This window comes from Orcinus orca, chromosome 1 (assembly GCF_937001465.1).
Source record: "Orcinus orca chromosome 1, mOrcOrc1.1, whole genome shotgun sequence".
Taxonomy (NCBI): domain Eukaryota; kingdom Metazoa; phylum Chordata; class Mammalia; order Artiodactyla; family Delphinidae; genus Orcinus; species Orcinus orca.
In genome coordinates this window covers 115,347,008-115,419,096 of record NC_064559.1, presented here as the reverse complement: position 1 = coordinate 115,419,096, position 72,089 = coordinate 115,347,008, and the positions used below count along the sequence as shown (strand labels likewise).

The 72,089-nt window shown below is 40.1% G+C and overlaps 3 protein-coding genes across 3 annotated transcripts; 1 reads left to right on the top strand and 2 right to left on the bottom strand.

The window, feature by feature from the left end:
- Positions 1-15,350: 15,350 nt before the first annotated feature.
- LOC101277386 (60S ribosomal protein L13a-like) lies at positions 15,351-15,923 on the bottom strand. The gene has a single exon (XM_033437221.2). It carries the CDS (start codon positions 15,900-15,902, stop codon positions 15,351-15,353), a length of 552 nt encoding a protein of 183 aa, XP_033293112.1. The 5' UTR covers positions 15,903-15,923.
- Positions 15,924-36,096: 20,173 nt separating this feature from the next.
- On the top strand, positions 36,097-65,987 carry CD53 (CD53 molecule). The gene is made up of 8 exons (XM_004263172.3): positions 36,097-36,298; positions 51,484-51,563; positions 52,456-52,644; positions 54,721-54,795; positions 55,367-55,462; positions 63,081-63,161; positions 64,192-64,275; positions 65,132-65,987. The coding sequence occupies exons 2-8, from the start codon at positions 51,501-51,503 to the stop codon at positions 65,201-65,203; spliced, it is 660 nt and encodes a 219-aa protein (XP_004263220.1). The 5' UTR covers positions 36,097-36,298; positions 51,484-51,500; the 3' UTR covers positions 65,204-65,987.
- Positions 65,988-69,544: 3,557 nt separating this feature from the next.
- On the bottom strand, positions 69,545-70,525 carry LOC101277632 (polyadenylate-binding protein 2-like). Its single transcript, XM_033437230.2, is given in 1 exon segment — positions 69,545-70,525. A coding segment is annotated over 1 exon segment (918 nt). The 3' UTR covers positions 69,545-69,607.
- Positions 70,526-72,089: the final 1,564 nt, after the last annotated feature.

Below are 72,089 nucleotides of genomic sequence, written 5' to 3'. Positions count from 1 at the left end.
TGTGTCCTCACATAGTAGAAGGGGAAAGTTTGTTCTCTGGGGTCTCTATTATAAGGACATTAATCCCATTCATGAGGGCTCCTCTTTCATGACCTAATCACCTCCCAAAGACATACAATGAAATAAAATCAGACAATAAGAATATAGTTGAAATATATTTATTAATATGTAAGGTTATAAGTGTTATATTAAATTATTATAAAGAAGAGTGAACAGTACTACCTGATTCCTGTAAGAATGTGTGGTGTGAGACGAGGGGAAGATGGCAGAAGAGGAAGATGCAGAGATCTCCTTCCTCCCCACAGATACACCAGAAATACATCTACACGTGGAACAACTCTTACAGAACACCTACTGAACGCTGGCAGAAGACCTCAGACCTCCCAAAAGGCAAGAAACTCCCCACGTACCTGGGTAGGGCAAAAGAAAAAAAGAAAAAACAGAGGCAAAAGAATAGGGACGGGACCTGCACCAGTGGGAGGGAGCTGTGAAGGAGGAAAGGTTTCCACACACTAGGAAGCCCCTTCGTGGGCGGAGACTGCAGGTGGCGGAGGGAGAAAGCTTCGGAGCCGCGGAGGAGAGCGCAACCACAGGGGTGCGGAGGAAAAAGCGGGGAGATTCCCGCACAAAGGATCGGTGCTGACCGGCACTCACCAGCCCGAGACACTTGTCTGCTCACCCACCAGGGCGGGCAGGGCTGTGAGCTGAGGCTCGGGCTTTGGTCGGAGCGCAGGGAGAGGACTGGGGTTGGTGGTGTGAACACAGCCTGCAGGGGTTAGTGCACCACGGCTAGCCGGGAGGGAGTCCAGGAAAAGGTCTGGAGCTGCCGAAGAGGCAAGAGACTTTTTCTTCCCTCTTTGTTTCCTGGTGTGCGAGGAGAGGGGATTAAGAGCGCTGCTTAAAGGAGCTCCAGAGATGGGCGCGAGCCGCGGCTACAAGTGTGGACCCCAGAGACGGGCAGGAGACGCTAAGGCTGCTGCTGCCGCCGCCAAGAAGCCTGTGTTCGAGCACAGGTCACTATCCACACCCCTCTTCCCGGGAGCCTGTGCAGCCCGCCACTGCCAGGGTCCCGGGATCCAGGGACAACTTCCCCGGGAGACCACACGGTGCGCCTCAGGCTGGTGCAACGTCACACAGGCCTCTGCCGCCGCAGGATCGCCCTGCACTCCGTACCCCTCCTTCCCCAGGCCTGAGTGAGCCAGAGTCCCCGAAGCAGCTGCTCCTTTAACCCCGTCCTGTCTGAGCGAAGAACAGGCGCCCTCCGGTGACCTAAATGCAGAGGTGGGGGCAAATCCAAAGCTGAGCCCCTGCGAGCTGTGAGAACAAAGAAGAGAAAGGGAAATCTCTCCCAGCAGCATCAGAAGCAGTGGATTAAAGCTCCACAATCAACTTGATGTACTCTGCATCTGTGGAATACATGAATAGAAAACGAATCATCCCAAATTGAGGAGGTGGACTTTGAGAGCAAGATTTATGATTTTTTCCCCTTTTCCTCTGTGTCAGTGTGTATGATTATGCTTCTGTATGAGATTTTGTCTGTATAGCTTTGCTTCCACCATTTGTCCTAAGGTTCTATGCGTCCTTTTTTTTAAAATTTTTTTTCTTAATAATTATTTTTTAATTTAATAACTGTTATATTTTACTCTATTTTATGTTACTTTATCTTCTTTCTTTCTTCCTTTTTTCCTTTCACCCCTCCTTCCTTCCTTCCTTCCTCCCGCCCACTGTCCCTCCCTCCCTCCCTCCCTCCCTCTTTCCTTCTTTTCTTCTTTCTTTCTTTTTTCCTCCCTTCCTTCCTTCCTTCCTTCCTTCCTTCCTTCCTTTGTTTGTTTCTTCCTTTCTTCCTGCTTCTACTAATTCTTTCTCTCCACTTTTTCTCCCTTTTATTCTGAGCCGTGTGGATGAAAGGCTCTTCGTGCTGCAGCCAGGAGTCAGTGCTGTGCCTCTGAGGTGGGAGAGCCAACTTCAGGACACTGGTCAACAAGAGACCTCCCAGCTCCACATAATATCAAATGGTGAAAATCTCCCAGAGATCTCCATCTCAACGCCAGCACCCAACTTCACTCAACGACCAGCAAGCTACAGTGCTGGACACCCTATGCCAAACAACTAGCAAAATAGGAACACACCCCCACCCATTAGCATAGAGGCTGTCTAAAATCATAATAAGTCCACAGACACCCCAAAACACACCACCAGACGTGGACCTGCCCACCAGAGAGACAAGATCCAGCCTCAACCACCATAACACAGGCAATAGTCCCCTCCACCAGGAAGCATACACAACCCACGGAATCAACCTTACCCACTGGGGAGAGACACCAAATCAACAGGAACTATGAACCTGCAACCTGCAAAAAGGAGACCCCAAACACAGTAAGATAAGCAAAATGAGAAGACAGGAAAACACACTGCAGTTGAAAGAGCAAGATAAAAGCCCACCAGACCTAAAAAATGAAGAGGAAAAAGGCAGTCTACCTGAAAAAGAATTCAGAAAAATGATAGAAAAGATGATCTAAAATCTTGGAAACAGAATAGACAAAATGCAAGAAACATTTAACAAGGACCTAATAAAACTAAAGAGGAAACAAACAACAATGAACAACACAATAAATGAAATAAAAAATACTCTAGATGGGATCAATAGCAGAATAACTGAGACAGAAGAACGGATAAGTGACCTGGAAGATAAAATAGTGGAAATAACTACTGCAGAGCAGAATAAAGAAAAAAGAATGAAAAGAATTGAGGACAGGCTCAGAGACCACTGGGACAACATTAAATGCACCGACATTCGAATTATAGGGGTTCCAGAAGAAGAAGAGAAAAAGAAAGGGACTGAGAAAATATTTGAAGACATTATAGTTGAAAACTTCCCTAATATGGGAAAGGAAATAGTTAATCAAGTCCAGGAAGCACAGAGAGTCCCATACAGGAGAAATACAAGGAGAAATACGCTAAGACACATATTAATCAAACTGTCAAAAATTAAATACAAAGAAATATTAAAAGCAGCAAGGGAAAAATAACACACATGGGAATCCCCATAAGGTTAACAGCTGATCTTTCAGCAGAAACTCTGCAAGCCAGAAGGGATTGGCAGGACATATTTAAAATGATGAAGGAGAAAAACCTGCAACCAAGATTACTGTACTCAACAAGGATCTCATTCAGATTTGATGGAGAAATTAAAAGCTTTACAGACAAGCAATAGTTGAGAGAGTTCAGCACCATCAAACCAGCTTTACAACTAATGCTAAAGAAATTTCTCTAGGCAAGAAACACAAGAGAAGGAAAAGAACTACAATAATGAACCCAAAACAATTTAGAAAATGGGAATAAGAGCATACATATTGATAATTACCTTAAATGTAAATGGACTAAATGCTCACACCAAAAGACACAGATTGGCTGAATGGATACAAAAACAAGACCCATATGTATGCTGTCTACAGGAGACCCACTTCAGACCTAGAGACACATACAGACTGAAAGTGAGGGGGTGGAAAAAGATATTCCATGCAAATGGAAACCAAAAGAAACCTGGAGTAGCAATTCTCATATCAGACAAAATAGACTTTAAAATAAAGACTATTACAAGAGACAGAGAAGGACACTACACAATGATCAAGGGATCAATCCAAGAAGAAGATATAATGATTGTAAATATTTATGCACCCAACATAGGAGCACCTCAATACATAAGGCAAATACTAACAGCCATAAAAGGGGAAATCGACAGTAACTCATTCATAGTAGGGGACTTTAACACCCCACTTTCACCAATGGACAGATCAAACAAAATGAAAATAAATAAGCACACACAAGCTTTAAATGATACATTAAACAAAATGGACTTAATTAATATTTATAGGACACTCCATCCAAAAACAACAGAATACAGATTTTTCTCAAGTGCTCATGGAACATTCTCCAGGATAGCTCATACCTTGGGTCACAAATCTAGCCTTGGTAAATTTAAGAAAATTGAAATGGTATCAAGTATCTTTTCCAACCACAATGCTATGAGACTAGATATCAATTACAGGAAAAGATCTGTAAAAAATACAAACACATGCAGGCTAAACAATACAGTACTTAATAACAAAGTGATCACTGAAGAAATCAAAGAGGAAATTAAAAAATACCTAGAAACAAATGACAATGGATACACAACAACCCAAAACCTATGGGATGCAGCAAAAGCAGTTCTAAGAGGGAAGTTTGTAGCAATACAAGCCCACCTTAAGAAACAGGAAACATCTCGAATAAACAACCTAACCTTGCACCTAAAGCAATTAGAGAAAGAAGCACAAAGAACCCCCAATGTTAGCAGAAGGAAAGAAATCATAAAAATCAGATCAGAAATAAATGAAAAAGAAATGAAGGACACGATAGCAAAGATCAATAAAACTAAAAGCTGGTTCTTTGAGAAGATAAACAAAATAGATAAACCATTAGCCAGACTCATCAAGAAAAAAAGGGACAAGCCTCAAATCAATAAATTAGAAACGAAAAAGGAGAAGTGATAACTGACACTGCAGAACTACAAAGAATCATGAGAGATTACTACAAGCAACTCTATGCCAATAAAGTGGACAACCTGGAAGAAATGGACAAATTCTTAGAAATGCACAACCTGCCAAGACTCAATCAGGAAGAAATAGAAAATATGAACAGACCAATCACAAGCACTGATATTGAAACTGTGATTAAAAATCTTCCAACAAACAAAAGCCCAGGACCTGGTGGCTTCACAGGTGAATCCTATCAAACATTTAGAAAAGAGCTAACACCTATCCTTCTCAAACTCTTCCAAAATATAGCAGAGGGAGGAACACTCCCAAATTTATTCTATGAGGCCACCATCACCTTGATACCAAAAGCAAACAAGATGTCATTAAGAAAGAAAACTACAGGCCAATATCACTGATGAACATAGACACAAAAATCCTCAACAAAATACTAGCAAACAGAATCCAACCGCATATTAAAAGGATCATACACCATGATCAAGTGGGGTTTACACCAGGAATGCAAGGATTCTTCAATATACGCAAATCAATCGAAGTGATAAACCATATTAAGAAATTGAAGGAGAAAAACAATATGATCATCTCAATAGATGCAGAGAAAGCTTTTGACAAAATTCAACACCCATTTATGATAAAAATCCTGCAGAAAGCAGGCATAGAGGGAACTTTCCTCAACGTAATAAAGGTCACATATGACAAACCCACAGCCAACATCATCCTCAATGGTGAAAAACTGAAACCATTTCCATTAAGATCAGGAATAAGACAAGGTTGCCCACTCTCACCACTCTTATTCAACATAGTTTTGGAAGTTTCAGCCACAGCAATCAGAGAAGAAAAGGAAATAAAAGGAATCCAAATTGGAAAAGAAGAAGTAAAGTTGTCACTGTTTGCAGATGACATGATACTATACATAGAGAATCCTAAAGATACTACCAGAAAACTACTAGAGCTAATCAATGAATTTGGTAAAGTTGAAGGATACAAAATTAATGCACAGAAATCTCTGGCATTCCTATACACTAATGATGAAAAATATCAAAATGAAATCAAGAAAACACTCCCATTTACCATTGCAACAAAAAGAATAAAATATCTAGGAATAAACCAACATAAGGAGACAAAAGACCTCTATGCAGAAAATTATAAGACACTGATGAAAGAAATTAAACATGATACAAAGAGATGGAGAGATATACCATGTTCTTGGATTGGAAGAATCAACATTGTGAAAATGGCTCTACTACCCAAAGCAATCTGCAGATTCAATGCAATCCCTATCAAACTACCACTGGCATTTTTCACAGAACTAGAACAAAAAATTTCACAATTTATATGGAAACACAAAAGACCCTGAATAGTCAAAGCAATCTTGAGAACGAAAAACGGAGCTGGAGGAATCAGGCTCCTGACTTCAGACTATACTACAAAGCTACAGTAATCAAGACAATATGGTACTGGCACAAAAACAGAAAGATAGATCAATGGAACAGGATTGAAAGCCCAGAGATAAACCCATGCACATATGGTCACCTTATCTTTGATAAAGGAAGCAGGAATGTACAGTGGAGAAAGGACAGCCTCTTCAATATGTGGTGCTGGGAAAACTGGACAGGTACATATAAAAGTATGAGATTAGATCACTCCCTAACACGGTACACAATAATAAGCTCAAAATGGATTAAAGACCTAAATGTAAGGCCAGAAACTACCAAACTCTTAGAGGAAAACATAGGCAGAACACTCTCTGACATAAATCACAGCAAGATCCTTTTTGACCCACCTCCTAGAGAAATGGAAATAAAAACAAAAATAAACAAATGGGACCTAATGAAAATTAAAAGCTTTTGCATAGCAAAGGAAACCATAAACAAGACCAAAAGGCAACCCTCAGAATGGGAGAAAATATTTGCAAATGAAGCAACAGACAAAGGATTAATTTCCAAAATTTACAAGGAGCTCATGCAGCTCAATAACAAAGAAACAAACAACCCAATCCCAAAATGGGCAGAAGACCTAAATAGCCATTTCTCCAAAGAAGATATACATACTGCCAAAAAACACATGAAAGAATGCTCAACATCATTAATCATTAGAGAATTGCAAATCAAAACTACAATGAGATATCATCTCACACCGGTCAGAATGGCCATCATCAAAAAATCTAGAAACAATACATGTTGGAGAGGGTGTGGAGAAAGGGGAACACTCTTCCACTGCTGGTGGGAATGTGAATTGGTATAGCTGCTATGGAGAACAGTATGGAGGTTCCTTAGAAAACCAGAAATAGAACTGCCATATGACCCAGCAATCCCACTACTGGGCATATACCCTGAGAAAACCATAATTCAAAAAGAGTCATGTACCAAAATGTTCATTGCAGCTCTATTTACAATAGCCCGGAGATGGAAACAACCTAAGTGCCCATCATCGGATGAATGGATAAAGAAGATGTGGGACATATATACAATGGAATATTACTCAGCCATTAAAAGAAATGAAATTTAGCTATTTGTAATGAGGTGGATAGACCTAGAGTCTGTCATACAGAATGAAGTAAGTCAGAAAGAGAAAGACAAATACCATATGCTAACACATATATATGGAATTTAAGAAAAGAAAGGTCATGAAGAACCTAGGGGTAAGACAGGAATAAAGACACAGACCTACTAGAGAACAGACTTGAGGATATGGGGAGGGGGAAGGGTAAGGTGTGACAAAGTGAGAGAGAGTCATGGACATATACACACTACCAAACATAAGGTAAATAGCTAGTGGGAAACAGCTGCATAGCACAGGGAGATCAGCTCGGTGCTTTGTGACTGCCTGGAGGGGTGGGATAGGGAGTGTGGGAGGGAGGGAGATGCAAGAGGGAAGAGATATGGGAACATATGTATATGTATAACTGATTCACTTTTTTATAAATCAAAAACTAACACACCATTGTAAAGCAATTATACCCCAATAAAGATGTTAAAAAAAATGTGAGGTGTGTATGTGAGTGTGTGTGAGCTAAGAGAGGGAGAAGAGAGAGAAAAGGGAAAAAATATGATAAGATATACATCAAAATATTAATAGCAGTTATTTTTAGGTGATGCGATGTAGTAAATTTATTTTCTTCTTAAAAATAAACTTTTTAAAAACAGTCTGTTTTCAGTCGATCTTTGACTTCACAATTTATTTTTTATTTTGCATAATGATGGGGTGAAACTTTGTGTTACACAGGTCAAGCCAATGCTAAGTTCTGAATTCCCCTAGCTTCAGTTCTGACTTTCGGACTTTCTACTGTCACCTGATTTCTGCATATCCACACCATCATTATCATCATAATTTGCATTGCTTTATAGTTTACAAAGCTCTTCTTCTGTATTGTTTCATTTTTCCATTGGGAAAACAAAGGAAAAACTTTAATGACTTAACAAAATTTACGCTGTAAAATACTTCCAACAATATTTAGAGCTTAACTCTTCACACAACATTGGTGTTCAGAGTTTTATTTTCTATAGGCAGTTAAATATATCTTAATGCTTTCCTTTAGTCAATAGTTTTCTATTGGGGGCATAAAATTTTAATTTTTATTTATAAATTTTTAAAAATTTCTTTTGAACCAGGTACATAGTAAACACTCAATAATGCTTGGTTTTGGATGTTGTAGTTTGATGCTCTTGATTACTGGTAGTGATTTTGAATATAATGATGTTGACTGCTGTTTGAGATGATGACAGCCTTGATTTCAATTGTTATCTTGTTGCTCAACTTATTATGCTTCACTTTAACATCTTATCCACAATGTCTTTTGTGTAGTGTTTTCACCTCTGTTCTTGAAAAATGTTCTTTCTCACCAGTCTTTTAATGATTAGCTTTTCAAAATTATCTCCCAATGTTAAAAAAAATTCTATTGGAAAGGATGGAAACAAGAATAATTCACAATAAAGAAGATAAAATAGCAGTTGTATCTACTTTGTTGGATGCTCAGAATTAAAAGATGAAATTAAACAGCTCAACTAGTAGTGTTGCTGTGTCAAATATAGGTCTCCTAGTAGACATTCCCCCTTTTTTCCTAATAATTACAGAACTTTCTCTCCTGCCAAAAAAATTTCAGCAGAGCAAACGACTATCAAGTTAGAGTTGACATTTCCAAAGATGTAAGTGCAATAATGTGTTCAATTTCCTTGTCAAATTATTAAAAGGAAATTGCTTGCTTTCACTTTCTCCTTTTCCTGATATTACCTTCTCCTTCTCCCTCTTCTTTCCTATTTCCTTTTTTCAAGACTATGAATGTGAGGATTTGGGCTACATATCCACCTTGGAATAATGAGGGAAAAGTCAAGATAATTACAGAAACCTCAGTCCTAAGATTCTGGGCCATCAAACCTATGCCAGTATCTGCTTAACTAACACTTCTTGTTACATGAGAAAATTACCATCCAAAATGTGTTTAACCATTATATAGATAACTTTTCTGTTACTCATAGCTAAACACTATTCCTAACTGATTCATGAAAGAGCAAAGAGAAGGTAACTCTCACTGAGGAAAAAGAGACAAGATAAGCTTCCTTCAGCAGAAACAGATTTTGCTACCTATTATTTATCTATTGCTATTATAAACATGCTGTATAACAAATGACAATAAAGCCTCAGTGGCATTAAATAGGAAACATTTATTGCTTATGAATCTGGAGCCTACTGGAATTTGGCTAGGTGGCTCTGCTAATCTTGGTTGGGCTTGCTCACATATCCAAGGATGGGTTGTTTCTTGGCTGATCTAGTATGCCTCACATGGCTTGGCTTCGGTGCGTCTCTACCTGTTTACCATCCTCCAACACAATAGCTTTGGAATGTTCTCATGTTAGTTGCAGAGATACAAGAGCAAGGGTAAACTCAAGTGCTCAAGCACTTTTGAAGTCTCTATTTGCTAACAACTCATGAGCCTAAGCAAATCAAGTGGCCAGATCCAGATTCAAGGACTAAAATAGAATAGCCATGGACTTCCCTGGTGGTCTGGTGGTTAAGACTCCATGCTTTCACTGCGGGCAATGCAGGTTCAATCCTCTGGTCGGGAAACTAAGATCCCTCAGGCCATGTGGTGCAGCCAAAAAAAAAAAAGAAAAAAGAATAGCCAGGACACAAATTACAGCACTATGTTAGGATAAAGAATTTGTTCACTTAGGAAATAAGGTAGTAACTCAGGTTATCTCTACACTGGTTATTTTGGGGAAGTTAGGGATAGGTACCACTATCCCCCCTGAAGTTACTAACTGCCAGAAATTTTTAAACAGCTGAGATCAAACATCTACAAAGATAGATATGATCACCTTAGGACATGGCGATTAAGTTAAGACACTTTTGATTGTAATTATCAGAAATTCCACTTCCAATATCTTAACTAATAACACATTAAAGAAGTGGAAATATAGTAGAGTAGGTAATCTGAAAGACCTTCTACCTAAAAACTTCTAGAAATGCCTAAATTCTAGATTAAAACAACAACATCTTTCAGATGCGTGACTGAGCTCAAAGAGAGGAAGAGGAAAAAAGCAGAGAAGGCAAAAACTAGGGGAGTGAGTGAGTACTGAAGTCACAGTCACCTTTGGGTCATTTACCAATCTCAGAAGACAAGACACTTGTGTTTTTGTTTGTTTGTTTGTTTGTTTTTGCGGTACGCAGGCCTCTCACTGCTGTGGCCTCTCCCGCTGCAGAGCACAGGCTCCGGACATGCAGGCCCAGCAGCCATGGCCCAAGGGCCCAGCCGCTCTGCGGCACATGGGATCCTCCCGGACCGGGGCACTAACCCGTGTCCCCTACATCGGCAGGCAGACTCCCAACCACTGCGCCACCGGGGAAGCCCGACACTTGTTTCTAAATGGCTACATGAGGCCAGGGAATAAAGCTTTGGGCTCAAATGCCGTATAGTTGAATTTAAGCCTCAGTTTAAAGCCGAGACCCTACATGTCCTATATGTTCAGTGAAAGAGTGGATTAGAAAATACGCAATTCTGTCAAAAAGAGATAGCAAAGACTATCTCAGTGGAAAGTAGAGTAATCTAAAATTCCTAACCACAGCCTTTCATCAATCATGTGGTAGGTAGAATAATGTCTCCCCCAAACCCCCAAGATAGCCGTGTCCTAATCCCTGAAACCTGTGAATATGTTACCATAAATGGCAAAAGGGACTCTGCAGATGTGGTTAAGTTAAGGATCTTGAGGTGGAAAAATCCTCAATTATCCAGGTGGATCCAATGTAATCACAATTTCCTTATAAGGAGGAGACAGGAAGGAGCGTCAGAGAGATATTTGACATCTGGTTTGTTTCACTTAACATAATGCCCTCCAAGTCCATCCATGTTGCTGCAAATGGCAAAATTTCATTCTTTTTTTATGGCTGAGTAATATTCCATTGTATGTGGAATCCACATCTTCTTCACCCATTCATCTGTTGATGGACACTTAGGTTGCTTCCATAGCTTGGCAATTGTAAGTAATGCTACTGTGAACATCGGGATGTATGTATCTTTTTGAATTAGTGTTTTTGGTTTCCTTTTGGATTCATACCCAGCATTGGAATTGCTGGATCATATGGTAGTTCTACTTTTAGTTTTTTGAGAAACCTCCATACTGCTTTCCATAATGACTCTACAAATTTATATTTCCCACCAACAGTGTGCAGTTTCCTTTTCCTCCACATCCTCACCAATATTTGTTATTTGTGATCTTTTTGATGATAGCCATTCTGACAGATGTGAGGTGATATATTTTTGTGGTTTTAATTTGCATTTCTCTGATGATTAATGATGTTGAGCATCTTTTCATGTGTCTGTTGGCCATCTGTGTGTCTTCTTTGGAAAAATGTCTATTCAGATCTTCTGCCCATTTTTTAATCAGGATGTTTTTGTTTTTGTTTTCATTTGAGTTGTATGAGCTGCTTATATATTTTGGATATTAACCCCTTATCAGATATAATGTTTGCGAATATCTTGTCCCATTCAGTAGATTGCTTTTTGTTTTGATGATTCCTTCCTTTGTTGTACAGAAGCTTTTTAGTTTGATTAGGTTCCATTTGTTTATTTTTGCTTTTATTTCCTTCACTTTAGGAGACAGATCCAAAGAAATATTGCTACAATTTATGTCAGAGAGTGTTCTGCCTATGTTTTCTTCCAGGAGTTTCACAGTTTCTGGTTTTACATTTAAGTTTTTAATCCATTTTGTGTTTATTTTTGTACATGGTGTTAGAGAATGTACTGATTTCATTATTTTACATGTAGCTATCCAGTTTTCCCAGCACCACTTATTGAGGGGACTCTTTTCTCCACTGTATATTCTTGCTTCCTTTGTTGTAGATTAATTGACCATAAGTGTGTGGGTTTATTTCTTGGGTCCCCGTTCTTTTCCATTGATCTATGTGTCTGTTTTTGTGCCAATACCATACTGCTTTGATTACTGTAGCTTTGTAGTATATCAGAAAAGCATGGAATATCTTTCCATTTATTTGTATTTATTTCTTCCATTTCTTTTATCAATTTGTATCTTCTTCCATATCTTCAGTGTAGAGGTCTTTCACTTATTTGGTTAAATTTGTTCCTAGGTATTTTATTCCTTTGATGCAAGTATAAATGGGATTGTTTTCTTATTTTCTCTTTGCAATAGCTCTTTTTAGTGTATAGACAAGCAATGTTTTTTTGTAAATTTATTTCATATCCTTCAATTTTACTGAATTTATTTATTAGTTCTAACAGGTTTTTTGTTTTGTTTTGTTTTGTGTAGTGTCTTTAACGTTTTCTACCTATAATATCATGTCATCTGCAAACAGGGACAGTTTAACTTCTTCCTTTCAAATTTGGATGTCTTTTTTTTTTTTTTCCCCTTTTTGCCTAATTGCTCAGTCTAGGACTTCCAGTACTATGTTTAATAAAAGAGGCAAGAATGGGTATCCTTGCCAGGTTCCTTATCTTAGAGGAAAAACTTTTAGGTTTTCACTATTGAGCATGGTATTAGCTGTGGGCTTCTCATATATGGCCTTAATATGCTGAGTTACATTCCCTCTATACCCAGTTTTTTGGGAGTTTTTTTTTTTAAAATCAGGAGTGGATGTTGAATTTTGACAAATGCTTTTTCTGCATCTATTGAGATAACCATATAATTTTTATCTTTCATTTTGTTAATGTGGTGTATCACATTAATTGATTTGTGGATGTTGAACCATCCTTGCATCTCTGGAATAAATCCCACTTGATCATGGTACATGCTTCTTTTAAGTATTGTTTACTTTAGTTTGCTAATATTTTAATAAATTTTTGCATCTAGGTTGATCAGAGATATTGGCCTGTAATTAAATTTTCTTGTACTGTCCTTGTTTGGCTTTGGTATCAATTAATACTGGCTTTGTAAAATGAGATTGGAAGTGTTTCCTGGTCTTCACTTTTTTTAGAAGAGTTTGAAAATGATTAATATTAATTGTTCTTTAAATGTTTGGTAGAATTCACCAGTGAAGTCATCTGGTCATGGACTTCTATTTTCTGAGAGGTTTTGATTACTGACTCAATCTCCTTATTAGTAATTGGACTTTTAGATTTTCTATTAATTTATGGTTTAATCTTGATATGTTGTACATCGCTAGGAATTTGTTAATTTCTTCTAGGCTGTTCAATTTGTTTGTATATGATTGTTCAGAGTAATCTCTATAATCTTCAAACTTGTGGGGATCAATTATATTAATTTTCATTTATAATTTTATTTATTTGAGTTTTTCTTCTTTTTCTTGGTAAATTCATCAAAAGTTTGTCTACATTTTTTAATCTTTTTTAAAAATTAACACTTAGTTTCCTTGATCTTTTCTATTATCTGTTTAGTCTCTAGTTCCACTCTGATCTTTGTTATTTCCCTCCTGCTACTACTAACTTTGGGTTTAGTTTGTTCTTTTTCTAGTTCCTTGAGGTAGAATGGTAGTTTGTTTATTTAGGGTTTTTTTCTTAATGTAGGCATTTATTGCTATAAACTTCCCTCTTAGAACTTCTTTCATTGCATCCCAAAGTTTTGGTATGCTGTATTTTCATTTTCATATGCCTCAAGATAGTTTTAGCTTCTCTTTTATTTCTTCTTTGACTCATTGGTTATTCAGGAGCATGTTGTTTAATCTCTGCATATTTGTGAATTTTACAGTTTTCTTCTTGTAATTGATTTCTAGTTGCATACTGTTTTGGTCAGAAAAGATGCTGGATATGACATCAATCTTAAATTTATTAAGATTTATTTTGTGGCCTAAAATATAATCTATCCTGGAAAGTATTCCATGTGTGCTTGAGAAGAATGTATATTCTGTTGCTGTTAGATGTGATGGTCTGTAAATGTCTTTTGGTCCATCTGATCTAAAGTGTAGTTTATTTATTTTAAATAAATTTATTTATTTTTATTCATTTATTTTTGGCTGTGTTGAGTCTTCTTTGCTTCACACGGCCTTTCTCTAGTTGCGGTGAGCAGGGGCTACTCTTTGTTGCGGTGTGCATGCTTCTCACTGCAGTGGCTTATCTTGTTGTGGGTCATGGGCTCTAGATGCATGGGCTTCAGTAGTTGTGGCTCAGGGGATCTAGAGCACAGGCTCAGTAGTTGTGGTGCATGGGCTTAGTTGCTCCATGGCATGTGGGATCTTCCCAGACCAGGGCTTGAACCCATGTCCCCTGCATTGGCAGGTGGATTCTTAACCACTGTGCCATGAGGGAAGTCCCTAAAGTGTAGTTTAAACCCAATGTTTTCTTATTGATTTTTCTGTCTGGAAAAATTGATTTTTCTGTCTCTATTGTTGATAGCTACCTTCACTTTTTAAAATTCTTTTTTCTTTTTTCTCCTCTGATTGGATAATTCAACTGTCCTGTCTTCGAGTTTACTGATCCTTTCTTCTGCTTGATCTAGTCTTCTAGATCTAGTCTTCTATTGAACCCCTCTATTTAATTTTTCAATTCAGTTATCATATATTTCAGTTCTGTGATTTCTGCTTTGGTACTTTTAAATATTTTCTATCTCTTCATCAAAATTCTCACTTTATTCATGTATTACTCTCCTGACCTAAGTGAGCAACTTTACAACTATTATTTTGAACTCTCTATCATGTAAATTGCTTATCTCTGTTTCATTAAGATATATTTTTGTAGATTTACCTCGTTCTTTTATTTGGGATATATTTCTTTTTTTTTCTTCATTTTCCTCAACTCTCTGTGTTGGTTTCTATACATCAGATAAAAACGCCACCTCTCCCCATCTCGACAGAGTGGTCCTGTGTAGGAGATGAACTTTGTCTATCAGTCCAGCCAAATCTCCTGATTACCTCTCAAATCTTTGATTGTCCAAGCTTATTCTTAGTACCTCCCCATACCTGAGGGTGTACCAAGGTCCATTAGCATCCCAAAAGAAAGATTACATTCAGCACCTAGATGCAGGCTGATTGGAAATCACATCCTCTGACAGCAACTGAGAAAGTAGATAGTTAAGCTCCTTCCAAGGAAGAAGAAATTGGGAGATAGTTGATTTTGTCTGTTTTCTCTGTGCTGGGTCCAAGTGTATAGCTGCAGAGGGGTTCTCTTGCACCTGTTAAGAACTGCTTCTTTGCTATAGTACTATGGGACTTGTGAATTCAAACCCCATTGGCTATCAGAGCCAGGCAATCCAGAGGCCCATCCCTCAGCAGCCACAAGATCTGAGGTGCCAGATATGTGTACAAGCTCTTTCCAGGGAGATACTTGTGACTTTGGAGTGGGCTAGAGGGAAAAGAGTGTCCAGCATCTTCCACAGAAACTGGAGAGGACCATAGCCAGCTCCCAGATGCATGCTATATTAGAAGCCTGACCCGTAGCCTCATGAGCTGCTTCTTTTTCCGGTAGTGGATCTTGGCCTTCTCCTTTCTCTTCTCCTCAAGTGTAGCCGTTACTGCCTGGTACTTCCAGCCAACCTCATGAGCCAGGCACCCTAGGTAGGCAAACTTCCGTGTAGGCTTCAGACGAACAACCTTGAGGGCGGCAGGAACCACCATCCACTTTTTCTTGTCATAGGGTGGCAGGATCCCATCAAACACCATGGGGCAGTCTAGAGCGGCCTGGCCTCGCTTGGTCTTGTGAGGCAGCATGCCTCGCACTGTCCGCCAGAAGATGCGGCTGGGGGCTCGGAAGTGGTAGGGGCCACGGGAGGGGTTGGTGTTCATCCGCTTGCAGAGGAATGCCAGGTACTTCAACTTGTTTCTATAGAAATTGCCAGAAATGTTGATGCCCTCACAGCGCACAACCACCACCTTTCGACCCAGAAGCACGTGCTTAGCCACGATGGCCGCCAGGCGGCCCAGGAGATGGCCTCGGCCATCGAGAACCAGGACCTGCCCCTCCGCCATCTTCGGCAGCCGCCTGGGAAAAGTATTCAGATAGAACTTTCTCAGGGAAAGACTAGAAGCAATTTTGCCTGCTTCCTCTCTGTTGAACCCTGGGGAGACAGCCATGATGTGTGCCTGCACCTGCTAACAACTCTTTCTTTGCTATAGTTTTGTGGGTCTTGCAGATGCAAACCTTGTTGGCTTTCAGAGCTAGGTGTTTTGGGAGCCTGTCATTCAAGTTGGAGTCTTAAAAGTTGGGGTCCTAAATATGGGGTCCAAACTTTAATTCCTCAGGTAGAAGTTTGGAATTGGGCATTTCCTCCCAATTGTATGACACTGTGTTGAGCATGGGGCTTATGACAAACATGTCTCACTCTGCTTTCCTACCTGTTTTGCTGTGGGTATTTTCTTATTCACCCAATATGTAGGAGTCACACAACTTGCTTCTGGATTTCTTTCAGAGGTAATTGCTCTCTGTGTAGTAGCAGAACATTCATTGTGTCCATGGGAGAAGTGGGGTTAGGAGCCTCCTTTGTCATCATCTCGGCTGACCCCTCTTTCCCTCAGTCTTCTTTTAAAGCAGTTTTACTTATATCTCATTTTATTGACATTATCTGTTTGTACTCAACCTCCCTAATTGGACTCAAAATAACATGAAGGCAAGGCGTGTACCTTCATAATTTCCAGTCTGCATTACCAAATTAGCACAGAATACATAGTCAATAAATGAACAAAGACATAAACCAAATGGAACCAGGAAGCCTAGTAATTATGTAGGTAAATAGGTCCCTTCCTTCTGAACCTTCAGGCATGATATCTGGAAAACAGTTTGAGCAAGACAACTTTGGAATGAGTGAATTAGAGCCATGGTTGCCAAGAAAGCCTTTCATGATTGGAAGGGAACCACCAAACAATTTATGTAGGCTCAAGGAGTCACTCTGAGAAATAGTTTTGTTTCTTCTTCCATTTTATAAGAAAAATAGTAGGAAATAAAGATGAAGAGGAACTTTGAAATAAAACCTTATAAAGCAAAAAGCGATGCCCCTCCCATCTTTTAACTATTGTTCACAAGTCACTTAAAAGTCCTAAGAAGGTAAATTAATATCTTCTCTTCTCACAGGTTATGAACAGGGAAGTAAGACTGGACTAGAGCCACCTATCAACAGACCCTGAAGCTCAGGTTCTGGAGCAGTCCACATTCCCCACAGTGCTTCTGGTCTTACGCAAAAATTCACCTTGATATGAGGCTCAGACAATAAATAAAATAACCTATGAGGAACTGGAGCTGGAGTTTATATATATTTTTAAAATCTTTATCTTCACTTAAATTTTATTCAATGCAAGTAATTTATTTCTTTACTATTCACATGTCTATTTTAAAATATGGCTAAGGAGTAGGATTGTGTGGTCGACATTTCCTCTGTCTGTGGTCTGCATGTGAAGAATCTTGACTGGTTAGTCATTGTTGAGAGTTTTGCTAGACTACTCGATAATATTGCTGCCCCAGCATCCATTTGTGTGGCCAAGCAGCCTGCAGGGGACTTGAACTGACTGGCCCCCATCCTGTGAGTGCATGCCCTAGATAACACCATTACAGTCATAAGTAAATGTAAGATCCTGATATGACTACCCCAGCCACCTTTGGATAATTACTCTCCCGTGCCTGCCAAGGCCTTCTCCTTGTGTACCCCTTAAATAAGATGCCCCACAAAGTTCACCAAAATCCCACTCTTTTTGGTTTGAATTAACCAATCTGGACTTAGCCAGGGAACACCAACGTATTCCACCTGTAGACCCTAATAAAGGCATATGCCCCAGGTCCTGCCATGCTCTCTCTGCCTGTACCCTGCCTTGACCTCTCATGGCCCCATGAGGCATGCAGTGCACCTCCTCCAGGACCTCTGAGTAATAAACTTCTCTATTTCAATTCCTTTTCTTGAACTATGGCTCAGCAACCAGATACCCAGGGCTCTACTTAACAAATGCCCATTTAACAAAGTCACAATAGTCACACAAGTACCATTTTCCCCCTGAAGGCAAAGTCCCTAAAGAAAATAACCAGTCCCTAAAGGGGCTGAAAATCCAATCACTTAGAATAACTGCAAACTTCATGGTAACACTATAGATTTTTGTTTTCATTATTTCCTGCAAATAGTTATTGTCTACTATGTGCCAGTTATTACCTACTGTGTGGAGACACACAGACTATCTGCACTGGATATAGTAGCAGACAAGATAGAAACATCCCTGCTCTTGTAGGATTATAGTCTTAAGGGGGAGATGGTCAACAACCAAGTAAACAAGTAAAATGAAATGAAATAGTGATACCTGACACAAAGAAATAGAAACAGGGCATAGTCTAGACAGAGTCAACAATTACAAAGTCTCTGAGATAGAAGGGGGCTTGAGGTTCTTAAGGGCTGGGGACAAGGGAGTAAAAGAGAAGATGTAATAGGCAAACATACAGTGAACTTTCCATTATATCCACAAAGTCACCTTCCCAATCGTCTTGAATAACTGAACTTAACACATTAGGCTCAAACATGCTATTATTTTAACACCTTTTATTTTCTTTTTAGAAATTTTCACCTTTTTTAGACTTACAGTATGTAGACATTATAATTTAAATTCCTCTTGAAGCCAAAGGAACAGAGTTATAATTGCTTCTTGCACTGTGGTATATGGCTTGAGAGTCCAAAGTGTTTACCTGGAATATGTACCAGCTGCAGAACATATCTGAAGCTTGTAATCTTAAATAAATTTGCATCAGTGGCTTGGTTTCCAAAAAATAAATATCTTTTCTTTTTAAGAGTAGAAAATGGTTTCACAACCTCTTAGAAATTGAGAAGTAGCCTTTCTGAAAAATAACTAATTGGCTTAATTGCTGAATCAGGCTTCTCCTAAATGACTTTGCTCTAAATAAAATAATCTTTGCTTTTTTTTTTTAGGTATAATTTGCCATTAAAAGTTTTTTAGCATCAGTAACTGCTTCCATTACCTAGTCAGCTTCAATTCAGGTTTTAGAGCCCTTCCTTTAACTTAACAGGGCTACAGTATCATTTTGTGAAGGTTGGAGGAAGGGGCTTGATAAAACAGAAAGAACACTTTATATGAAGTCAGATATTTGCTCACGTATTTATTCATTCATTGATTTATAAATATTTATTAGAAATCTTACTATGTGCCAGGCTCTGAGGTAGATAGAGTAGTGGCTGAAATAGACATGCTCTGTCCTCATGGAGCTTTTAGTTCATTTCCAGTTCCCTCACATTCTTCTGGCTGGGTAATTCTGAACAAGTCATATCACCTCTAAAAGCCTGGATTTCCTCATGAGTAAAATAAGCAATATGTAAGAAAGGTTGTGAGGAATATAGATAATAGCATAGGCTTAGCACAATGTCTGGCATATGGTGGTTACTTAGTAGATTTCAATAAGGACATCCTACCCAGAGGCCTCATGTATTCAGATAGTTCATTAGAGGAAAATATTTCAGTTCTAAAGAACAAATGAGGTAGTTTCAATTCATTGATTATTTTATTACTGTTTCATTTGTTACACTTATTGGATAGCTGTATTAATATGTTAGTTTGAGCTGATAGCTCTCCAGTTTGTTAATGTCTATCAGTAAATGATAACTTTAATTCCGTAAGGTTTCCACTCACAAATGTACACTTCCCAGAACAGGACTAGCCTTGCTTACTATTTTTAATCAATAACAAGAATCCAAGACAACACAAGTTCTTTAGAATCCTAATTAATGGCTTTGGTGATAAATGTTTACTATCACAGATACTTGCTTCAGTTTCCACCAAACCTACACAATAAAGATGTGCACAGTAATTTTTCTTCCTGAGGATAGAAAAAAATTGAATATTTCCTTCAAATTGTTACTTTAATCCATTCTACCAAAACATAACATAATGATACATTTTCAATAGCTCTTTACAAATTAAAGCTCTTTACAAAGGTCATATAAATACAGAGTCATTATTAAAGTAGAAACTTAACACAAAGCAAGGGGAAAAAGATATTTCCTCTAAGGTAACTTGGTTTCATATTATTTCCAAAATAAGAACAATTCCCCACAAATGTCACTTGGGAAATGCCCATGAGCACCAATATCAGAGGAGGTTATGGCTTTGCCCACAGAGGGACTTAAGTTTACGCAGAGGAAGGAGGTTGAAAGATGGGGCCAAAAGTCAACTGGCCTCCTAAGGTTCATGTGGAAAGACAGCTCCAACTTTGTTTTTGTCAATTGCACAGGGAGGTGTATTTTTGGATAAAAGCAGGATTCCAGCTGTCTAGCCCAGTTCTATGAATCAAGGGGAGATTTACATGCATTGTCTCTGTGGCCTGACTCCCCAAATTTGATGTGGACCCCTCTGAGGCACTGACAGGTAGAGCTTATCTATTCTGCTGGTGTATGCTTCAGTTTTCCCTGTTTTAAATCTGTCCTTTACTAGATGAGGTCAGAGAGATACAATTCCCTGGCATACTAAATCAGTTATCAGTTTAGTGAGAAAATCAAATTATTTGTCTGTCTGGTAGACCAACTGTTCAGCTGAATTAACCAGCAGCTGGCAAGAGACAACAGCCCTTATCAATAAGCCAAATGTTGGCTAACTTGATTGGTTAATTCATTGACCACTGAATTCAGCTAAGAGAATGGCTCCTTTTCAGATAGCACCTGAGTCATTTCATGTCTTTCCTTGATTTTTGTTAGTGGAAGATATAAAACCTCTGATTATTTACTGAGTATTTGTGTTTTTACTTTGCTTTGTGATAAGTCTCTTCTCTTTCCCACAAGCTTGCTTTATGTGTGTGTCCTGAGGGAATGGAATGTGTCCCAATTAGGAAAAACATTCAAGTTTGGAAGGGATGTTAAAAATCATCAAATCCAAATAACTCTCCACTGCTTTAGTCTCTTTGTCTTTATAATTTGTCCTCTCAATATCTCCAATGAAGGGAAACAGATGCTTTTCTTTTAGCATAAGAGCTCATCCACCTATAGATAGCACTAAATGGGCTGGCATACTTGGGAGGAAGGAAGGAGTGGAAGAGAAAGAGATGAAGAAGAGAGGAGGGGTGGAATGTGCTACAATTTATTGAGCCCTTACTCTGGACCCAGCTCTGTGCAGACATGAAGCACAGACATATCATGTGATTTGGGGTTGTGGCTCTAGAGTCCAGCAGTGTGCATGAGCAGAGTTAACACAGGAGCATGTTAGCAGAGTCCACATCTCTACCTTTTTTAATAATATCCTTTTTTGATTTCCTCGCTTCTGCGAGGGAGATAGAGGGAGAGATAGTAGTTGTATATTAGGGTCAGAGGTGGGGGATTAGTATCATCAACCTCTCTGCTGCCCTTAAAAGATTCATCTTCTCAGACCTAGAGGCAGCAGAGTTGCTCTTCCCTTAAAGGTTATAAAATGGTTTCGCTCACATATATTCGTGGTTGAGCAGGAATTTGAATCTAGGCCAGTTTAATTTTAGAGGCTGTGCTCTTAACCAGGCTCCACTGCCTTTCTAGTCAGTTATCTCATACCTTTCACCTGCTTTCTATTCTCTATCATGCCTTCCTGTACTGCATCAAGATAGTGCAGCAGCTCTATAATTGCCTGGTAGAGGGAAAGTAGTAATTTCCTATGCACATATCCAAAAAATGTTAGATTTATTTTTAAGGTAATAAAGAAAGGACGTAAAAGTAGTAGTGTGAAAGCAAGTACAGGAGACAGGTAGAGAAGGTTGTCAGAGTTTGTAACCCTTTATGGAATTGTTCCCTCACCAACTGACAAAGCAAGTCTCACCTTCCCTGAAGTTAAAACTTGGATGAGAGGCTTCCTTGTGGAACTGTTCCCCTTCCCACCTCTGTGAGATAATGCAAACTAGCCATGTACACAAGCCTCATGAGAGGCAGTGTTCATGGTTAGGAGTGAGGGATCCAGAGCAAGTCTGAATCTCACCCCTTCAACTTTCTAGCTGATGACCATGGTTAAGTTATTTAGCTTCTCTGTGACTCCATCTGGAAAGTAAAGATAATAAGAGTACTCACTACATAGGGTTGTTGTGATGATTAAGTGGGTTACATATTTTCAGCACTTAGGACAGTACCTGGGATCAAGTCCTAACATCATCATTGGCAGCAACAAGCAGTAACATCCTGGAGTTTGGTTGTATTCTGTCAGACCGAAGCCTTCTCTCTGAGATCTCAGGTTGTTATTTGCACTTTGCAGGGGATTGAGAGAAGTTCTCTCTTTGTGCCTTCTCCATGCTCCACTGAATGGGCTCAGTCTGAATCGCCAGTTGCTGGACACGTTCTGGGCACCAGGAATTTTGGTCAGCACAGATTCCAGGTTAGTTCTGTGAGCCCCTTTGAAAAGCTGGAAACAGATCTCCACAAAATGGTACCTAGGACACTGGGTCAATTTTAAAATGGGATTAATGTATTGAAGGCCTTTGTATGATAAGAGATAGCAGGACGAGCTTAACTACTCACACAATTACATGCTCACACACTGCAGGATGTGGCAAAAGAAATGGCCACATTTCTCTGCTACTTCCTTCTCACAGCAATCACGATGGTCCTACTGTCTAGACTAACCTTCTGTGAACCCAATGAAATTGATCACTTCTTTTGTGACTTCACATCTCTGGTCCATCTCTCCTGCATGGACACTTCACTGACCGAGACCATTGCCTATGCCACCTCTTCTGCAGTGACTCTGATCCCATTTCCTCTCATCACAACCTCCTACTCCTTCATTCTTGCTGCTGTCCTAAGAATTCCATCTGGCACAGGCTAGCAAAAGACCTTCTCCACCTGCTCCTCTCACCTCACCATGATCATGGTGTTCTATGGGACACTGATTGCCACATACCTCATGCCCTCAGCCAACTCTTCCCAACTCTTGCACAAAGGATTTTCTCTACTTTATACCATCCTAGCACCCATGTTTCAACCCCATCATCTATAGAGACATCCATGAAACCCTGAAGAAGTGTTTGAGTAAGAAGCCAGGTTTCCTTAGATGATGCAAAAAGGAAAAGAACTATATTTGTTCAACAGTTCATAAACTGGATTGAGTAATTTAGAGTTAACATAAAAGGCAATTACCTAAACTATTAGCTACCAAAGACTGATGACCAGATGCCTATGAGTATGGCTGTGGACACTGCTGAATTCTGACAGTGAACTGGTGTCCCAGGAATGGTCTAAGCAGGTCAGATTCTGCTCTGTTCTGCTCCAGGATCCTTGTGTAGAAGCTCATCTCCAAAATGAACTGGTAATGCTGCCCACTCATTTGTTCAAATACTCATTGAGGGTCTACTATGTCCAAGGCATTGTACAAAATATAAGTGCAAAGTAAAAAACAGAGGAAGTCCCTGCTCTCACTAAATTCACAGTCATGGGGGAAGACAAACGTTAATCAAATAACTAGTGTAAAACTACACATATAAAATTACACTTGTGATTCAAAATTAAAAATAGTAAGATGACTACTACACACCTATTAGAATGGCCAAAGTCCAGAATACTGACAACACCAAATGCTGGTGAGGATATGGAGCAACAGAAACTCATTCATTGCTAGTGGGAATGCAAAACAGTACAAATGCTTTGGAAGACATTTTGGGCATTTCTTACAAAATTGAACATACTTTTACCATATGTTTGAGCAATCACACCCCTTAGTATTTACCCAAATGAGTTGAGAACGTATGTTCACACAAAAAACTGCACCTATTTATAGCAATTGTATTTATAATTGCCAAAACTTGGAAGCAACCAAGATGTCCTTCAGCTGATGAACGGAAAAATAAAATGTGATACATAGACAATGGGATGTTATTCAGCACTAAAAAGAAATGAGCTATCAAGCCATAAAAATACATGGAGGAAACTTACATGCATATTACTAAGTGAAAGAAGTCAATCTGAAAATGATATATAGTGTTTTATCCCAATTATATGATGTTCTGGAAAAGGCAAAACTTTGGAGACAGTAAAAAGATCAGTGGTTGCCAGTCTTGCACTCAAGACTTAGAAGTGGGAAACAAAGGTTTGGGGAAATGAGGGCTAGGCAGAGGACCCATGATGAATCTATGATGCTCTATCTTCCCTGCTATTATGGTAGCAGGCTCAGTTGGAAGCTGGGACATTGTGTTTATTGAGTTCCACCTCTTCCTGCCAGGCCCTCTACCAGGCTCTTGCCTGCACTTGCTCCCTCTCCTACTGGCACATGTTCTTAGTAAGTTAGAGCATAGGGTGTGGTGGGCATGTGTTTTTTGCTCTTTGCAACTCTAAAGAACTGAGTTGACTTCTGAGTAGAAAAGCTGAGGTCAGCATTGCACATTCAGATGCTGCCTGACTTCTTTTCTGGCTCGTACAAATTATGCGCCCCTAGTGCTGAGGTTAGGATTATCTCTTGCCTAAACTTTCTTCTGAAACATTCTTATTTTTTTGAGTTAAGCAAAGAGATTATGTTCACCATGCGTGGGTGTTACTCAGAACCTTGGATTGGAAACAGCACATACGAGACTATGCTGGGTATCTGAAAACATTCTCAGACCTTGCTTTATGAAGAGAGAATTGCCCTCTCCTTGCTCCTCTTGTAAACTAGGAAAATATTGTGTGATCATCTTAGGGTACTCCCAGTAAAAGTAAGACTTGTCAGCTTTCATTTATCCACAGGTGGCTCATTGGGAGCCAGGGTTAATGTCAGACTAGCTCTGCAGGAAATTGGATAGGAGAGCAGGCTTTTGTGTCATGGGAACGTTTTTAATTTTAGCTCTGCCACTTTCTTGTAATGTGCTTTGGGACAGTTACCTAAACTCACCAATTTTAGTCTTTCTCATCTGTAAAGGAGGACATGCCATGCCCATCTCACACTGTCCCTAAGTGAGAACATGCACTGCCTGTCTGGCCCATAGCAAGTGCTCAGTAAATGGTAGCTCTTGTAACTCTTCTTCTAGGTTCCACGTTCTGTACCAAATCCCAGCCAAAACTATTATGTAGTCAAATTTCATTTTGACATTACAAAGTAATAAATATTCAGAATGTTTAAGGCCCAGAGAGAATGTATGGATTACACAACATCTTCTTCACAAGAAGTGATCCCCTAAGGGATTAAGTGGACTTTCCCCAGGTAACACAGACTAGAATCCAGAAATTCTATATCTGAGTCCTGTCCTCTCTCCCCTATACCACACCACCTACCAACTCAGTAGGTTTTCTCCTTGCCTAGGGACACATAAGGAACATTTCTGTATATGCCGGCATCACTGTTTGGTTATACTTGGCTAGGAGAGAGTGTAGTGTATCACAGCACATGCCAGAGCCATGGAACTCCCCCTCCAGCCCCAAGTCTTACATTCGATCTCCTACAAGCCTGCAGCTCCACTCAGGTAACAAAGCCTCAGAATGTTTGCGGCCAGCACAATTGCCATCAACTGGGAAAAACTTCTCCACTACTCCATCTGCAGGAAGCCACAGCTCTCAACCTCTCAAATGGGGAAGGGGACATGTTGTGGGTAGAACTGGCTTCCTATTTCCACTGAGACATGGCAATGAAACATGAAGCCTGGGGAGTCTCTTCCAAGTTAGTGAGGGCTGCAGGAATGGAGCAGCCACAGCCCTGCTCCCACAACTGAAAATAAGCCCCAATACTGCCAAAGAACCCAGGAGTCTCATCTCACCCAAACCAGTGGTTTTCTGACCTTAGAGTTGGGCAAAGGTGCTCGAGAAGCCACCAAAGGTGAGGAAGAGGTTGAGCAGTCTCTGAGCCCCATCCCTGCACTCACTGAGCAATTCTGTTTTGATGTATCTTATTTATTCCATTTAAAACTTCATTTGAATAAAGACTTTTGCTGCTAAATATGTGTACACACACACACACACACACACACACACACAAACACACACATTTTTTTTTTACTAGACCTTTCCTTCCATTATAGCTTCCCTTATTTTCCCTGCTGGAAAAACATACAAAAACATGAAGGTCATGTTTGGATTAGTTTATGTCCCATAAAGTCAAGGACAGTTGGTGTACCCTGACTAAGAGGACAAGACAGAGAAAGTATTTAGAGAAGACCACAGCTTCTAGGATGATGATTTCTGCAGGAAATTTTGTATGTCAATTACCTGCACTGTATTTTTTAAGCCTCTGAATCTCTGTAACTGACTTCTACCAGGTTGAAGCAACACTTGTCAGTGACTTTCCCAGGTTTATCAGGGATGCCTGTCCCTGGGGGACACTGGACACCTCCAGGTAGCATGACCACACCCTGACATATTTGTGCCTTTAGGCTCAGGAGTGGGTTAGTCTGCAAAAGAAGCCTTTTGTCACTCACAGACTTAGATTCCTTCTGAGAAGAAGTGAAGGGAAGGTTACACGATGGCCTGTAAATTTCTGATTCTTGTCCCAGGGCTGTGCAGGCCTTTACTGGTAGATGAGAGGGATATAGATGTACAACCAACTAGATGGAGTCAGAAGAGAAGGTCATAGCCACTCCTGCCATCATAGGGAGTAGCTGTGTTTCCACAGAGACCTGCCACCCTGCTCTCTCTGATCTCAGGCAGGAGGGCAAGAAAGCCCATATACAATCTTGGTGGTTTCTCACTGGTCCACACCTGCTCAAGCTCAAAGAATTTGGGACCTTAGTAAGAGAGAGTCACAACTTTCAGGCAGAAATCAAGAGTCTTCAGCACAAGGGGTCCACTCCTTGTGCATGCTCCTGGGGTCTGACCACACCCCTAACCACTGAAAGAGTAGAGGGTTGTGGTATCTGCTTAGTTCTTTCTTAGCTGAGGGACCTGAGGCAAGTCTCTTCAGCACTTTAGGTTTTAGGCTCTGAATCTAAAAAATTGGGAAGATTGGCTAAGTGTTTTCTAAGGAATATGCTGAGGATAACAAGTAACATTCATATCATACTTTAAATTTTATAAAGCTCTTTCACATAGTTTCTCATTTGGTCCTCATTTGGCTATAAAGTAGAAACGATCCCCACAGCACAGATGAAGAAACTAAGATTCAAAGATGTTAAATGACTTCCTTAAAGTATCTCTCTGAATGCCTTTTGGTTTCCAATCCTCTGTTATTTCCTTTACAGTGTACTCCTAGCTCTGAGTTCCATAATTCAGTTCTTCTCTTCTGGGTATGTGCTATAAACTGAAAGTGTTCCCCAAATTCATATGTTGAAATCTAATCCTCAATGTGATGGTATTAGTAGGTGGGGCCTTTGGGAAATAATTAGGTCATAAGGGTGGAGCACTCATGAATGGAATCAGTGCCCTTATAAAAGAGACCCCAGAGCTCTCCATCTCTCCTCTGTGCCTTGTGAGGACACAGCAAGAAAATGACCTTCTATCAACCAGGAAGCAAGCTCTCACCAGACACCAAACCTGCTGGCACTTTGATCTCAGACTTCCCAGTCTCCAGAACTACAAGAAATTAATTTCTGTTGTTTATAAGCTACCCAATCTATGGTATTTTTGTCATAGCAGACTGAACATACTAAGACAGTACTTTTTAATTTTTTTTTAATTTATTTTTTATTGAGATAACATTGGTTTATAACACTATAAGTTTCAGTGTACAGCACTGTATTTCTACTTCTACAGCCCGTATCACTCCTAGGGCCTAAATCAGGTAGGCATAATATATCATAGACATTATGTTAAAAAGTGCCAGGCACTTCCCTGGTGGCACAGTGGTTAAAAATCCGCCTGCCAACACAGGGGACACGGGTTTGAGCCTTGGTCTGTGAAGATTCCATATGCCATGGGGCAACTAAGCCCGTGGGTAACTGAGCCTGCGCTCTAGAGCCCACGAGCCACAGCTACTGAGCCTGCATGCCACAACTACTGAAGCCCACGTGCCTAAAGCCCATGCTCTGCAACAAGAGAAGCCACCACAATGAGAAGCCTGTGCACCGCAATGAAGAGTAACCCCCGCTCGCCACAACTAGAGAAAGCCCGCATGCAGCAACGAAGACTCAACGCAGCCAAAAAAAAAAAGTGCCAAACTTTTTGGCAGTATGGTATCTGGGACAATGATGCGAGTAGGGGGCTGTTTTGGATGCAGGTTTCCCAATCCCAATGTCACATTGGATTACGCCTTAAAAGCAAGGCAGTATCATTGTTGGTTATTATAGCTGGAATTAAAAAAAAAATGCTCTCTACCCTCAGCTTGGAATTTTATCTGTATTCTTCTCATATTTCAGTATTTTCCAATAATAAAAACAGACTCACTCATCTTAAAAAAAAAAAAAAGAAGGCTTAAATGGGAACCCAGTGATTTCTCCATGTCTATGTGAGGTTTTGTCCATTCAGGAGGCATTTTGGCAGGTACTACTGCATGATAACGCAGCATCAATATTTTGTGTTCCCACTCCTTATCTGGCCAACTTCAGGTCTCCTAAACACCCAGATTCTGTTATCACCTACCATACTTGATCAATAACATGCACTGAGAAAACCAAACCATGGGTCTGACCTTCTGCTATATCCTTTTTCTAATTTAGTTTTTCTCATAGTTTTTGAGCTTTCTTCTGGATTATTCAAAAACATGGGCTGCCCTGACATTGTCTTATTCTCCATTTTTTTTCTTCTTCCTCCAAATGGATTGTAAATATCTAATGGTCAGAAACAACATTAAGTTCTCAATGAAATCTTGTAGGTTTGGGTCTGAGTGGGTATAGAGTTCTCTACCCTTCCCTGACTCCCAGGACACAGCTGCCTCTGGTTGTCAAGCACTTGGATCAACAATTGGGATGAAGGAGAGGAGTACATTAAATAAGTTTTCTCCATCAAAATGATCATTCATTTCTGCTATGAGGAACTCTTGTCTTGAGATATTCTTCCTGATATTCCTAAAATCCTCTCTCTAATAACCACTTCTCTCTCCACAGATGTTCACTCTACTTATCTCTCTATCCTTCTCTTATTTTCTCCTCCCTTCCCAAATCTCCAGTTCTCCTAAGTTTCAGGCCTGAAGTTATTCAAACATTTATAGAGCACCTCTTATGTTCCAGACACAATTGTTCAACATACACAGAGCAACACAGAGGTTTACAGAGCTTTGAGTCTACAGGTGAGAGAATATTCCAAAGACAAGAGGGGAGGGAGGGAGGGAGAGTGAGAGAGAGAGAGAGAAAGAGAGAGAACTAGAGTGATTTGTTCAAGCAATTAAAAGGAATTCAATAACCAGTATGGCAGTACAGTGCGGGTGGGTGTGGGGAAGGACTGGCCAGCTGAGTGTGAGGAGTTAATAGGACCTGCTTAAAACCTATGGGAAGCCATTAAAGAGTTTGTTTGGTTTTTTTTAACATCTTTATTGGAGTATAATTGCTTTACAATGATGTGTTAGTTTCTGCTTTATAACAAAGTGAATCAGTTATACATATACATATGTTCCCATATCTCTTCCCTCTTACGTCTCCCTCCCTCCCACCATCCCTATCCCACCCCTCTAGGTGGTCACAAAGCACCGAGCTGATCTCCCTGTGCTATGCGGCTGCTTCCCACTAGCTATCCTCCCTACGTTTGGTAGTGTATATATGTCCATGCCTCTCTCTCACTTTGTCACAGCTTACCCTTCCCCCTCCCCATATCCTCAAGTCCATTCTCTAGTAGGTCTGTGTCTTTATTCCCATCTTACCCCTATGTTCTTCATGAGCATTTTTTTTTCTTAGATTCCATATATATGTGTTAGCATACGGTATTTGTCTTTCTCTTTCTGACTTATTTCACTCTGTAGGACAGACTCCAGGTCCATCCACCTCACTACAAATAACTCAATTTCATTTCTTTTTGTGGCTGAATAATATTCCATTGTATATATGTGCCACATCTTCTTTATCCATTCATCTGTTGATGGACACTTAGGTTGCTTCCATGTCCTGGCTATTGTAAACAGAGCTGCAATGAACATTTTGGTACATGACTCTTTTTGAATTATGGTTTTCTCAGGGTATATGCCCAGTAGTGAGATTGCTGGGTCATATGGTAGTTCTATTTGTAGTTTTTTAAGGAACCTCCATACAGTTCTCCATAGTGGCTGTATCAATTTACATTCCCACCAACAGTGCAAGAGTGTTCCCTTTTCTCCACACCCTCTCCAGCATTTATTGTTTGTAGATTTTTTGATGATGGCCATTCTGACCAGTGTGAGGTGATATCTCATTGTAGTTTTGATTTGCCTTTCTCTAATGATTAATGATGTTGAGCATTCTTTTTCTGTTTGTTTGTTTTTATGTTTTTTATTCTTTATTTTTAAAATATGGGTGAAAATATATATTTAGAATTAGTCATCTGGACTCAGTTTAGATGATTCCAATTTTGTTGGCAATATTCAAGGCACCATAGTCAGGAACCAGTGGAACCTATGCCTTCTTCTTTCTTTTAGGCCTGATGAGAGCGTTGACCTTGGCCACATCAGTGTCACAGAGCTTCTTCACAGCCTGTTTGATCTGGTGCTTGTTGATCTTGACATCCACAATGAACACAAGTGTGTGTTATCTTCTATCTTCTTTATGGCTGACTCAGTGGTCAGGGTGACCTTGATGATGGTAATGGTGGAGCTTGTTTCTCCTGAGTGTGCTCATCTGAGGATATTTGGGCAGCCTTTTTTTTTTAAGTATTTATTTATTTTTACATCTTTATTGGAGTATAATTCCTTTACAATGGTGTGTTAGTTTCTGCTTTATAACAAAGTGAATCAGTTACACATATACATATGTTCCCATATCTCTTCCCTCTTGCATCTCCCTCCCTCCCACACTCCCTATCCCACCCCTCCAGGCTCACAAAGCACCGAGCTGATCACCCTGTGAAATGCAGTTGCTTCCCACTAGCTATCTACGTTACGTTTGGTAGTGTATATATGTCCATGCCTCTCTCTCGCTTTGTCACACCTTACCCATCCCCCTCTCCATATCCACAAGTCCATTCTCTAGTGGGTCTGTGTCTTTATTCCTGTCTTACCCCTATGTTCTTCATGACATTTTTTTTCTTAAATTCCATATATATGTGTTAGCATACAGTATTTGTCTTTCTCTTTCTGAATTACTTCACTTTGTATGACAGACTCTAGGTCTATCCACCTCATTACAAATAGCTCAATTCTATTGATTTGAGGCCTCTCCCTTTTTTTCTTGATGAGTCTTGCTAATGGTTTATCTATTTTGTTTATCTTTTCAAAGAACCAGCTTTTAGTTTCATTGATCTTTGCTATCATTTCCTTCATTTCTTTTTCATTTATTTCTGATCTGATTTTTATGATTTCTTTCCTTCTGCTAACTTTGGGGTTTTTTTGTGCTTCTTTCCTTAATTGCTTTAGGTGCAAGGTTAGGTTGTTTATTTATGTTTCCTGTTTCTTTTTTTTTTTTTAACATCTTTATTGGGGTATAATTGCTTTACAATGGTGTGTTAGTTTCTGCCCCATAACTGTTTCCTGTTTCTTAAGGTGGGCTTCTATTGCTATAAACTTCCCTCTTAGAACTGCTTTTGCTGCATCCCATAGGTTTTGGGTCGTCGTGTCCCCATTGTCATTTGTTTCTAGGTATTTTTTAATTTCCACTTTGATTTCTTCAGTGGTCACTTCGTTATTAAGTAGTGTATTGTTTAGCCTCCATGTTTTTGTATTTTTTACAGATCTTTTCCTGTAATTGATATCTAGTCTCATAGTGTTTTTGTCGGACAGATACTTGATATGATTTCAATTTTCTTAAATTTACCAAGGCTAGATTTGTGACCTAAGCTATGATCTATCCTAGAGAGTGTTCCAAGAGCACTTGAGAAAAATATGTATTCTGTTGTTTTTGGATGGAATGTCCTATAAATATCAATTAAGTCCATCTTGTTTAATGTATCATTTAAAGCTTGTGTTTCCTTATTTATTTTCATTTTGGATGATCTGTCCATTGGTGAAAGTGGGGTGCTAAAATCTCCTTCTATGAATATGTTGCTGTCGATTTCCCCTTTTATGGCTGTTAGTATTTGCCTTATGTATTGAGGTGCTCCTATGTTGGGTGCATAAATATTTACAATTGTTATATCTTCTTCTTGGATCGATCTCTTGATCATTATGCAGTGTCCTTCTTTGTCTCTTGTAATAGTCTTTATTTTAAAGTCTATTTTGTCTGATATGAGAATTGCTACTCCAGCTTTCTTTTGATTTCCATTTGCATGGAATATCTTTTTCCATCCCCTTACCTTCAGTCTGTATGTGTCCCTAGGTCTGAAGTGGGTCTCTTGTAGACAGCATATATGTGGGTCTTGTTTTTGTATCCATTCAGCCAGTCTGTGTTTTTTGGTGGGAGCATTTAATCCATTTACATTTAAGGTAATTATTGATATGTATGTTCCTATTCCCATTTACTTAATTGTTTTGGGTTTGTTATTGAAGGTCTTTTCCTTCTCTTGTGTTTCTTGCCTAGTGAAGTTCCTTTAGCATTTGTTGTAAAGCTGGTTTGGTGGTGCTGAACTCTCTCAGCTTTTGCTTGACTGTGAAGGTTTTAATTTCTCCATCAGATCTGAATGAGATCCTTGCTGTGTAGAATAATCTTGGTTGCAGGTTTTTCTCCTTCATCACTTTAAATATATCCTGCCAATCCCTTCTGGCATGCAGAGTTTCTGCTGAAAGGTCATCTGTTAACCTTATGGGGATTCCCTTGTGTGTTATTTGTTGTTTTTCCCTTGCTGCTTTTAATGTGCTTTCTTTGTATTTAATTTTTGATAGTTTGATTAATATGTGTCTTGGCATGTTTCTCCTCAGATTTATCCTGTATGGGACTCTCTGTGCTTCCTGGACTTGATTAACTATTTCCTTTCCTATATTAGGGAAGTTTTCAACTATAATCTCTTCAAATATTTTCTCAGGCCCTTTCTTTTTCTCTTCTTTTCTGGGACCACTATAATTCGAATGTTGGTGTGTTTAATGTTGTCCCAGAAGTCTCTGAGACTGTCCTCAGTTCTTTTCATTCTTTTCTCTTTATTCTGCTCTGCAGTAGTTATTTCCACTATTTTATCTTCCAGGTCACTTATCCGTTCTTCTGCCTCAGTTATTCTCCTATTGATCCCTTCTAGAGTATTTTTAATTTCATTTATTGTGTTGTTCATCATTGCTTGTTTCTTCTTTATTTCTTCTAGGCCCTTGTTAAATGTTTCTTGCATTTTCTCTATTCTATTTCCAATATTTTGGATCATCTTCACTATCATTTTTCTGAATTATTTTTCAGGTAGACTGCCTATTTTCTCTTCATTTGTTAGGTCTGGTGGGTTTTTAACTTACTCCTTCATCAGCTGTGTGTTTTTCTGTCTTTTCATTTTGCTTAACTTACTGTGTTTGGGGTCTCCTTTTTTCAGGTTGCAGTTTCTTAGTTCCCTTTGTTTTTAGTGTCTGTCCCAATTGGCTAAGGTTGGTTCAGTTGGTTGTGTAGGTTTCCTGGTGGAGGGGACTAGTGCCTGTGTTCTCGTGGATGAAGCTGGATATTGTCTTTCTGGTGGGCCGGTCCACATCTGGTGGTGTGTTTTCGGGTGTCTGTAGCCTTATTATGATTTTAGGCAGCCTTTCTGCTAATGGATGGGGCTGTGTTCCTGTCTTGCTAGTTGTTTGGCATAAGGTGTCCAGCACTATTGCTTGCTGGTCATTGAGTGAAGCTGGGTCTTGGCATTGAGATGGAGATCTCTGGGAGATTTTAGCCATTTGATATTAAGTGGAGCTGGGAGGTTTCTTGTGGACTGATGTCCTGAAGTTGGCTCTCCCACCTCAGAGGCACAGCACTGACTTCTGGCTGGAGCACCAAGAGCCTTTCATCCACACGGTGTTCTTTAGGATTTCTTGGGTATATTTTTCTTTGCTTTCTTTCTTTCAGGTATTTTTTTTCCTTACTTAGTTGCAGTGAAATTTCCAGGAATGAAGCAATAGGCAGGTGAATGGTCTCCAATTCAAAGCCAGGCGTTTGTCAAGCTCTTGCTAGTTCTTGTTTTCCTTGTTTCTCTGGAGGGAGAACCAGGAGGTGGTTCCAGGCTCTGTCCCTACTGCTTCCCCATGCAGACCCATGCACACACGTCCTCTTGCTGCCTCTGCTCTTGGAGGGGCAGCTTTCTGAGAGATGAGAAGTGCTTGCAGACACCAGAACTCCAGGCTAAGATCAGAGGAACAGGACAGATTGCTTACATTTCCCCTGAAATGGCTGCTAGTGTTGGAGGGTCTCCTGCAGAGGCCGGGAGTGGCTCTGTTTCACTGTGGGGACAAGGACACTGGCAGCAGAAGTTCTGGGATGTACTCCTTGGTGTGAGCCCTCCCAGAGTCTGTCCCATTGAAGAGTTTTAAAGTGGGGAGTGACATGATTAAATATGCATTTTTAAAAGCGCTGTTCAGGACTGAGGCAGAAAACATCCAAGCTGATCTTGAAGGAGGCTGGTATCCAGTGACCCAGGAGAGAGATAAGGATTAGTGTAATGGCCCTGGAGTGATAAGAAGTAGCCTGATTTGAAAAACATTTAGGCAAAGGTATAATTTAAAACACTTTTTGGTTGATAACATTGACATAACTCTTTAGGCCCAGGATGGAGATGCTCCTGCCCCAGGTGCCATGTCAGCAAACTGAAATTTTTTATAACTTTTGTGTCCTTGTAAATGCTTTGCTTGACTGGTCAACACATCAACTCTAGGCTCTATACTTATTTCCTTGTTCCTTCTCACCCCAAGCAAGTTTGACTATGTGGCCCCAGTCAACCAGATATTTTTCTCTTTTTCTCTTCTTTGCTCTTTATTTTCTATTCTATAAAAGCTTCCTGCTTTCTGCCCCACTTTGCAGTTCTCTGAATGGAGACTGTCTACTTCAAGAAGTGTTAAATAAAATTTGCTCCTGTCACCAAAATTGTCTTCTTTAATCATTTTTTAGCAATAATATGTGGTAGTGTGGGAGAAAGAGTAGCCTAAAAGGATGCTTTGAATCTGACTTGGGCAACTGAGAGTTTAGTCAATCTTTCCCTGAGATGGTAATGGGGGTGAGGGGGTGGAAATCAGGCTGAGTGGGAGGAAGCTGAGTTTTCTAAGCTGAATTTTGGATACTGTACTTGAGGTTCCTGTGTGGTGCTCAAGTGAGAGACCAGGTTGCACATAGAGATGTGAATCTTTGACACAGAGACATAGTAATCAAACTCATCAAGAAGTCTTTCCTCAATTACTCCACTTCAGCGTCCTCGGGTGAGGGGCAGTGATTTCTCAGAGTGACGCCAGCTGAAGAGAGGAAAGTTTATAACAGCATTTCCTGAAGTACAATTACACTGAAAAATTGTTCCCTGAGAAATACCACACACACACACACACACACACACATTGTTCTATGATCTAACAAGTTTGGGAAAAGCTACATATTTAGGGAATGTTAAGAGAATATTAAGGACTGACACAGCACAGTCTGCAATAAAGAACATTTTCTTCTTTGTTTAACTCAGCTTTCCCCATGAGCCAACCCTGGCCAGAAGTTATTCCAGAATCTTAATGTCTCAGGGCAAAGGAAGATAGTAGAATTATTATTGGATGTTACTATTAATAAACTGAAGCTGAGAGGTTGAGAGTTTCTCAGTATCTCACAGCTAACAGAAATAAAGCTTAGACTGAAACCCAGATTTTGGGACTCTAAACCTGGAGCTCCCTCTACTAACCAAATCATTTCTACTAGTGCCTGCTGGATTGTGCCTTGGAGTTTGCTCCTGAAAGTACCCTTACATAAGGACAGTCCAGCTTTTGAGACATGGAAATCTGAAAATAGTGACCCAATCAAACTGGAGACTACAGATCTTCTGGAAGGTAGTTGGAGGGAGGGTGGAGAGAAGGTGGAATGGCTTAAGAGACATTCCTAAGTCTCAGTCCTAGAAAACTTCTGAAAATATTGATTCTTGGGTTCCACTCCAGTCTGTCTACCTGAATGGGACTGGAGAAGTATGGTGGGGTCAGGCCTACTTATCCTTGAACAGATCCACAGGTAATTCTGAGATGTCACCTTGATTGAGAAGCACTGCCCTTTTCTAGACAAAAAACAATGTCAAAATCTCCCCAGAACCCACCAGTTCTCACAGATTCCTACCTGAACCAACTTGGTCGTTGAGATTTTCCTGAGTTGCAGAGAAACTGGTTTAGACATTTGGGTGGGTTGTGGAGTAAGCTTCTAAAAAGCCTCAGGGGAAGGATTGTATCTTTGAGGCTAAAGAGGGCGGGCCCAGCCCCACTTCCTCTGTCTCCTCATCTGGGCTTCCTGTCATCACAGTGTGATCACATTTATTCCCCCTTCACTTCTCCTTTTACACAAATAGCCCCAACTTCCGTGTTACCAGCCTTGTCTCGGCACCTCATTGATAATCACCAATTCTGCCTAAAGGACTGAGGAAAAGAGCCTGCAAAAGGTAAGATTGGTGATATTTTAACCTTGTTTGAGAGCAGAGACCTGAACCATATTATGTGGGCTAGGGTATCTTCTCAGGAGTCTCTATATACCTCTCTAGTAACTACAATTTCCTGAAACTTTTGCAAATATTTACTGCAGGTAGTAAAATTATGAACAAGATTCTAGTGACCCTCAAAAGGCAATCAGGCTGGAAGGAGTTTCAATTAACTGGATTCCCATTATCTGATATCACTTTGGGTCAGGGCATTTATGTGCTTAAATTGCTTCAGAACTTGAATTTGGGTCTGGTCATTTCTGTTGACCAGAGCCATCTGTACATGATGAAGCTGGGGAGATTTCCTACATGTGCTGATCTTCAGAAGATTTGTCTTGTTATTTTTAAAGTGAGCAGAGAACAAACAGTCATAGTTATTTTAAAAGGTAGCTGGGAGATGCAGATCTTCTTCATCTGAGAAATTTTCAAAAGTAAAGTTAGTGACTCCCACTGTGATTCCTCAGAGACACTAAACAGAAGGACTGATATAAATCACAATACCCAACTCAGAGTCAAGGACACAGGACATGCTCAGAACCTGTATTTTGAGAAGTAAAAGCTAGATACCACTAAGAGATGCTTAGATTTGTTGTTTTTAAAGGGCAGGAAGACCACTGTGATCCTCAGGTTTCCCCCAAATAAAAGTATCCTTAGTATTCAAAACAAGAATATTGATAAATATAATATGACGTGCACCAACTTTGCATGACTTGCAAAACAAACTTGATATTGCAATGATTTCTAATTCAGGCCCCATAACTAATAACTGAGGTCTTACGGACTCAGAAAGTGATAGCTAAGCTTTGGTCCTGGCTTTCTGTAACCACTATAGTCACTGGGGGTAAGGTTACCACAGGGAACTCTAGATGAAAGCTTTCTCCTTCCAATATTTGCAAGGATCTTACTGGGAATGGAGAGGAAAGTCCCCTAGAACCACACTCACCCACCTAACAATGAGGCATGGGAATGGGGGAAAGGGCTGTAGATTCCCAAAGCACCTCAGGGACTATTGCACTTTGAATTTAAAAAATAATCAGATGTTAAGTACCTCCTAGGGCCAGGCACTGTGCCTGGGAGGAAGGGGCAAAGTAGAAGGAAGATATTTGTCCAAAAAACAATCTTGCCCTTAAGGAACTCCCTTGGGAGATAAGAAATATCAGATATGTATGCAAGGGCTTTGGAAGAGAACTGAACAAAAGCAGAATCTTAGCTGCTGGCTAAACAAAGAAGTTTTGCTTTCTCAATCTCTACCAGAATCTGCACTATTTTGAAATTGTGGTTGAATTAGAGCAGAGGTTGAACTGAAACATGATTTCCTGTGATGTTTCCTGTGTAGGCCAGTTAGAGTATTTAACCTTTAAATGAAAGGATTGGACACCTTTATACCAGCAAGGAATGATTCAAAGCCCAGCCTTTTACATCTACTACTATCTAAGTGACCTTGCATTTGGTAATTGACAAGAGACACACGCTGGAAACCTCAAACTCTGTTGGTCTTTAGTTTCTTATGTCCTCTTATGTTTCTGACCGTGCAGAGGGCTTCAGACTAGGACCTGAGGTCTGTTTAAACTTCTTCACTCCTACTTTGCAACATGCCAGCAGCTAGGCATATGCTAAACATTGGAGACCCAAGGATAACTGATGTGGTTATCAATTTCAAAGCATTTGTAGAGTAACATGAAGGACAGACACAGCAATACAAAAATATGACACAATGTGAACTTTTCTATAATGGAGCAAGTGTGTGCACAAAATGTAGGAGTTCAGGAGTGTGCCAAAGACTCCCTGGGAGAGGTGACTGCTTGGGTTCATTTTCAAGGAAGGATGAGTTTGCTATGGAGACTGGGGGTAATGGCATTTCAGACAAGACACAGTATATGCAAACTCAAAGAAATGTGAACACCAAGGCATGCTAGAAATGAGAGTAAGAAAATGAGATTGGACTATAACAAACCATGGTTGCAGGACCACAGGAAGTAGGAAATTTCTCCTACTTGGTTCTAGAACCCCAACACCTGAAAGTGGAAGGCAAGATCTCTAACCAGGAGGGTCCCAAGCCCAGCCCTGGATGGAGCTATGCCTGAAACCTCCACTTGATAGGCTTGATGGAATGTGGCTTGAAATGAGGGTGAGAGTCAGATTTCTTCTTCTTCAACCTAGGTTTTCCCCCTAGATTTAAGTGAAAGGTGGAGCTTTTCGCAAGGTTACAGACATTCTCTTTCCCTCAGCTTCTGTTTCCGGAAATGCTGTGTTGATTTAGTCATGGTGGTTTGGTTTATGTTCCTGAAATAGTCAGCCTACAGTACTTCCTGTACCGAGTGAGCATCCAATGTGTGCAGATCACCATGGGCCTAGAGACTGGACACTTGCCTTCAGGAACCTCCAGGACCCAGCTGCCACTGCAGGTGCAGAGCACTGAATGTCTAATGCAGAGACATTAGACAGCTCTGCAGAGTGGGTCTCCAGGGTGGCTGCTGGGACAGAGGAGGAGAGGATTGCAACTGGTGCTTGGGTGGTCAGTTTGGGAAGGCCATCTGGAAGTAGGTCTTCTGAAAGAGGAAGATAACATTTTTCCAAAGCCAGTGGGTGAGCCCTCAGGCCATCCATCTCTGTGTTGGGATATAGAGGCAATTCCTCTATTCATTTCCCATTTCACAGTAGAGTTCCTACCCAAGCAGTAGCAACAATACATCCTAGCTATGGCCAAAAGTTGTTCAGCCACAAGGATACATTTCCACAAACGTTTAAAATAAATGCACTATATTCCAAGTGTTAGAATGTTGACACTTAAAGGGAACTTAGAGATTATTTAAGCTTAAATAAATTGTCCAACTCATAGTGGGAGCCCTGTTTTGCTATTATAACATTCCAATCTGTATATTTTTCAGGTCAGGTGACTTGTCCAAAGTCATAAAATTACTTAACTAGTTATCTAGAATGTTTTCTGAGTCTCTGTGAAATGTTCTTTTCTCCACACTACATTATACACCTTTTCTTATAGACTTCTTTTTAAATAGGCATCATTAAACTGTGTTATTTGTTCACATAAAGAAGTTTCCAGTGCTTTTTAACATAGGTAGACATGAAAATACAACTTAACTATAAATCCAGATGATCTGAAATCAATATGCTAACAAATCAAGTATTTAATATCTATTTAATTTGTCAAACTTTTGTTTGACATTTTATATTTCAGGAGAACTAAAGAATAAAGGTGAGAAATGATTTTGATAACTCACATCTTTTAAAATTTATTCAAGTAAATTTGAACTCATGGCTTAATATTTACTCTATATTACGAACAAATAGAGGCCTTAAAGAATTATCCCATGGTTTATTCTTCTAAACATAGTTATTGTAGAATCACAGTATTTATACCATGAGGGACTTAAATCGTAATGATTTCAAGATAGGTATCCTTCAGATCATTTACTTATGTTCAACTTTTTTTTTTTTTACTTTTTATTTTGACAAAAATTTGTACTTACAGAAAAGTTACAAAAACAATACCAAGAATTTCTGAACCCCCTTCATTCAGATTTCTCAAATATTAACGTTTTATCACATTTTCTTTATCCTTCTCCAGCTTTCTCATTTGAGAGTAATTGCTGACGTGATATATTTTCCCCTTAAGTGTTTTAGTGTGTATTTTCTACAAACGAAAACATCCTCTTATATATCCACTTTACAATATCAAAATCAAGATTTTAACACTGATACAATACTATTACCACTCTATAGATTTTATTCAGATTCCACCAATTGCCTACTAATATATTTTACAGCAAAGGGAAATCTCTGATCATACATTGTTTTACACCATCGTCTCTCTAGTCTCCTATCTGGAACGGTTCCTGAGTCTTTCTTTGTGTTTCATGATGCTGATATTCTTGGAAGAGTACAGGCAAGTATTTTCTAGACTGTCTCTCCATTTTGGCATTTCTGATGTTTCCTTATGACTAGATTCAGGCTATTCCAACTTCTGTTAGGAATATCACAGAAACGGCTTTCATTATCCCACAGAGAGCCTTGTCCACCATGGGCATAACTTGCCTGAACACACCATGGACAGGTCTCTAGGACAGGGACCCTCCACAGCAAAATTCTACATATTTTATGCTAAGGAAAGAGAACCACTAGTCCACTGACTCTGGAACAATGGTAACTGTTTTATGTAACTGTTCCTGATTTACAGAGAGCCCTTGTTATATAAGTCCCTGTCTCAGCTCAGCTGCTAGGAGCATCTATGATTTTTCTGTTGAGTGATGATCTTCCTAAGCTCCCAAATGGAGGAAAATGAGACCCCCAAGATAATCTGGATTTGTTTTTCTTCATTTCTTCTCTTCTCTTTGCTTCTTGCTTCTTTCTCTCTTTTATAAATCACCAATTCCTCTCCCTTGAGGACAGCCTTGAAAGGAAATTTTCACCTGAACACAATTTCAGGGAAGAATAAGATGACAGACACATTCCTTTGACAAAGTGATGGAGAGGTGAGAGGAAACTAATACATGAAAGTTGATGGTTTGATTTGGTTTAATTTTAGTATCACCCTTTCCCCTGTAACTACTTATTGCTCCATGAATAGACAGAAATGCAAAACCCACATCCTACCTCAGCCACTGCTCACAGGGGTTCAGACTGAAAGATGGAAGGAGTCCTCCTGGAGGCTCATCACATTGCAGTGGGGGGAGTTGAGTTGGGAAGTGGGAGGTAAGAACTCAGAACCTGGGACAATGAAAGGAACGTAGGCTTGGGAGACTGAAAGACCTTGGCCTGTGCCCTGTCATTGTTGATTATTAGCTGGGTGATCTTGTCCAGTTACATAGGCTGTCTGAGTCTTGGACTTCCTATTTGAAAAGTGGGGCTATTGACACCTAAGTTACGAGGTTGATATGAGGATTATAAATAAAATTTATTTATGAAGAGCTTGGCATTTTGCAGAGTTCAGTGAACTATATCATTTATCTAAATTTACTTTGTCAAGACGGCCATAATTTGGGAGCCCTCATGGAGAACAGATTTCCTTTCCTATTTAGAAAAAAACTTATGTTAATAATGGCCCCAATATTGTTCAGTGATGAATTAAAGACCTCCACAAACTCTGTGTAGGAATAAATGGGAAGCCAATACTTACCTTGCTGGATGTAAGAACATTACATGTTCTTCTATGTAAATTAGCAAATAGATCTGTATATCAAGAAATGTCTGGAAAGATGTTCACCAAAAATGTTAATGGTGGTTATCTCTGGGATGTGGAGTTTCAGAAGATTTTATGTTTTCTTCTTTGTACTCTCTTTATGGTTTAAATTTTTTCACAAGAACACACAAAACTTTTTTTAAAAGATATTTACAAAAAATGAAACAAGCAAAGGATTACTAAAAAGGTGTTCTGGCACCCAATGTATTTTATTCCTGAAAATCTAGCAGAAATTTCAGAGTCACCCTTAAGAATTGACTGTTAGGGAAGCTCTGAACTTGATCTTTTCCTCAGTTTTCACTGAACCAGGCACTCTGATACTGAACCATCCAGGAAATATTATCTCATTTAACTCTCAGAACAACCTATGAGGTATGCATTAATGTATCACCATTTTAAAGATGAGGAAATTGGAAAAGTTAGAGAGATTAAGGAAATTGCCTAGGGCCATACTTCTGGTATGTACCACTGCTAGAATTCAAAACTAAACTTGCCCGCATCCATTACTAGTGTTTGTCAAACTGTGTTCCATGGAACACTATGTTCTCTGAGCTGTTAATAAGTAACCTGTAATATATGAATAGGTTTGTAGTTATATAAGTAGACTTTTCTCTTAGACACCCACAATGTACATTAGTACATATCAGTTTTCACAGAAGTCACTCATTAAAAAAACTGTTAATTATTTTATGTTTTATTTTTATTTAATCTCACTTCCAAAACTATTGACCATGGATACCTCTCATTCCCTATGGTTTTGTTTGTTTTTGTTTGTTTGTTTGAGGAATATTTATTAACATCTCATAAATCTAATAGTCCCTGTAACACCAAAGCTGTCTTGCTGTGGCTCCAAATCTAAAATTGGATCAGATAAGGCTGGAGAGCAAGAATTGATAGTTTCTTGAAACTTCTGTCCAACTTTAGCCACTTCTAAGCTTGATTACCTTCAACACTGTATTAGATGACCTGCAAGTATGGGTTAAAGAAAAGAAAGAGATTGAACTAGAAATCCATGAGACAGCTTATCAGCCTGAGCTCTCTGCTTGGAGGAAAATTAGTAAAGGGTGAACTTCCTCCCTGGCCTCCACGTTGGGTGTGGGAGGTGCTGCAATTAACTGCAGTTCAGTCACGGAGGTTTCCTGGAAACTGACGTCAGGGGCTTTCTTCACAGGGCCACATTAGTCACAGATTTTGACTGCAGAGGGTTGTCAGTTTTTCCAGTGGGGTTGGAAGGGGTGGAAACTCAATAACTGACCAGCTACAGTGAAGAAAGGAAAGGGGAATTCTCTCTTGATTTATGTAAAAGCTGGGTTCATTGTTGCATATGGTAAAAGTAGTAATGATCTTCACAAAATGGGTGGCTTTTCTCCTTCCGTTTGGTGCAAGTCTAAGTGGAAAATCAGGAAGGAGAAAGAGGTTCTTTTTCCTGTCTGTGAAGGAAAGAATCAGTGGGGATATCCGCAGGTTTGTGGGCACCTCATTAGTTGGTGCTCTGTGGACAATTAGATTACAGGGTCCTGAAGCAGCTGTCACAGGATCTGAAGATATTGGACATGAGATCACTCTAGGAGGCATCTGGACCAGTCTTCTTCTGGGTCGGTTATTTTCAATGTCTGAAAGATTAGATTAATGGCACAATAAATCTCAAGCCCAAAGCTCCTCACTCTGCAGTGTCATGTTCATTCCACTACACAAGATAATTTAGAGTTAATGAGCAAAGTTCCAGTCATTTGTTCATTCAACCATCTTACTTTTTTAGTGTAATTAGGTACTGTGTTAGGCCTCGAGGATTCAAAGATGAATCCCTCAAGAAGCTGACAGTCTAGTGAGCCTAGACTCAGGATGATTAGTAGCTAACCTAATTAAGGGGTCACAGGGAAAGAAAGGGGCAAATTCCAGCAAAGGACTGCTGAGCAAAGGTAAGGAAGGAAGAATGGAGAAAAGTATTCAATGTTACTTGCTAGATTTTAAAGTATAAGACCAAGAACGTTGCTATGAATTTGGAGAGATGGACAGGAGCAAATTAGGAAGGACCTTTTAACATATGTATACATGCATAAAACCTAACTACAAACACTGTAAATTAACAATACAATAAATAAATAAATAAAGTTGTAAATTTTCCTCTAAAAAAAAAAACTGAAGAGGAACAGTCAGCTCTACCCACCACCAGTACCTCCCATCAGGAAACCTACATAAGCCTCTTAGATAGACTCATCTATCAGAGGGAAGACACAGAAGGAAGAATAACTACAATCCTGCAGCCTGTGAAACAAAAACCACATTCAGAGAAAGATAGACAAGATGAAAAGGCAGAGGCCTATATACCAGATGAAGGAACAAGATAAAACCCCAGAAAAACAACCAAATGAAGCAGAGATAGGCAACCTTCCAGAAAAAGAATTCAGAATAATGATAGTTAAGATGATCCAGGACCTCGGAAAAAGAATGGAGGCAAAGATCGAGAAGCTGCAAGAAATGTTTAACAAAGACATAGAAGAATTAAAGAACAAACAAACAGAGATGAATAATAAAATAACTGAAATGAAAACTACACTAGAAGGAATCAATAGCAGAATAACTGAGGCAGAAGAATGGATAAGTGACCTGGAAGACAGAATGGTGGAATTCACAGCTGAGAAACAGAATAAAGAAAAAAGAATGAAAAGAAATGAAGACAGCATAAGAGACCTCTGGGACAGCATTAAATGCAACAACATTTGCATTATAGGGGCCCCAGAAGAAGAAGAGAGAGAGAAATGATCAGAGAAAACATTTGCAGAGATTATAGTCGTAAACTTCCCTAACATAGGAAAGGAAATAGCCACCCAAGTCCAGGAGGCGCAGCAAGTCCACTACAGGATAAACCCAAGGAGAAACACGCTGACACACATAGTAATCAACTTGGCAAAAAATTAAAAACAAAGAAAAATGATTGAAAGCAGCAAGAGATAAATGACAAATAACATACAAGGGAACTCCCATAAGGTTAACAGCTTATTTCTCAGCAGAAACTCTACAAGCCAGAAGGGAGTGACATGATATACTTAAAGTGATGAAAGGGAAAAACCTACAACCAAGATTACTCTACCTGGCAAGGATCTCATTCAGATTCGATGGAGAAATCAAAAGCTTTACAGAAAAGCAACAGCTAAGAGAATTCAGCACCACCAAACCAGCTCTACAACAAATGCTAAAGGAACTTCTGTAAGTGGGAAACACAAGAGAAGAAAAGGACCTACAAAAACAAACCCAAAACAATTAAGCAAATGGTCATAGGAACATACATATCGATAATTACCTTAAACGTGAATGGATTAAATGCTCCAACCAAAAGACACAGGCTTGCTGAATGGATACAAAAACAAGACCCATATATATGTTGTCTACAAGAGACCCACTTCAGACCTAGGGACACATACAGACTGAAAGTGAGGGGATGGAAAAAGATATTCCATGCAAACGGAAATCAAAAGAGAGCTGGAGTAGCAATACTCATATCAGATAAAATAGACTTTAAAATAATGAATGTTACAAGAGACAAGGAAGGACACTAGATTTAAACCCACGCACCTATGGTCAACTAATCTATGACAAAGGAAAAGATAGACAATGGAGAAAAAACAGTCTCTTCAACAAGAGGTCCTGGGAAAACTGGGCAGCTACATGTAAAAGAATGAAGTTAGAACACTCCCTAACACCATACACAAAAATAAACTCAAAATGGATTAGAAACCTAAATGTAACACTGGACACTATAAAACCCTTAGAGAAAAACATAGGAAGAACACTCTGACATAAATCACAGCAAGATCTTTTTTGATCCACCTCTTACAGTAATGGAAATAAAAACAAAACTAAACAAATGGGACCTAATGAAACTTAAAAGCTTTCGCACAGCAAAGGAAACCACAAACAAGATGAGAAGACAACCGTCAGAATGGGAGAAAATATTTGCAAATGAATCAATGGACAAAGGATTAATTTCCAAAATATATAACCAGCTCATGCAGCTCAATATTAAAAAAACAAACAACCCAATCCAAAAATGGGCAGAAGAACTAAATAGACATTTCTCCAAAGAAGACATACAGATGGCCAAGAAGCACATGAAAATCTGCTCAACATCACTAATTATTAGAGAAATGCAAATCAAAACTACAATGAGGTATCACCTCACACCAGTTAGAATTGGCTTCATCAGAAAATCTACAACCAACAAATGCTGGAGAGGGTGTGGAGAAAAGGGAACCCTCGTGCACTGTTGGTGGGAATGTGAATTGATACAGCCACTATGGAGAACAGCATGGAGGTTCCTTAAACAACTAAAAATAGAATTACCATATGATCCAGCAATCCCACTACTGGGCATATACCCAGAGAAAACCACAATTCAAAAAGACGCATGCACCCCAATGTTCACTGCAGCACTATTTACAATAGCCAGGTCATGGAAGCAACCTAAATGCCTATCGACAGACTAATGGGTAAAGAAATGTGGTACATATATCCAATGGAATATTACTCAGCCATAAAAGTGAACAAAATTGGGTCATTTGTTGAGACATGGATGGATTAGAGACTGTCATACAGAGTGAAGTAAGTCAGAAAGAGAAAAACAAATATTGTATATTAATGCATATATGTGGAACCTAGAAAAAATGGTACAGATGAACCAGTTTTCAGGGCAGAAATTGAGACACAGATATAGAGACCAAACAGATGGACACCAAGGGGGAAAGCCACGGGTGGGTGGGTGTGGTGGTGTGATGAATTGGGCGATTGGGATTGACATGTATACACTGATGTGTATAAAATTGATCACTAATAAGAACCTGCTGTATAAAAAGATAAAATAAAATTCAAAAATTAAAAGAAGGATGCTAAGTTGTGACAGCAATAGGAAAAGAATACCAACCGCATGCAGTAGCTACCTAAAAAAATAAAATAAAATAACCGTCACTACAGTCAAAGTAACAAACATATTCATCACTCACAAAATATTATTCATGGTCTTTTGTGATCTCTTCTTCCTGTCCTTCCCTGCTCCCCCTCTATTTACCCCATGCCATACTCCTCTACCCCAGTTCCAGGCAATCATCCATCTGCTTTCTGTTGCTATAGTTTTCATTTTCTAAAATGTTATATAACTGTAATCACACATTAGGTACTCCTGTTTTGTCTCGCTTCTTTCACTCACCTTAATCATTTGGAGATTCATCTATGCTCTAGAGTGTACCAACAGTTCATTCCTTTTTATTCCTGAGTAGTATACCATTATATAGTTATACCACTGTTTATTTATCCATTCACCTGTTGTTAGAGCTCTAGGTTCTAAATTAGCTTCCTGGACCTAATTCCAACATATGTGTGTGAGGCGGCTTCCCCATACTAACAAGCAATTCTTGGAGACAAGCAGAGTGTCCAAGAATTCAACTCAATTCTGACACTGTCTACCCAGAGATAGAATCATATTCCATGAGTAAAGGGCTCAGTCCCACAAGACTTCCTTCCATTTAAGATACCAGTCCCAAGTCCAGGTTGTAACTTGTGTTTCTGACCTCCTTCCTATAAGTCAGAGGTTCCCATAACTTCTTTTTGGAATCTGGATAGAAGCCCTTTATCTCATATGTGATTTGGAAGTATTTTCTCCTCATCTGTGGCTTGTCTTTTCTTTCTCTTAACAGTATCTTTTGAAGAGCAGAATTTTTAAAAAATTTTAAAGAAGTCTAATTTATCAGTTCTTTTATGGATTGTGCCTTTAGTGCCTTATCGGAGAATTCTTTGCCCTATCGAGGTTGCAAATATTTTCTCCTATATTTTCTTCTGTAGTATTATAGTTGTAGGTTTTATATTTAGGTCTATGACCTATTTTTTACTTAATTTTTGAGATATATGTATCCAAATTCATTTTCTTGCATATTTGCAATATCCAATTTTTCCAGTATCATGTTGAAAAAAATATCCTTTCTCTGTTGTATTAACTTTTTATCTTTGTTGCAAGTCAATTGTTCATATATGTCTAGTTCTCTGTTCTGTTCCATTAATCTATTTGTTTATTTTCATGCCAATACTGTGCCTTCTTTATTGTTGTAACTTCATAGAAAGTAGCAAAATCAGGTAGTGCTTGTCCTCCACCTTTGTTCTTTATCAAATTTGTTTTTGCTATTCTAAGACCTTTGCATTCCCAAGTGAATTTTAGAATCAATATTCAAATGTCTACAAAGAAGTCTGCTGTGACATTGATTGCAATTACAATGAATCTATCGATAAATTTGGGAAGAATTGACATTTTAACAGCACTGTCTCTTAGCCCATGTACATGGTATATCTCTCCATTTATTTATATCTTTTTCAATTTCTCTCAGCAATGTTTTTTTGTTTATTTATGTTTGTTTTTTAGTTTTCAGTGTGTAGTTGTTTCACATCTTTTGTAAGATTAATTCTTAAATATTTCATAGTTTGATGCTATTGTAAATATATTTTTTAAAAATTGAGTTCTGAATATTTGTTGCTAATATGCAGAAGAACTATGGATTTTCTTTCTTTATTTAAGTATAGTTGATTTATAATATTGTGTTATTTCAGGTGTACAGCATAGTGATTCAGTATTTTTGCAGATTATACTCATTATAGGTTATTACAAGATGATGCATATAATTCCCTGTGCTATGCAGTATATCCTTGCTGCTTATGTATTTTATATCTAGTAATTTGTATCTGTTATCCCATACCTTTAATTTGTTCCTCCATCTTCCCTCTCCCATTTGGTAAACACAAGTTTATTTTCTATATCTATGAATCTGTTTCTGTTCTGCATATTCATTTATTTTTATTATATTTTAGGTTCCACATGTAAGTGATATCATATAGTATTTGACTTTCTCTGACTTATTTAACTATGCACAATATTCTCTAGGTCCATCCACATTGTTGCAAATGGCAGTATTTCATTCTTTTTTATGGCTAATATATATATTATATATATATATTTCTTTATTCAATTCAATATCTTCTTTATTCAATTGTCTGTTGATAGGCACTTGGGTTGCTTCCATGTCTTGGCTATTTTCAATAGCCAATAGGCTATGAACTTTAGGGTGCAACTATCTTTTTGGATTAGAGTTTTTGGTTTTTCTCAGTATATAACCATGAGTAGAACTGCTAGATAATATGGTAGTTCTATTTTTAGTTTTTTGAGGAACCTTCATAGTTCCTTAGTGGTTGCACCAATTTACATTCCCACCAACAGTGTACAAGGATTCCCTTTTCTCCACATCCTCACCAACATTTGTTATTTGTAGACTTTTTGATGACAGCCATTCTGACAGATGTGAGGTGATACCTCACTGTGGTTTTGATTTGCATTTCTCTAATAATTAATGATGCTGAGTATCTTTTCATGTGCCTGTTAGCCATCTATCTGCATGTCTTCTTTGGAAAAATGTCTGTTCAAGTCTTCTGCCTGTTTTTGATTGGATTATCTGGTTTTTTGATATTGAGTTGTATCAGCTGTTTATATATTTTGGATACTAACCCCTTGTTGGTTGCATAATTTGCAAATATTTTCTCCCATCCCATAGGTTGTTTTTTTATTTTGTTGATGGTTTCCTTTGCTGTGCAAAAACTTTAATTAGGTCTCATTTGTTTATCTTTGCTTTTATTTCTTTTGCCTTAGGAGACTGATGCAAGAAAATATTGCTATGATTTATGTTGAGAGTGTTCAGCCTATGTTCTCCTCTAGGAGTTTTATAGTTTCTGGTCTTACATTTAGGTATTTAAACCATTTTGCATTTATTTTTGTATATGGTGTGAGAGAATGTTCTAACCTCTCTGTTTTACATGTGGCTGTCCAGTTTTCCCAGCACAACTTTTTGAAGAGACTGTCTTTTCTCCATTGTGTATTCTTGCCTCTTTTGCCATAAATTAATTGATCATAGGTGCATAGATTTATTTCTGGGCTCTCTATTCAGTTCCATTGATCTATGTATCTGTTTTGGGGCTGATACCATGTTGTTTTGATTACTGTAACTTTGTATTGATCTTATGGATAAAATCTTATAGAAAAGCCCGCAAGAACTTTTTGGCCAACACAATAGTACATGTGAAGTCTGGGATGGTTATAATCCCAGCTTTGTTCTTTTTTCTCTGTACATTGACCAAGTATCTCCCAGACTAAGATATATCTATGGATAAATTATTTGTTTAAGTAGAATTTTAATTAATTTAACTCTTAAGATGTAAAATTTACCAGTCCTTATCTCCAAATTTTTGAGATTCCTTACAATAGCCCTTTGCGCAGGCAATATCAGGTAATGAAATAGAATGAAATAGATTTGAATATGTCAAGTCCCAAAGAACAGTACTAACTGCCATGGAAATACAAAGATTTTCAGCTGGATTGATGAAGGAGGTGACATTCAAATAAACACATTCAAATGAGTGTAGTCTTTTTGAGCAGCTAACTCTTGACTATGAGGCCTGGGAAATACTCAAATCCATCTAAATAAACATGGGTTCCATTTATTGAGTACTGGTCATACATCAGTCTCTTTGGTAAGATGATTTAACCTTTACTTCTACCCTATAATGTATAAGTATTACCTCATTTTACACAGGGATAAATTGTAACTGGAAATGTTAAGTAGGTTTACAAATCTCACACACCTGTTCAGTGACATAGGTGAAAGTTGACTTCAACTTTGACTTCAAAGCCTATGTAATAAATCATTATACTTTTATTTTTTTACCTCTTAAGCATTTCCAAATAAAATTAAAATCTACCTTTATTTTAACTTTGTTAAAGTAATTATTAACAATTAAGAATAATTCTGAGGGTCAAGATAAGAAGGAAGGGAAAAGAGAAGGACAAAATAAAGAAATAGGAAAATGGTATGAGATAGATATAAGTATTTGACCTTTTTAACAGAGAAGATTACTCTATTATGTAACATAAGTAGCTCATCAGGCTTATTTATAGCCTGAATGAACTATCACTTAAGACCATCTGATTTCTGGGTATCTTGACACTGCAATGAGGGTATGATGGATTATAAAAGCAATCTATGCACTAGAAAAAGCATAGTTCTAATGGGAGAAAAAACAAAAATTGACTTTATTGCTTTGTATATCAGTCTTATGTGCAGTTTTAAAATATGAGTCACTATACAGAAACTCATTACTTCTGAGAGAAAATTCAAAACTGTGTATCTGGATCTCTAGAATTGAGGACCAGACTGTGGATACTGATGTCCTCACTGAAAAACAAAATTATATTTTTAAAAATTTCAAGCTCTCATTGTAATCTCTTTTTGTTTCTTCACTGGATATTTGTTGCTCAATATTATCTCTGCTGTAAGGTTGACATTTTCTGGAGGATTGCTATTGCTTAGTCATGTTTATATCTCCCACAGCACCTAGAACAGAAAACACCATATATGTTTCTTCAGTAGAAGGATGAATGAGGCATAGATATGTTCCCCACATTTTCATGTGGAGAAGTTCATAGACCAAATGTAGAGTGTATATGCAACTCAGGGTATATAAGAAACTGGTGGATCAAGTCACTGACCTTCTCCACAGCTGATTGACCAGCCTATCCCTGATCCCAGGGCTTCCTTCAGTCCCTGAGCACTGACATGGTATGTGTCACTGACTCAGCCTCCTCTAAGAATGGCTCTATTACTTACTTCTAGAGTGCTTAATTCAATGTTAAGCATCTTTAGCTTGCTGAATTGAAACAAACGTGGTGTCCAAGATGAACCAATTGGTTCCTCAGTTCAGAGACTAAAAGAGCAAGAAGTTTGGGGAAACTTTCCAGAAAAGATTCACAGCTCAAACCCAAGGTGATGCTGGAGATCCTTGAACCCTGGACATATGTGTCCTCTGATCTCTGGTGCCACTTTGCAGAGCCAGGTCACTTATGTCCTCTTTTCTTCCTTCTACATTTTAGGGCAAGAATATCTCAGCATGGGCATAAGTAGCTTGAAATTGCTGAAGTATGTCCTGTTTTTCTTCAATTTGATCTTCTGGGTAAGTCTGTCTCTTATGAGCATGGTTGAACTCACCTCTTCCTAGCTACACTCTACTTCTCTCTCCTCTCCTGAAGAGCCTGGTGTGGAGTGGAACCCACACATGCCCAGGTCAGGTGCAGTATACACAGCCTAAGAGGAAGGGGATGATAATTTTCTCCCCTCTTTCCATCCTGCCATAATATAAGCCTGCAAAATTGAAAGATACCAGTGCAGCAGAGGATACTGTTTCTCTGGGAGCTTTAGGCTATTACTGCTCACTGCTGACATCTATGGGTCAGAAACCTAAGACTCTACATTCCCTGTATTTAATGGCTCTTTTCTTCTTGCTCCCCCGATGCCCAAACCTAACCCCTTGGAAAGAATAGATGATTGAAAAGGAAGTCACCTTTTCTGGGGAGGTGTCACTATACCAGATTAAGCAATTGAATTTCAGACATAGGATAGGTTGGTACTCATGTTTCTATGAGAAGATTCTTAAAAGTTTGGCTTCTCTAGTTTTCTGCCAAGAAAGATGAACTTCTCAACCAGGGTATTCCCTTTACATGGTTGTGGTTTCCAAAGGGAAGACCATATATAAGTAGTTGAGGGAACAAGGAGTAGGGATCTGAATCATGAAGATCTGGAAGCAAGAGTGGGAATCTGAAGCATGAAGATACTCTGTTACCCATAGGAATGAGCTTTCCCTGGTATCTGATATGGGTAGGATGAGGCATGAGTGGGACATCACAGGAGATGATAACTTTTTTTCTAAGGGCATGGGGAAATCTGGGTAAATAGTTTGTTGTGTAGAACCAATAGAAAAAGGTGATTCTAATCTCATGTAAGTGAGTATGAGGAGATATTCAAGGACCACATTTTATTTCAGAATGTTATGTGATTCTTCCTTTCAGCTCTGTGGCTGTTGCATTTTGGGCTTTGGGATCTACCTCCTGATCCATAACAACTTTGGAGTGCTCTTCCATAACCTCCCCTCTCTCACGCTGGGCAATGTGCTTGTCATCGTGGGTTCCATTATCATGGTGGTTGCCTTCCTGGGCTGCATGGGATCCATCAAGGAGAATAAGTGCCTGCTTATGTCGGTGAGTTACTCTCACAGTTGATGTGGTGCCCTAAGTGGGGAGACATGATGCCTTGGCTTAAGCCACAAGCAAGATATTTTCTGGCAACTCACCTATTAGTGCAGGGAAATCATAGGAACATAAAATTGGCACCTCAGGTCAGTCCACTCTGTCTAGACCAGTAGTATTTTGTTCTTGACTGCGGTCCTAGGGATAGATAAGAGAGGGCATTGCTATCCTCCTTGACATCCATTTTACACTGTTAATGATGAACTTATCATTATAATTTGCCTTCATAACTTTTATTTCTTCTTTCTTTTTCCTATAGATTTCATCATTTATTTTATTTTAAAAATTTTTATTGGAGTATAGTTGATTAACAATGTTGTGTTGGTTTCCAGTGTACAGCAAAGTGAATCTGTTATACATAAATATATATCCACTCTTTTTTTGTTTTTAGATTCTTTTCCCATGTAGGCCATTACAGAGTATTGAGTAGAGTTCCCTGTGCTATACAGCAGGTTCTTATTAGTTATCTATTTTATATATAGTAGTGTTTCTATGTCAATCCCAATTTCCCAATTTATCTCCCCCCATTTCTTATTTATATCTGGTTGAAATCAACTGTCATCCATCTGCCTAAATCCTCCTCACATTAGTATATATTTCCAGGATCTGACTCAGAGTCACTAACTGATGGAAAATATAGTCTCTAGATTCTTCTGAGTGCTGTAACCCTCCTAAAATGGCAGAGGATGCTTACCTATCTGATATCTGCACTAGATACACCATAGTTTGAGTGACCCAAATGGGTGAAGGCCTAGGCTGCAGCTATTGAGGTCTAACATGAGAGATGCTAGAGCTTTTCACTTGCTCCCTGTCAGTTACCTATCCTAAGGAGCACCTTTAGACTTAGGTTTTTCCTGTAAGATCTATGGAGGAAGAGCTCTTCATTCCTCTGGTGTACTCAGAACAGAGCTCGGTATAACAGTGCCACTCTATCCATAAATATGGGTTCCCAATCACCTTTCTTTTTCCTCAAGTTATGTGGTTAATCTTCTTTCCATTATGGGTCAAGTGTTAAACTGGAGTCAAGAGATAGAATAAGAGGGCTTCCCTGGTGACACAGTGGTTAAGAATCCACCTGCCAATGCAGGCGACATGGCTTCGAGCCCTGCTCCAGGAAGGTCCCACGTGTCGCAGAGCAACTAAGCCCATGTGCCACAACTACTGAGCCTGCACTGTAGAGCCCTGTGAACCACGACTACTGAAGCCCATGCGCCTAGAGCCCATGGTCTGCAACAAGAGAAGCCACCACAATGAGAAGCCGGTGCACAGTAACGAAGACCCAACACAGCCAAAAATAAATAAATTAATTAAAAAAGAATAAAAAGGGGAGATAGAATAAGAAAGTCCTTGTTCTCAGATAGTTCCCAGACTAGTGGCAAAAGATGGAAGATTATAGACTTGGTAAAAAGGTTTTAAGTAGTCAAAATTTGTGTTGGGGTAAAAAATGAAGGAAAGTGAATAAGTGAAAATGTGTTTTCTGTTAATTGTGATTGGCATAAGCACCTAGAGTTGGAGATAAATATGATTTAAGATCATGATTAGAGCGCCTTTTCTCCCCATCTGTACAGGGCTCCTCTCAACCTCTACCATTACCTTCCTCCACCCTAAAATAGCCCTTTGCTTGAAGAAAGGACCAGGCCCCAAATTCTAAAGACACATGGTTCAGTTTACTCGTTTTTGCTCAGTTGTTTCAATAGGCTGATGCTAAAACTTCTTCATTGATTCAACAAATGGTATTGCCTATTCATTATGCACATGGAGCTCAGTGGGCACAATGGGTAGAAGCACAATGGGAAGAAGAGAAAAAAGTTAGAAGACAGCTGATCTGCCCTCTAGAGTCTTGGAGTATAGTTGTAGGAAAAGAACAAATATTCCTCACAAAACAAGAGAAAGCTTATGAAGGCTCAAACAGGCAGGAACAGAACCTCCTGCACATGTGCAGAGACATGCCTGGATGCTCCCAGGGTGGAGTAGAAGTGGGGGAGGAATGAGGATCAGTGCTGTGAGCATCTCTCTTCTTTGTCCCAGTTCTTTGTCCTGCTGCTGATTATCCTCCTTGCTGAGGTGACCTTGGCCATCCTGCTCTTCGTGTATGAACAGAAGGTAAGTTATAGAGAATCAAACTCGTTGTATTGCTAAGAGTGGGTAGTGTGCAGTGGAGAAGAAATTGGCACAAAATAAGTCCTATAATAGAGTTAGAATCAAAGTAGAAGGATGAAGGAAAGAGGGATTAATTGCAATTGGGGAGAGAAAAAAAATCATGAAGGAGATTGCATTTGAGTGGTGTTTTGAAGGATGAATAGGAAGAACAGTAAAAAAGCAAGTTTATCTTCCTCTTATTTACCTATTTACTTTTCTCCATGTGTTTGGCAGTACAGAATATCTGTCTCAGTGCCTAAGAGAACTCATGCTTTGATTGTCCGTTTTCCTCCTTTGTAAAACCAGAGTTCTGGAAGGACAAGAGACCACTGTGTACTTCTTCCTTCAATGCCATCTCATCCTCAGCATTTCTTCCTATATATAAGCTCCCTCCCCTCACTTCCTAGTTCTGAGGAGACCATTTGGAAGGGAGGAGCAGATGGAACCATTTTATTAGCCTACATTAGAAATTCCTTGTTCCTTGAACTCACTTGCTTTTTACAATGTCTTCTCTGCTGGAATGTGCCCCACCCAGCTGAATGACTATGTGGCTGAGGGTCTGACTGACAGCATCCAGCAATATTACTCAGACAACAGCACCAAGGCGGCATGGGACTCCATCCAGTCATTTGTGAGTACAAGTGGAATCCTCCTCGGCTCAGCCCAGACATAATTTTCCAACCTCAGTCCCTGGGGACTAGACAGGTCTTCCTTTCATGAAAGTTTCAGAATCTAAGGTCCACAGCTCCTAGGTTAAGAATAATGCTTGGCTATCACAAACAGGAGAGCATAGGACTCAGCTTGATTGGTACAAAGTTGTCTACATTCTCTTTTACCCTTCATCCACTCAGGCTCATTTTTTAAGCCCTACTAAGAAGTAAGAAAGACCCAAACATGCTATACTGGATTCGTTTATGCATTTTCCAAAATTTTTCTGAAAACAGAAATTGTTTAATGCAAGAAATCTCTTTTGAAGTCCTGAGTAGCCCAAATCATTCTTGTTATCTAGCTCACCAGCACCCCATTCCTCGTACCCTAACCCACCAACAAACATATATATTAACTTGGTATTCTTGCCTTGGTGTGTTGGAGTCAGGGGGCCAGCATGACACTGGCATAGCTTGTGTCTCAGACAATACCATTATGACCACATGGAGCCGCCTGTGGTCCTGCTATGCCTGCTTAGTGTGGAGTAAAAGAAATAGCACAGGGCTTCCCTGGTGGCGCAGTGGTTGAGAGTCCGCCTGCCGATTCAGGGAACACGGGTTCGTGCCCTGGTCCGGAAAGATCCCACATGCCACAGAGCGGCTGGGCCCGTGAGCCATGGCCGCTGAGCCTGCGCCTCCGGAGTCTGTGCTCTGCAACGGGAGAGGCCACAACAGTGAGAGGCCTGCGTACTGCAAAAAAAAAAAAAAAAGAAATAGCACAGAAATTAAAGCCCAGAGACCAGGATTGGGTAGTCTTGGAAAAGTCACTTAACCTTTCTGGATCCCCAATTCTTTCTTTTTTTTTTTTTTAACTCCTGTTTAGAAGCCTTCTTATTATAGAATTTCTAGACTTATACAAAAGAAAAGAGAATAATAGAAAAATGTATCTCTGGGTACATATCACCCAGCTTCAATAGTCAACATTTTGCCAATGTTGTTTTAGCTAACCCTCTATACTTTTTTGCTAGTATTTATTAAAGCAAATAATAGATATTATATCATTTAAAATTAAATATAAAGATAATAACTTCCTTTTTAACAAACACTTTATTTTTTTGCGGTACGTGGGCCTCCCACCGCTGCGGCCTCTCCCGCTGCGAAGCACAGGCTCTGGTCGCGCAGGCTCAGCGGCCATGGCTCACGGGCCCAGCCGCTCCGCGGCATGTGGGATATTCCCGGACTGGGACACGAACCCGCGTCCCCTGCATCGGCAGGCGGACTCTCAACCACCGATCCACCAGGGAAGCCCCAAACACTTTATATTTTTAGAGCAGTTTTAGGTTTACAACAGAACTGAGAGGGAGGTACAGAGATTTCTCATATACTCCCACAAATGCATAGCCTCCCCCATTATCAACATCACTCACCAGAATGGTACATTATTTTAGATGAAGGATTAGCCTACATCGACACATAATTATCAACCAAAGTCCATAGTTAACATTAGGGTTCACTCTTGGTGTTGCACATTCTATGCATTTGAACAAACTTATAATGACATATGTGCATCATTATAATATCATACAGAGTAGTTTCCCTGCCCTAAAAATCCTCTGTGCTCTGCCTATTTATACCTCCTCCTACCCTCATCCTTGGCAACCACTGATCTTTTTATTGTCTCCATAGTTTTGCCTTTTCCAGAATGTCATATAGTTGAAGTCATACTGTATATAATCATTTCAAGCTGGCTTCTTCCACTTACTAATATACTTTTAAGATCCCTCCATGTCTTTTCATGGCTTGATAGCTCATTTACTTTTAATGTTAATATTGTTAATATTCCATTTTCTGGATATACCACAGTTTACTTATTTATTCACCTATTGAAGGACATCTTGGTTGCTTCCAAGTTTTGGAAATTATGAATAAAGCTGCTATAATCATCCATGAGCAGTTTTTTTCCTGTGGACATAACTTTTCAACTCCTTTGGATAAATACTGAGGAACATCATTTGGTGAAAGTATGTATAATTTGTAAAAAGCCTCCAAATGGTCTTCCAAAGCATCTGTACCATTTCTCATTCCCACCAGCAATGTATGGGTGTTCCTGTTGCTCCACATCTCATGAGTATTTAGTGTCAGTGTTCCAGATTTTGACCACCTTCACAGGTGTGTACTGCTAGCTCATTGTTTTAATTTTCATTTCCTTGATGACGTATAATGCGGATTTTCATATGTTTATTTGCCATCTGTATATCTTCTGTGGTGAGGTGTCTGTTAAGGTCATTGGTTCATTTTTTAATCAGGTTGGTTGTTTTCTTATTGTTGAGTTTTAAGAGGTTTTTTTTTTAAATATTTAGGCAAAAATTCTTTATCAGATGTGTCTTTTGCAAATATTTTCTCCCAGTCTGTGGCTTGTCTTCTAATTCTCCTGATATTGTCTTTTGCAGAATATGTTTTTAATTTTAACTGAGTCCAGCTTATCAATTATTTCTTTCATGGGTCATAACTTTGGTGTTTCTTCTAAAAATATATCTTCATAATCAAGGTCATGTAGGTTTTCTCCTGTATTATCTTCTAGGATTTTTATAGTTTTGTGTTTTACTTTTAGGTCTATGATCTATTTGGAGTTAACTTTTGTGAAGGGTGTAAGGTCTCAGTCTAGATATTTTCTTTCTTTCTTTCTTTTTTTTTTTTTTTTGCATGTGAATATCCAGTTGTTCCAGCACCACTTGTTAAACAGACTATCTTTTTTCCATTGTATTGCCTTTGCTCCTTTGTCAAAGATCATTTGACTATATTTTTGCAGGCCTGTTTCTGGGCTCTCTAAATCTATTTGTCTATTCTTTCACCAATACCGTACTGTCTTGATTACTGTAGCTTTATAGTAAGCCTTGAAGCTGGGTAGCATCAGTCCCCCAACTTTGTTCTTTTTCTTCAATATTGTATTAACTATTCTCAGTCTTTTGCCTCTCTATATAAACTTTAGAATCAGTTGGTTCATATTCATAAAATAACTGGCTGGGATTTTGATTGGGGTAGCACTGAATCTATAGATCAAGTTGGGAAGAACTGATACCTTAACATTGAGTCTTCCTATCCACGAACATGGCATATCTCCCCACTTACTTGGTTCTTCTTTGATTTTGTTCATCAGAGTTTTATGAGTTTTTTCCTCATACAGATCTTGTACATATTTTGTTAGATTTATATTGAATACCTAAGTATTTCATTTTGGGGGATGCTAGTGTAAATGGTATTGTGTTTTTAATTTCAAATTCCACTTATTCATTGTTGTAATATAGGAAAGCAATTGACTTTTGTATATTAACTTTATATTCTGCAACCTTGTTATAATTGCTTGTTAGTCCCAGGATTTTTTTATGTCAATTCTTTCAGATTCTCTTCATAGATGAGCATATCACCTGTGAACAAAAACAGTTTTATGTCTTCCTTCCCACTCTGTATACTCTTTCTTTCTTTCTTTTTTGTATTTTTGTGTTCCTCTCTAAAGTTTTCACTGTGTACATCTCTTATTTTCCCTAATTCAGTTAACATTTTTATTACCAATATTTTGAATTCTTTATCTGTAAATTATTTCTATTGCATTATTTATTTATTCAGAGGTTTTCTTTTGCTCTTTCAATTGAGAGCAGGTCCTCTGCCTTTTCATTTTGCTTAACTTTCTCTGCCTCTATGAATTTAGGTGAAAGAGTTACCTATTGCAGTCTTGAAGGGGTGTTGTTATGTGGGAGTGTCCCTGTATAGACTATGCATGCCCAAAGCCTTTGGTGGGAGAGCTGGATTTGATGTGGATGCAAGTCACATCTTTCCTTAGTGTGTGCTGACAGCTATCACCTTGGTGGCGAGTGGGGCTAGAGATGGAAGGGCTAGATCTAGAGCCAGATGTAAGGTGGAACTTCCGCTCTGCTCAGTGATCATCACTGCCTTATCAGTGGCAGGGTCTAATCCAAGTTGCTGGAGCCAAAGCCCTGAGAGTCAGACCTGAACTGGCTCTGTTCCCTTTAAGTGTGTGTTTTCCCCTCTGCCTGCACTGGGGCCCTTGACCCAGAAAGAGGAAGTGCTGAAGCAAGTGGGACCCCTGTGGGCTCTTGGCTCATGTCAGCTGAAGACAGACATCTGAGCTGTCTTTGATGTGCTGCTTCACAGACACCTGCAATTGTTTCCCTCATTCTGCTCAGAAGCAGCCTTGGGTGCAAATCCCCTTGTCCCTCACAGCCAATCACTGCCCCCAGCCTCTGCTTCCCCTGCCCTGTTGTGGAGCCACACCTCAGGGCAGGTGGGGTCCGCATGAACTCTCAGTGTATGGTGGGCGGGGGGAAGGTGGTGGAACAGCCTCCATCAGAGATCTAGGATGTTTCTGATGCACTGCTTGAGTAAACACCAACAATGGCAGCTGCTGCTCCACCCAGGCTCTGCCCCGATACTGGGTCACCTCTGTGTCCCATGGTTTCCATCTTCTCCTTGGTCATGGCCACCCCAGATCAAGTGCTGCACTGTGACATGGAATGAATGGGGCCAGAGCATTTGCTTGGCTTGGGTTAGGACATGTGAGTAGGTGGTTGCAAGAAATCTGGCAGCTGTTAAAGCAAACATCTCTCCACCCTGCCTTGGAGGCAAGCCAGCATGCATGCGCTCCTCACGAGTGGAGTCCAGGCTTCCACAGCCCTCCTGTTGATCCAACCAGTACTCCAGTCAGACAAGGTACCTTTTCTCCCAAGCATAGGAACCCACGACTGGGACTCCAAATTTGGGGTTCTCACCACTCACTCCCCAGCATCGGTATCCCACCCATGCATTCTCCCTTTTACTCTGAGTTCCCTCCCAGGGGCACAGGTCCTGACCTAATCACTTTTTTCCCCTTCCTACCCAATTATATGTGTATTTTTTTACAGCCTTGGTTGTACAGGATTCCTTCAGCCAGTTTTTAGTTAGTTTTCAGTGAGATTTTTTTTTTTTTTTTTTTTTTTTTTTTTTTTTGCGGTACGTATGCCTCTCACTGTTGTGGCCTCTCCCGTTGCGGAGCACAGGCTCCGGACGCGCAAGCTCAGCGGCCATTGCTCACGGGCCCAGCCGCTCTGTGGCATGTGGGATCTTCCCGGACCGGGGCACGAACCCATGTCCCCTGCATCAGCAGGTGAACTCTCAACCACTGTGCCACCAGGGAAGCCCTCAGTGAGAATTTTTCCACATGTAGATGTATTTTTGATGTGTTCATAGGGGAAGGTGAGCTTCACGTCCTCATACTCCACCATCTTGATCAATCTCTCCAGGCCACCTTTTAATTTTGATGATTTTCTCTATTGATTTCCTATTTTCAATTTCATTGATTTCCGCTTTAATTCTCATTTATTTTTCTTCTTACTTTGAACTTAATTTGCTCTTCTTTTTCTAGTTTTCTAAGATATACACTGAGATTATTGATTTTTTGATCTTTCTTCTTTTCTAATATTTTTATTCAGTGTATCAATTTCCCTCTAAGCACTGCTTTTGCTGCATCCCATATATTTTTATAAGTTGTGTTTTCACGTGTGTTTTCATTTTTGTATACGTTTTCCAATATTTTTAAATTTCTCTTGAGATTTCTTCTCTGATCATGTGTTATTTAGAAGTGTGTTGTTTAATCTTCTTGTAAAATAAGGTCTATTTAATACACCTAAAATTTTACAATAATTCTTTAATATCATTAATAAATGTCTATAATCATTTATCTAAAAATATTATTTTTAATTGGTTTCTTCCAACCAAGATCCAAACAAGGTCCACATATTATATTTGGATAATATGTCTCTAAATCTCTTTTAATTTATGATAGTATCTGTCTGTGTTCATGCTATTTACTTGTGGAAATAAATTAGGTTGTTTGTCCTATAGAATTCCCCAATTTCTGGATTTGGCTATTTGCTTCTCAAAGGATTTTAGCATCAGGGAGTCTCTGTCTCCCATACTTGTGAATCTGGAGGCTTGATAAAGTTTCCATTTGTGGTGAGACTAACATAGATATTTCCTACAGCATCACGTAAGCAGGCACAGAATATCTGATTGTCTTACTTTTTGTGATCTTAAGACTTGTTGGTGAGTGTCGGAGGACAGAGGGAACAAAAACTGCCCAACAAACTGAGAAGGCATCTTGAGACCAAAAAGTGAGGCATGCAGCTCCATATAATCAATGGATCAGCTTATTATAGGGTAACTTACAGAGTGGGATTGGGAGTGGGCAGATGATTTGGAGGCATTTGCAGATGTATTCCACACTGCCAAGGGGCCATTGGGATGGTCTTATAGGTAACCTAGGGTATGGGGGTAGATACTTGGAAACAGGACGTGCATTCCTAAGTCAAGATTAACCATCTTACATTCTATCACTTCAATATGTTCTTCCTCTTGTATTTTCTTTGACATAACGTCCTAAGTTGCAGAACATGCCATCCAGACGGTCCTCTCTAGTGCCAGCGCCTCTTTAGTCTTCTCTAGTTCCCAGGTGAACTGTAATTCCTTTTCTGTGCTAATATTTAGAGTACATAACAAAGACCATGCAACAGCTGCAATAGCTTGCTCACTTTTTTTCACCCCACTTTCGCTTTGCTACCTCTTTGGTTAATACATCTAGTATGTCCTTTGGTGTTTTCAGGGTATCCCTCTACTCTTGCACCAGCCTGAAGTGTTCCATAAATATAGCCAGATCACCCCACATGGAAATGGCTGGCCAGCCTGGAATTTCCCCCACAAACAACAAGTTTTCCCTGTTTGGCCCTTTCACCCATTCCTGCATTATTTTCAGTCTCCTGCCTGGCTTGTCAATTGTCCAAGGATGGAGGGAACGAAAAGTGCCCAGTGAACTGAGGAGGCATCTTGAGACCAAAAAACAAGGCAGGCAGCTCCATATAATCACTGGATCAGTTTATTATAGGGTAACTTACTCACAGGGTAGTATTAGGATCTGGAGGACAACGATCAGGAAGCATTCGCAGCTACACTCCACACTGCCAAGGAGCCGTTGGGACAATTTTATAGTTAACTTAGGGTATGGAGGTAGATGCTTGGAAACAGGACATTCATTCCTACGTCAGAATGAATGGTAACTAGTCTTGTGGGCACTGGGAGTACATCAGCAAATGTTATCACCATTGTTTTGGGACTAACAGAGCATAGAGGCCACAATATCTATTAATTACAAAGCTCTTTATGACATAGAAGTGGTTTACTGTACCCTGGGTAGGGTCAGCGGTAGGACAGGAGAAACTGTAAGGGCCCAAGATAGCATCAGCTATGCTAACAGCCATACAGTGGGTCTAGGTGTGGTCAGCCTGATCCCTCCATTATAAAGTCTCCTGTGTGCCTAATTTTTTATTTGTAAAATGTGAATAAATTAAATATGCCCTCTCTACTTCAAGAAGTTTTGTGTGAAGGGAATGGTATCACAGGTTTGAAAGTACTTAGTTCTAAGGAGCCATAGTAGTCAGGCCAATTCTGGATTTTCTGCTAGAGAGTCAGATCTGAAGGGCCTACCGTTTCTCCAAGGCCCATGGTTTTCTTTCTGTTATCTTACTAACCAACACTTGTTTGGGGTTTGGCTTTCAGCTGCAATGTTGTGGTGTAAATGGCACAAGTGATTGGATGGGCAGCCCACCAGCATCTTGCCCCTCAGACCCACAAGTTAAGGTAATTTATTTTCAGAAACTTTTCTGCTATTGGTCACTGTGGTTAAACTTTTAATTACCTTAGAAACTCCAGTCGTACAGGACCTAGTCCTCCCAGCCAGAAACAGGAAACCTTAAACAAAAGAGAGACCAGGGAAACAACTCATATAACTAGACAAATAAGAAAAACAAACAAGAAAAAGAATAAGTTCATCTAGATTAGAGATGCCATGAAGAATCTTACTACTCTAAACTATTACAGTAGAGGAGAAAATGTATGTGATAGTGGCAGAAGACTATGTCTAGATTTTTCTTGAGCAAGAATTAGGTCTTCTTATGGTTGAAAGTGAAATTGTAAGGTTGAAGCAGAAAAGCTTCTCTCTACCTGTTTCCCTGCTCTCCTTCCTTGGAGATGGCAGCATCCAACCTTTTAGCAGAATGCATCATAAGTGAAGGAGTGAGGAGTTGGGGAAGAGAGAGTTGACAGAACTTCTGACTAGACCCAGAGAAGAAGCCCAAATCAACTTTCAAATAGACTAAGTCCCTAAGGTCCTCACTTGAGGTTGTTTGGAAATCTCTGGAATTTGGGAGGGTCTGTGAAGAAAGACTGGGACACCTACCAATCAGCAACTGCCCTGCAGCTTGGCAGGCCTATTATGTTTACTGGCTTTTGAAGCAGAAGCTGAAATGCAACCAGTCCTAGGATTGCATAGCCTATATTCCCATTTGTCAATCGCAAGACACTAATGAATATTCAAAAAACACAAAGACATATGTTGTTGACCTGCCTCTTAGGATCTAGTTTAACTCAGTGTGTAAAGATCTAAGACTTCTACTTTAGATGACACTGTAATGATAATAATACCAGAAAAGTCTCTAGTTTAATATTTTCTATTTTATGCCCATTTCTTCATCCATATAAAAATAATAAAAATATAATGCCTGGCCTAAGTCTCTTGGCATAAGGCAAAATACAAACTATCTTCCCAAATAAACCTCCTGATAAAGTTGAGTAATATAGTAGCGTCATTTGTACTTGTAATTTTTTCTAGGGTTGCTATGTAAAAGCAAAACTGTGGTTTCACTCCAATTTCCTGTATATCGGAATCATCACTATCTGTGTATGTGTAATCCAGGTAAGAGCTTAACCAGAGGATTACTTTGAGGATTAAATGAGATGTCATGTAATTTTCAGAATGGTACCAGGTACAAAAATATGAGCTCCCCCAGTAAAGTAGAAAATGATGTTATTACCAGTTTAAGGCATACAGAAAATATGCTGTAAGATCTATCTGGTCAATTTATCCCTAAGAGAAATGAGTGTTTCATTGTCAAATTAAAAGCCACCAAGCAGAACCTTACTTCGGTCCCTCACAGAGCTGGTCTGGAAAAGCCTGTGATGAATAAAGCATTCCGCTTGAAAAATTGGTCTTGTGTGCTGAGCAGGAGTTGGTGATGAAAACTGTAATCAATTTCCTCATTGCTTCTCTGCTTAGTTTGACAAGTCAGGGGTGAATGGGTGATAGTTTTTTTTTTTATTATTATGTGATATTTCTACCATTTTTATACCCAAGTTTCTTGAGTATATCACAGATTAGCTAAGACCTAATCAAGAAGCTCAGAGAGAAATGATTTTTCTCTACTTGAAAACCAAGGAGGCCTAAGGCAAGGGTAGAGATCACTCACTGCACAAAGTATTGACCTGTGCAGAGCTTGATTATACCAGCAGCAGGACTTCTGTGATTTATTAAGGAGACAAAAGATGTCCCAACACGTTATACTCTACTGTCTTGCCATCATTACCCCCACTTGTCTCCCCACTGCCATTCTAAAGCTAAAGGAGAAAACTCCTGAGAAAGAATTAGAAGTGAGAGTAGGAAGGGTAGTCTCAGTGTGATGGACAATTTCTTTTTCTCTGAGACTGATCCCAGGGACTGTGGGTGAGATGTTTCCACCTGTAAAGACCTCACACTTTCCCAACTGTTTCCTCAGGTATTGGGGATGTCCTTTGCACTGACGTTGAACTGCCAGATTGACAAAACCAGCCAGGTCCTAGGATTATGACCTGTGGCTGCCTTGTGCTGGAAAGACTTGTTTCATCACTGGAAATCCAAAACCACTTGTAACATGAAGCTCTAAATGACCAACTCCTGAACTGGTGTTTGTCCCCCTCCCACCTCTTCCCTGTTGAGTCCCTGTCTCATACAACCAGAGAAGAGGGTGTTGGTCAGGCACTTCCCATCTCAGATAGCAAGACAATCCTTTATCATTCATGGCAGCAGCCTTGTCACTCATTAATAACTGAACATTTTTCAGACATGAAAGTCCAAGAGAACCTGTGGTACTAATGGCTCAAGATCAAAGGATGGGTCTGCAGCTTGAGTTTTTGCATCTTCCCATTGTCAAACAAGTCTCTGGCCTCTAAATCATGCCCAGTCCACTCTCCAAAGTCAACGAAGAGATAAGCTTAAGGGAGCTCTGGGGCCAGGTTCATTGGATCATTGTCACAATCCTCTGTTTCCTTTTGACTGGGGGCCTTGGCTACAGGAATGACAGAGTACCCTTTCTCCAAAGGTTAGGTTTCATTTCAATTTCTTTATTAAAGGGTCTTATTGATTCATCTAAGTCTTTCCAAAATAAACTATCCAATGACTCACACCCTGATTTCAGCCAATCTCTTAGCCTTTGATTTACATAACTATGAAGGAATTCAGCAGGATAGGTATTTCTGGTGGTTTAGGTAATAATTACATTCAAAAGAGTTCTGGTGTTATTTCTCTTTCAGATAAGGTTTTGTTAATGTACTGTTTTAATTCTTCAATAAATAAAATAGCTTATGCTCTGTCAATCACTACATTCTCATTCCTTTGTCTCAAATATAATTTCCATGACTCAGCCTAATTGCCCTGCCAGCAAGTGAGGGATATTAGTTATCTATTGCTGCATAATGAATTACTCCAAAACTTGTCGCTGAGAACAATGAACATTTATTATCTGACAGTTTTTGTTGATCATGAATCTGGGAGCAGCTTTATTGGGTGATTATGGCTCGTGATCACTCACATGACTACAATCAAGATGTCAGCTGCAGTCATCTCAAGTCTCAACTAGAAGAGGATACACTTCCAAGTTCTCATATGGCTCCTGATAGGCATCAATTCTTTGCCACATGCACCTTTCCATAGCACTGTCTTATGACATGGAAGTTGATTCTCCCCATAGCAAGGTATTCAAGAGACAGCATGAAATACAGCACCCAAAACAAGCCATACACTCCTTTTATAACCTAACTCAGAAGTGCCATCACATCAGTCCTGCTGTATACTATTCCTTAGAAGTAAGTTGAAAAGTTCACACTCAAGGGGAGGAAATTACACAAGTGTGTAGATACTATGGGGTGGAGATCACTGGGGGCTATCTTAGAGGTGGTCAACTACACCATGTTTGTTGGGTCAGGAGAAGCTAAATTTAATTGTCTATATGATAACCATACTTTGAAAGCAAAAGATCAGACCACATCTAATACAGAGTCAAATGTAGAGAAGTTAAAGAAAGGGGTGACAGAATTGGTTTCTATTCTCAAAGATTTGTGTAGGATCTCCAACTTTCTTTTAGGAAAATTGGTCAAATTCATAGTAGTTTATAGGGAAATGTATATCTTTTGCACTTTCCTGAGGCAAAGGAGCAGAGGAGACATTCTCATGATTATCACAAGTATCAAACATGTCTCACATTCAACATGCACAAAATAAAACTTATTATATCTTCCAAGCCTGTTTCTCTTCTTTGTTCCCCCATATCAGTGAGTGATAAGACCACCTTCTGGTTGCCATAGCCAGAAACCTGGGCTTTGTCCTAACTCTAGCCTGCCCTTCACTCCCAACATCCAGTCAGTCATAAAGGTCTAAGGATTCAGCTACAAAATACCTAATTCATCCACTCTCCCCATTTCATTTCTTACCTATATTCCTTCAGTTGTCTACTATCTGTTCTCCTAGTACCCACTATTGACCCCATCTAAGCTATTCTCCATACAGTAGCCAAAATAATATTTCTAAAACATAAATATAATCAGGAGACTTTCGAACCCTGGGTCAAGATGGCAGAGTAGGAGAAAGTGGAGTTTGCATCTCCTCACAGGTACAGCAGGGGTACATCAGAACAGTTCTCGCCGAGCACCTTCTAGGCATTGATGGGGAACCTTGGACACCTGGGGGACAGGAGGGGTCCCTGTGCAGCTGAGTGGGACATGGGAGGGAAGGAGAGAGGGAAGGAGGGAGGGAAGAGTGATGGAGACGGGACAGGGCTGGCACCCCTAAGGGGAGGGGCTGGGGGAGAAGAGAGGTTTCAGCACTCAGGGGGACACACTAGTGGCAGGGGGATCAGCAGGGACAGGGGGGACCTTCAAGGGGTGGGGGGTCAGAGGGGTGCCCTGCAAAGGTCTGTGGGGGTAGGGACGGGGTGGGGCCTGTGTGTGTGGTCTGTGCCAGGCCCCTACACGCCCCAGCCTGGGTTGTGTGTCCCCTGGTGGGGAGAAGGGCTGGGTGCTGGACAGTGGGGTTTGGAGGGTGGACCCAGGGAGGGGACCACTGTGGGAGGTGGGGAGATGACCTGGGGTGGCAGGGGGAAGTGTTCCACAGCCAGGAAGGTTGGTGGAGGAGGCCCAGGCTACCAGGAAAGTGGGACGCAATTGTTGAGTGATGCACAGAGGGCAAGGCCACCATTGCAACACCCTTCTCTGCCCACCAGCCTGGCCTCCTTGGGCAGTGGCAGGGGCACACACCTAAGCAGGCTCAACCACCCCTCAAACCAGGGTTTCCCCCCACCACTGAGGCTCCAGCAAGCCTGCTAGGGTGCTGGGCCTGAGCCCTAACCTCATGGAGGTCTCTTCAGGCCATATAGGTCCCATGCCTGAGCCCTGCCCCTGCTGAGGCCTCCTCTGGCTTCTCAGGTCCCAATGGACCCAAGTACAACACCCCCCAGGGCTTCTGGGGGCCGCTCGGGTCCTGGTGGACCTGAGGACTGTCCCCCACAAAGCCTACAAAGGCTGCGCAGGTCCTGGTGGCCCATGTGCCGCCCCTGACAAAGCCCCTCCTAGGGCTGTGAGGGTCCAGGCAGGTCGAGCACCACCATTTTCCAAAGCCTCCTCAAGCCATGATGGCCCCTATGGACACACCCATGGAAACCTGCCCCCAAGCTGGCTTGCATGAGCACATGTGCTCTGGGTCAACTTCAGGAGCAGACACTGGTGAAAGAAACACACGCAGAGGTGGGGCTGACACAGAGGGTACAGATAACTACCTAAAGGTGTTGGAGGCCCTCCTGGGGAGGCAGGGGTTGGATGTAGCTCACTGTGGGGGCAATGAAACTGATAGTAGAAGCACCAGGGAATTTTAATTTTTTAATTAAAAAAAACTTTTTTTTCAAAACCAACTTTATTCATGACACATATTAAAAAAAACTCCCACCCCCTGGAAATGAGCTAAAAAAATAAACAAAATCCACCTCCCACCTCCATGTCCCCACTTCCTCCCATTCCCTCCAAACAAAAGGGGAAAAAAGGCAAAGGAAAACAAAACAAAACAAAAAAGACCCCAAAACCCCCCAAAACAAGGTAGTGCATTTCCCCAGGGGAAAGGGGAAATTACACTGGAGCCACTGGGAGCGGATAGGAGATCCTCTGGCTACAGAATCCTGCAAAGAAAGACAGACACTCAAAACAGAAAAAGAAACACAAAAGGAAACAAAATAGATCACCAGGCAATCTGGAGGGGCAGGGAGCCAGAAAAGAGGGGTGGGGTGGGTGGTAGACCTGGCAGGACAGGAACAGGCAGGAGGGGACTGTGAAAGCTAGGGAGAAGATGGAGGGAAGGTAACAAGCAGAACAGTTTGGTGTCCTTCCAGAGCCCTGGGTAAAAAAAAAACCTCCTACCACCCATGCCCACCTACCCTTGAGCAGCCCGCAAGGGGGCAAAGGGGGACAGGGAAACAGGGGGAGCAGCTTGCGCGGTTGAGACGTGTCCATGGCGAATCCCCAGAGTGAATGAGCAGCCCCCTGCCCCACTCCCTGGGCCTTCCCTTACTCCCGAAAGCAGGTCCCTCCTCAGCAGTTAGAGTTACCCCCTTCCACAGTATATCTTTTTTTTTTTTTTGCGGTACGCGTGCCTCTCACTGTTGTGGCCTCTCCCATTGTGGAGCACAGGCTCCAGATGTGCAGGCTTAGCGGCCATGGCTCATGGGCCCAGCCGCTCCACAGCATGTGGGATCCTCCTGGACCGGGGCACGAACCTGCGTCCCCTGCATCAGCAGGCAGGCTCTCAACCACTGCACCACCAGGGAAGCCCCATCCTTTTTTTTTAATATTTTTTTTCTATCAAGGTCATCTTCTGCTTTTCTTTTTTTTCTTAATTCATTTTTTTTCCTTCTTTTCTCTTTTTTTCCTCTCTCTCCTCCTAATACACACTTTTTTTAGTAAGGGGAATACCATGATGTCGCTCTAGCCCGGCCCCTGTAGACATGACCCCAGGGCCTGTTGTTAAAACCACTGCAGAATTGAGAGCGGGAACTGTTGTAGTTGGTGGTCCGGGCACGGTATCAGGCTCGCAGGAAACCCCAGTCTGTTGTGCTGATGCCTGGTCTGTTGGTTTGTTTTGGGATCACCTTGATTTGTCTTCCTCTAAATAGGGACTCATCTAAGGCCAAGGAAGTCCTCACTGACTCTTTGTCTGAGAACTCTATATATGCAAACCCTTTGGGATGGCCACTAAATTTGTCACATAGTATAGTAACACAGTTGACTGAACCACAGCCATGAAAGTGTGCTTCCAGCTCTTCTGCTGTTGTACCATAGTCCACATTGCCAACATAGATGGAACGGGAATCGGCCTCCATCTTCTCCTCAGTGGACATGATCACTGAGCCAGCGTTGCCTGCAGGTAGACTCATATTCATCTGCTTCTCTACCTTGTTCTGTAGCTCCTTTAGCTTCTCAGTTTCTTCCTCCATCTCCCTGACTCGAGCTTTGATCACTTCCAGCTCTGGGTCCTCAATGGCGCCATCCCTCAAGTCACCCTCGACCAGTCCCGGCTTCTCCTCCTCCTGGCTGCTGGGGGCTCCCGACCCGGGCCCAGGGCCTGGAGCTCCCACGGGGGCACGGGGCCAGGATGGCTCCTCTTCGGGCTCGGGCTCTGGCTCAGGCTCCAGAAGCAGATCCTCAGACTCCAGTTCCTCAGACTTCAAGCCATTCCCATAGTACCCTGTGCCCCATGGGACCCCCTCCCTGGCCTCCCCACCAGCCCAGGGCACAAGATGGTGCCACCGCCCCAGCCCGGAGCCCCAACCGCCCGCAGCCTCCACTGCTGCTGCCAACGCCACCACCACCACCATCACCCTAGAGTTAAAAAAATTTTTTTGGCTGTTGTGTTTTGTTGTTTCATTTTTATTTTTATTTTTCCTAATATATTTTTTATTTTTCTTATTTTATTTTTCATTCTTTGTTATTGTTCTGCTCTTTTTTGCTTGTTGTCTTTTTTTGTTTCTTTTTGCTGCACCTCATGGCTTGTGGGATCTTAGTTTCCAGGCTGGAAGTTGAGCCTGAGCGCCTGTGGTGGCAGCACTGAACTAACAGAGAACTTCAGACACCAGGGAACATTAATCTCTGTGAGAGCTCACAGAGATCCTCACCTTGGCACCAAGACCCAACTCCACCCAACTGCCTGCAAACTCCAGTGTTGGATGCCACAAGCCAAACAAGCAGCGAGACAGGAACATAACCCCACCCATCAACAAAAATGAGATGACAGAGAAATATGTTACAGATAGAGGAGCAAGGCAAAAGCCTGCAAGACCAAATAAATGAAGAGGAAATAGGCAATCTACCTAAAAAAAATTCAGAGTAATGATAGTAAACATGATCCAAAACCTCAGATATAGAATGGAGGCATGGGTCTAGAAAATACAAGAAATGTTTAACAAGGACCTAGAAGAACTAAAGAACAAACAATCAGTGATGAACAACACAATAATTGAAATGAAAAATACACTAGAGGGAATGAATAGCAGAATAATTGAGGGAGAAGAATGAATTAGTGAGCTGGAAGACAGAATGGTGGAAATAACTGTCTAGGAGCAGAAAAAAGAATGAAAAGAAATGAGGACAGTCACAGAGACTTCTGCAACAACATTAAATGCACCAATATTCAAATTATAGGGGTCCCAGAAGAAGAAGAAAGAGAGAAAAGACCTGAGAAAATACTTGAAGAGATTATAGCCGAAAACTTCCTTAACATAGGAAAGGAAATAGCCACCCAAGTCCAGGAAGGGCAGAGAATCCCACACAGGATAAATCCAGGGAGAAATATGTTGAGACACCTATTAATCAAACTAACAAAAATTAAATTCAAAGAAATATTAAAAGCAGCAAGGGAAAAGCAATAAATAACAGACAAGGGAAACCCCATAAGGTTATCAACTGATTTTTCAGCAGAAATTCTTCAGTCCAGAATAGAGTGGCAGGATATATTTAAAGTGATGAAAGGGAAGAACCTACAACCAAGATTACTCTACCCAGCAAGGATCTCATTCAGATTCGACAGAGAAATAAAAAGCTTTATAGACAAGCAAAAGCTAAGAGAATTCAGCACCACAAAACTAGCTACACAACAAATGCTAAAGGATCTTCTCTAAGTGGGACACACAAGAGAAGAAAAGGAATTACAAAAACAAACCCAAAACAATTAGGAAAATGGTACTAGGAACATACATATCGATAATTACCTTAAATGTGAATGGATTAAATGCCCCAACCAAAAGACACAGACTCCCTGAATGGATACAAACATAAGACCTGTATATATGCTGTGTACAAGAGTCCCACTTCAGACCTAAGGACACATACAGACTGAAAATGAAGGGATGGAAAAAGATATTCCACACAAATAGAAATCAAAAG

What these genes read in the sequence shown, in the direction of transcription:
- LOC101277386 (XM_033437221.2), bottom strand. Translation starts at nt 15,902, where the DNA reads ATGGCGGAGGGGCAGGTCCTGGTTCTCGATGGCCGAGGCCATCTCCTG.
- CD53 (XM_004263172.3), top strand. Translation starts at nt 51,501, where the DNA reads ATGGGCATAAGTAGCTTGAAATTGCTGAAGTATGTCCTGTTTTTCTTC. An exon ending in TCTTCAATTTGATCTTCTGG is followed by an intron (nt 51,564 to 52,455) that starts GTAAGTCTGTCT and finishes TCTTCCTTTCAG; the next exon opens with CTCTGTGGCTGTTGCATTTT. An exon ending in TCTGTGTATGTGTAATCCAG is followed by an intron (nt 64,276 to 65,131) that starts GTAAGAGCTTAA and finishes CTGTTTCCTCAG; the next exon opens with GTATTGGGGATGTCCTTTGC.